A 72,089-nucleotide genomic window follows, 5' to 3' on the forward strand; every position below is an offset into this window, starting at 1 on the left:
TAAGTTGTTGCTAAGACTTTGTGCGGACTAGCTTGAGATCATTCGTCATTGTAAAATTTTTCCTCGTGTAAGCTGACATTGTAAATGGTTGGTGTACAGATTTGTTCCATTCCTGCTTTGACATTAAAATGTCATAACACCATCCTTACATTATGCCTACTTATTGTGATTTACGTGAATTCCAGTTGACTGTAGAATTATTCTTTAATGTTGTCGTCCTCATCTTCTGTGTCAGCATGTGCATTTAGAAATGTAGTGTCTAACCACTGGGTCTGGATTTCGATGTATGATTTTCGATTATTGACAACCTTGAATTCCTTTACTTAGTAACTTTTTTATTTATAAATGTAGAATACGGTTCCAAATTCATGTCGTTGAGCACAGTCTCCCTACATTATTGGGCCGTCTCGCATTTTCAGTAAACCCCATCCCTGGTCATTTAACTTCTTAGAGAGCTACCAGTTATACCCTGTACTTTCCTGGTTTCGTCACCAGTATCTATGCACTTTCGGGTCTGTTTAGGGTTTTGATAGTCCGCCGCCCAGTGTGACCGAGTGGTTCTAGGCGCATCAGTCTGGAACCGCACGACCGCTTCGGTCGCAGGTTCGAATTCTCCCTCGGGCATGGATGTGTATGATGTCCTTAGGTTAGTTAGGTTTAAGTAGTTCTACATTCTAGGGGATTGATGACCTATGATGTTAAGTCCCATAGTGCTCAGAGCCATTTGAGCCATGTTTTTGATAGCCTGAGAACCAAAAGTGAAATCCTCCTGGCTCCTCCAACTTTCGTTCTAGTAAACTCTGTTCTTTTTCCGAGGCATGCGTTGAGTATCCTGCCCATTCCACATTTTACATGAGTAGTCTTGCAATACTCTTCTTGAGTCAAGTCATCAATCAGAAACTCCACCTCTTAGAGATCCTAAACGAATTCTCCTTGCACTTATCCGCTTTCACTTCTGCCTTTGACAGTGGAATTCCTCTTGCAGTCTTAATGTTGTCACCTTTTTCTTACATCGACGGTTGTTTTGCATTTTTTATTGAGTATGTACTTCTGACCACCATTTATTTTTTATTTTTTATTTTCCCAGCATTTTTCTACACCCATTTCACCTTAACCTCCCTGTACTTCCTATTTATTTATTTTCTAAGTATTCCTGTCTTTTCTGGAACATATTATTACGCTATTATTTCAGCCATGAATTGAATAATTCTTTGTTTGCTGCCAGAGTTAGCGCTGCTATATTACTCGTAGCTATATTTGTCTAACTTCTATGGTTTCTCATTTTAATTGTTCGATTCTTTTACAAGAAAACTGCCTAATGCAATATTCACTATTGCAGTATGTTTAGCATTAAAGAACATCAAATGCTCCTCACCATATCTCATTACATTATTACTGCACTTCTTTTCACATTGATTGTTCGGTACTACTCTCTTATACATCAGTTTACTCTTCTTTACTGAGTTGTCAATCTATACCTAATCCTGAGTACAGCTTACAATCCTATGTCTAATTTCGCAATCTTTATGTGATCATAACGTATTCCGGAGGACTCCTCCCATTACTCCAGGCCTTTTCCAAGTATATTTCCACGTCTTGTGATTTTCGGACAGTGCATTCGCTGTTACTAGTCGAAATTCTAATGCTGAATTTAGCTTTTCTCCTCTCGCATTCTTCCTGTCAAGCCCACATACTCTAATAATTCTGCCTTCAATTTCTTCCCCTATGCAACGTTCCAGTCACGTATGACGATTAGACCTTCATCTACCCTTACATACCGATTAACATGTTCAGTATCCCCGAATGGCTTCTTTCTCTGTTCATCTTCAACTTGATATGCTGACATCTACAAAAGAACTACTGTTTTTTTGGCTTACGATGTTACTTCAATACATTCATCAGCCGTAACCCTTGTCTTCGTTCCATCTAACTTCACTGAAGCACACTATATCGATATTCACGTTTTACATTTTCTTTCTCACGTATCCCTGCTTCCCTTCCAACTCTGACTCGTAGACTGTCACCACATCACCTCCCATTTGGGTGCGTCCTCTTCAAATATGAATGGAGCATTAGTGTGGACACTTTTTCCAATGAAGAGATCATCTAGACACTATTTCAGTTGCATGCCACATGTGCTATGGATAAACATTATGTCTCTTTAATGCAACGATTTCCTCTGCCTTCCGCTTCTACATGTCGTTTATCATTACTGATACGCCCGTCTCCTACAAGTTTTTGACCTCCCCAAGGCCCCAATTTTTGCCCACCCTTCACCCACTTAGACAAGTCTCGTGACAGAAGGAACGTGAGTATATCTGAAGATATTTTTCAAAAGAGGCTGTGCCTCTGATCGAGCCTTGAGCTAAGGACGTTTTGATTTTTAATCACAGGTGATATCTCGAAACTTTAGTGACAAATATTACGTAATGTGCAGTTCCACCCACTGACATAATAAAAGAGTCTCCAAATTTAATTAACTTGTAACACTAAGGAGTATCTCGAATGGGGGAAAGTTGAGCTTCTACAAATAGTGATGCTGGAAGTATGAAGATTGTTGCAGGTCAGTTTCTCCGCTGTTATCATTCTTCAAAATTACAGAATTCATTAGGAAAGACAGACTGATGACGTTCTTGATCAAATATAGCCTCAGTTGAGCTCACCGGTTTTCAGAGCAGAAAACAGTGATAGAATGTACAAAAGTGATACTTGATGCAGAGACAATAAAGAAGGTGCCACAAGTCTTTGAAATTCTTGACCACAAAATTCTACTATATCAACTCGAATCATTAGGAATATGAGGAGCTGCCAATGAATGGTTCCGATCGTATCTGAAAAACAGTGGGGACAAAGGTAAAAGTAGCACAGGCTTCAAATAAACAAAATTTTTATTTAAACTATGAGAACACAGCTGAGCATTTATATACCCTTGTGGTAGTCGCAAGATAAGAACCCAATAACCTATGCGATGAACGTATTGTTCCCCATAAAATCATGTGAAATTTTGAGACAAAGTTGTGCAACGGAAACTATTGAACTTCTGAATTTAAACATTGATGGCCATAATTAAGAAGATATGTGGGTGCCACCGTTCACACAGGTACAACGGGACGGGGTTTCATAAACCTATGAAATGAAACTTAAGATCACAACCACATCCAGTTTATTTCTGAGTTGTATGAACTTCACTCCAATCATTTAATAAGTAATACAAATAACTCACGAAGTTTCAAATGAATTGCTAAAATATGTGATAACTCATTGGCACAGGTGGGCGGAAATGTAATTTAAATGACAAAACTAGCTACGTCGACGTAAACCACCAATGACTCCTGAATTAGTCAACAGATTTTAGAAAAGAATATAAGAAGCAGCTCCCTTGCCTAAGTGCATGTTAAGTTCAGCTGACTGTCTGTGTGAATTAATTAAGACAAAATGGACTGATGACCCTGTAGTACGGTCCCTTTATATCACAAACCAACCTACAAATTCGGACAAGCCAAATACCATCTTGAAAATAAAAGACTTCATGGTCCCCTCCTCACAATGGACGCAAATGCTGCACAAGCTTACCATCGTTTTGTAACTCAGGTGCAGAGGACAGCTGCAGGCATAGCTGAGAGTTTATAAGTACAGCCTGGCGTCTTTGGGCACCTCTAGGGCGAGGTATTCCCTCCCTGAAGTTCTAAACCGAAGACATCTCTCCATACTATGATCCAAGACTAACAAGGGAAACTCTCCATCACGTCCCACTCAGGTTTAGTGGTAAAACAGCTCAGTGGATATCTCGTCAAAATCTGAGCACAGATCAAAGATCTGTTACTGTCTCAAGTAAATGTGGTTAATAGTGAGAGCAGGAGGGAGGACGCGAAGACCTGTCACAGAAATGAAACCAACAAATAAACGGATGTGAACTACAAAAGAATTCAAGAGTGAAAACTTCCAAAACGGAACGCAAGAGTCATAACTTGTGATACAACGTGCAGAGCAAACTGGAGGTCATACGGCTGGAGGTCCCGTCCCTACATCTCGCTGTTGCAAACGGACTTTCCACCACGACCAAGACACAGATCGGAATACAGCGAACAGACACAACAGTGCCTCGCCGGACAGCTCATAATTTCGTGACGAAAAGAATTTGGGCACCAGGGAGATTTGAACACGATCTTCCCCTTCCAAGTCGAAGACGACGACCACACAACCACGCTCCGGTGGCTGTTGATGTTCGTTCGATGTTGCACATCTTGAACTTGAACCGTTCACTGTTTCAGTTGTTCTTCTTTTCTCACTGTTCAGTACACCTTCTTACTGTTTTCATTCTTGTTCTGTGTTCATTTTTTGACGAGCCATTTTACCACTAAATCTGAGAGGGGTTGGAAAGGAACTTTTGTAAGTGCTCATCTCTCCACCTTCTCAAAATCTTGCAGCATCTGCCAGCACTAGATTCTCATTGGCCAATAGCTGTAGACCTCCCGAGTTCTGAGCAATGATCAATTTATAAAAATAAGAACAATCTCTCTTTCCTAAGGCATCTGCTGTGATTAATCAGTCATACATATTTCTCTCTTAGAAGGGGCAGAAAGCAGAAATTCTCTCCCACTACGAGGGTAGTTTCAAGTTTCTGACAGTGATAATAGCTACACATATGCACCAGCGAGTCCAGGACTCCCTTACATAATTTAAGCATTGATTACTGCTGGTCTGCTCTGGGTAGAACACATTTTTGTCACTCTGCCTGATGTTTTGCAGATTTGTATCTTTTAAGAAAGCTTTCTTTACCCTGCTTCTCACAATGGAAGTTTACAGTCTATCAAATGTAGTCTCTTTCCCTCTGCGAATCTCTTAATGGGACGTGTAACTCTGTCACTGATAGCGTCCGTCCTTTCATTATGTGCCAAGCTGGGACTCTGCCATTCACTGAGGAACAATTTTACGACTCACTTGCAGCTATACCCCGGTTCTCGCTTTCTCGTAGGAGACGGGGGACCCAGGTTACAGAAAAACGTTGCATTTGTCCTTCACCATACAGCAATGAAATGCTTAGCAATTTCTCAATCAATGGTGTTTGTTTCATTTACATCTGTAGTTTCATGTGTCTTTAGTAATTTGGATTGATTTGATAGTCTAATTTGAATAGTGGGTTATTGGTTAGGCTAGGGAGCAGTTTTGGGAAAAACCATCCCATAACAAAAGATTTATTAAATCCTAAATGTGGTACAGCCATCATACGACTCATTTATTTTTATTAACTGTTCGTAACAACAGAATTCTAGCCATGTCTCTGATAACAACCACTGACCCTATAATCATAACGAGTGCAAGAGCTTTACAAGAACGTCATCTTTGGTCTATTACTGTGCCATAACATGACATCAAGTCTTATGACTAAAAATGGCACAAAAACCGAAAGTGCAACAGCACAATAAAAAGCTTAACGTCAGAAGTGATGATAACATTAATCGAAGAACATCTCTTTTGATGTACTTACGACGGCAGTATTGTAATCACGCATGAAACACTGAACTTCTCGTAGATCGCAGATGAACCCCTAAAGAAGTTTATAGCTGGTCATCGTGGAATTAATGTACACTTAACTAAAGAAAATAAGCGGCTAGTGTTTCTGCTTAAATAGAGACGACAATTCCGCAAAACTAAGCGTGAATGAAAGTTTTATAGATTGTGCTGCAAATATAATATTTGTAGAAATTAATACTGACTGTCACCTGAAGTGCAATAAACACACAATACACTAGCAAACAAAACGTTATGATCTTGGAGTCCTGCCTGTAGAATACATTACAGTTACATACTATTCCTATATGTATTCCATCTTTACCATTTTATGGGGTCCCACAGGCAAAACAAGGCCACAGTCTTCAAACTAAAGAAAACAGCCATTACGATATTTCTAGAAAATAGTAACCGAGCTCCATGTGAATGTCTGTCTTAACAGCTGACGATTCTAACTACACGAGAAGGACTTTAAAAGTTATCTCACTAACAGTAGGATTCATTATCATGAAATAAAAGCCAGACTATTATTATATGTACTAAGAGTGAACGAACAAGAAACTGTACAAAGAAGAATAAAGAACAAATAAAATCCTAATATTGAAATCATCGGACAAAGTATACCTCTTGCAACAACTCATAATAAAGAATCAAGGCTTATTTAGATGGCGCAGAGTAGTGGAAAGTGAAAAATTCGCAGTATTAAATAACAGGAAACACGTAAAACTTCTTTCACTCTATTAGGCCATCTTGCAGAATAACTGTTATGTAAAATATATGAATTAAAAACAATTTTGGTTGCAGCTTAGGTGCTACTCTTTTATAAACAACGCGTTTCGCGTTCGTGGGGCATCTTCAGATAGTCTATAAGAATAACAAAAGAAGTAAAAGCTGAGGTATGGCCCTAACGTGCACGATTCTAACCGTAAATAAGGAACTGTTACTGATCTTAAAATTTTTCTGTTACAACATATTATAAACAACAAAACGCCTCTGTGATAGGGTGAAGCAAGCATCGAATCATGTGAATCTGCAGAGACCTAGCCAAAAATAACTAAAATAATATCGTATAAGTGCGGCATAGAAAGCAAAATAAGTAGTAAAACGGAACGAGAAATACTTTGATAAATTGGAACCAGCATGCCTTAATGCTACAGTTATACGACTAAACTCACAAGGAAGTTATCATATTTATATGTAATACACAGTGCTGCAACCGTAACTTGACGGCAGGAGCGTTAGACAGGCACACAGGCGAGCAATGGAATAAGGCTTGTGAGCAATGTCTGCAGACTAAAATTACATGTCAGGTTGAGATTTACTGACGGCCGCTGTGGCAGAGTGGCTCTACTCGCTTCAGTCCGGAACGCGCTGCTGCTACGGTCGCCAGTTCGAATCCTGCCTTGGCCATGGATGTGTGTGATGTCCTTAGGTTAGTTAGGTTTAAGTGGTTCTAAGGCTAGGGGCATGATGACCTCCCATAGTACTTGACACCAGTTGAACCATTTTGAACCATTTGAGATTTATTGTGAATATGTCAAGGAAATACAACTCATTCACACAAATATTGAGACACATAGAATTTGTTGGATCGATTCATGAATACTGCTCATCAATTTTGGATCGTTGCCTAGTTGGATTAAACAGAGATGGAAATCCTACGAAGAGGGGTGCTTTTCATTTCGGCATCTTTTGGCTGGTGTGAGAGTGATACGGAGATCGCTAACAAACCCCCTGACAAATGGTACAAGGGAGATGTAGTGTATCACAAATATTTTTACTTTTCAAAAAATCAAAGCTTCGACTCCACAAATACACTCCTGGAAATTGAAATAAGAACACCGTGAATTCATTGTCCCAGGAAGGGGAAACTTTATTGACACATTCCTGGGGTCAGATACATCACATGATCACACTGACAGAACCACAGGCACATAGACACAGGCAACAGAGCATGCACAATGTCGGCACTAGTACAGTGTATATTCACCTTTCGCAGCAATGCAGGCTGCTATTCTCCCATGGAGACGATCGTAGAGATGCTGGATGTAGTCCTGTGGAACGGCTTACCATGCCATTTCCACCTGGCGCCTCAGTTGGACCAGCGTTCGTGCTGGACGTGCAGACCGCGTGAGACGACACTTCATCCAGTCCCAAACATGCTCAATGGGGGACAGATCCGGAGATCTTGCTGGCCAGGGTAGTTGACTTACACCTTCTAGAGCACGTTGGGTGGCATGGGATACATGCGGACGTGCATTGTCCTGTTGGAACAGCAAGTTCCCTTTCCGGTCTAGGAATGGTAGAACGATGGGTTCGATGACGGTTTGGATGTACCGTGCACTATTCAGTGTCCCCTCGACGATCACCAGTGGTGTACGGCCAATGTAGGAGATCGCTCCCCACACCATGATGCCGGGTGTTGGCCCTGTGTGCCTCGGTCGTATGCAGTCCTGAATGTGGCGCTCACCTGCACGGCGCCAAACACGCATACGACCATCATTGGCACCAAGGCAGATGCGATTCTCATCGCTGAAGACGACACGTCTCCATTCGTCCCTCCATTCACGCCTGTCGCGACACCACTGGTGGCGGGCTGCACGATGTTGGGGCGTGAGCGGAAGACGGCCTAACGGTGTGCGGGACCGTAGCACAGCTTCATGGAGACGGTTGCGAATGGTCCTCGCCGATACCCCAGGAGCAACAGTGTCCCTAATTTGCTGGGAAGTGGCGGTGCGGTCCCCTACGGCACTGCGTAGGATCCTACGGTCTTGGCGTGCATCCGTGCGTCGCTGCGGTCCGGTCCCAGGTCGACGGGCACGTGCACCTTCCGCCGACCACTGGCGACAACATCGATGTACTGTGGAGACCTCACGCCCCACGTGTTGAGCAATTCGGCGGTACGTCCACCCGGCCTCCCGCATGCCCACTATTCGCCCTCGCTCAAAGTCCGTCAACTGCACATACGGTTCACGTCCACGCTGTCGCGGCATGCTACCAGTGTTAAAGACTGCGATGGAGCTCCGTATGCCACGGCAAACTGGCTGACACTGACGGTGGCGGTGCACAAATGCTGCGCAGCTAGCGCCATTCGACGGCCAACACCGCGGTTCCTGGTATGTCCGCTGTGCCGTGTGTGTGATCATTGCTTGTACAGCCCTCTCGCAGTGTCCGGAGCAAGTGTGGTGGGTCTGATACACCGGTGTCAATGTGTTCTTTTTTCCATTTGCAGGAGTGTAGTTAGCAAAGACATTAAATCCTCCCTAACGACTCGTGAAATGCAATAACGAGCAAATCAGAGATATTATACAGACAGTCACTCTTCCCATGGAGCGTTCACAAATGGAATGTAGAAAGGCAGATTGAACAGCGGTACAAGCAATACCGATCTCAACAGCGCAACTCAGACACAATTGTGTCATCATTCCAGAGATGTTGCTTTAAATGAAATAACAACAAACCTACTGTTACACTGTCTCTCACTCCCTTTTCACACATAAAAAACACACACACACACACACACAATAAAATCACAGACGCCTCTGAAAGATTCAGAACAACTGCCAGGAACACCTTCAACTGTTCTAATGTCAATCATCTTCTTTTTACAATTTCACCTGTTCCACTGTCCACCTTGTTTGTTTTTACAGCTGGTAAACAGTGAAACAGTGATAGTGAGAGAGGCAACTCAAAATATTGTGTTTGACAGTGATGAAGATGAGGAAAAAGAAAATGTAAGTGAAACATTATGTAACTAGACACACACACACACACACACACACACACACACAGAGAATTAATTAATTTCAGGCATAGAAATAACTTTCAAATCGTAAGTTTGGCTCAGACAACTTATCTACTTTAAGGTGTAAGTGGTTGCAGCTGACAAACTGTGAAACAAAACAGTTACTGTAGAAACACAACACATCAGAAAAACCACATCATATTGTAAACGGGTATGAACTCACAATTTATGTGTTTTTTTTTTCAAACATCTGTAATTACGATTTAAAAGCTAATAGTTACATGTATACAAACAGTAAAGAACATTCCTTATCTTTAGCAGATGAAAAATAAAAAGCCCACTGAAGATGCTGCAACTGCAGTGAAACATGTTTGGGTTGAAAAACGAACTTTTGTTTTGCTAAAGGCTGACCCTATCCAAAAACATAAGTATCAAGGCACTTTAGTGCTCTTCGTTCGGTAAACTGCCCCTAGGGGGGAGAATCAGCAGTAATCAATGGCATGAGGATGCAGAAGGCAATGGAAACTACTGCATTAAAGACACTTAAAGTGTTTCAGTAGATCATGTGACCTATTATTGAAGAAGTGTCATGATGATCCCTCCACAAAAAAAAAAAAAAAAAAAAAAAAATTTACAGAATAGTCCCACTCAGATCTCCAGGAGGGACTGCCAAGGGGGAAAGTGACCATCTGAAAAAGACTGAATAACCATCGAAAGGACAGCGTATTAGTCCGGGTATTGAATTTCCATAGTTTGAATGTAGTAGAGAAGCTAGGAAATCTGAAAAGTAAAATGTTATTGCTAAGTCTACACATATTGGGGGTCAGTGAAGTGAGATGAGAAGAATACAACGATTTCTGGCCAGACGAATACAGAGCAATATCAACAGCAGGAGAGATGGTAAAACTGAAGAAGAATTCGTTATGAATAGGAAGGTAGGGCAGAGAGTGTGTTACTGCGAGCAGTTCAGTGATAAGGTTGTTATCAGAATCGACACCAAACCAACACCGACAACGATATTTCAGGTATACATGGTGGAATCGCAAGCAGAAGATAGAAGGTCAAGAAAGTATATGAGGATATTGGAAAAGTAATTCACTATGTAAAGGGGATTAATTTATGGGGAGGGGGTAAGGGAGAGACTGGAATACGAATATAAGGGAAACAATGGAAGACAGAGTCACGGGCAATATGGGCTTGATAGTTGGAATGAGACAGGAGAAAAACTAACTATTTTCAGCAATAACTTTCAGCTAGTAATAGTGAATAGTCTATTCGACAATCACAAGAGGGGCTGGTATACTTGAAAAAGGCCGGGAGATACGGGATGATTTCAGTCAGATCACGTCATGGCCAGACAGAGATTCTGAAATCAGATACAGGAGTCTAAAGCGCACCCAGGGGCAGATATAGACTCAGATCACAATTTAGTAATGATAAAGTTTAAGAGATTAGTCAGGAACATTCAGTACGCAAAGAAGTAGGATATGGAAATAGTAAGGAATGAAGAAATACCCTTGAAATTCTCTAAAACAATAGGTGCTGCAACAAGCATTTTGTTGGTAGGCAGTTCAGTTGAAGAGGAATGACAGGAAATGTTTTCTCTAAAAAAGAAATGAACAGAAATTGAAAGTAACAAAAGAAATACTGCAAGTACTTCAGTTGATCGATGAAATAAGGAAGTATGAAAATATTCAGGGACATTCAGGAACACAGAAATACAAATCGCTGAGGAAAGAAACAATTATGAAATGCAGGGAACTAAGAAAAAATAACTGAATAAAATATGTGAAGAAATCGAATAAGTAATGACTGTCGGAAAGACTGAATAAGCACACACAATCGTCAAAGCAACCTTCGGTGAAATTACAAAAAGCGATGGTGCTAACATTTAGAGCACAATGGAAATTCAACTGCCAAATGCAGAGGAGAGAGCGGTCATGTGGAAAGAGTACATTGAAGTCTCTGTGTAGGGTAAGAATCGTCTGATGTGATGGAAGAAGGCACAAGATTTGATTTAGAAGAAATAGGGGATCCAGTACTAGAATCAGAATTTAAAAGAGTTTTGAAACGCTTAAGACCGACTACGATAGGAGGGATTGCATCAGAATTTAAAATCAATGGGGGAATTTGGCATAAAACGACTCCCCACGTTGGTGTGTAAAATGTATGTGTCTAGTAATATACCATCCGACTTTCGAAAAATATCATCCACACTATACCGAACACTGCATGAGCTGACAAGTGCTAGAATTATAGCACAGTCAGCTAATCAACTTATGCATCCAAGTTGCTGACAAGAATAATGTACAGAAGAATGGAAGAGTAAATTTGCGATGTCTTGGATGACGAACAGTTTGGCTTTAGGTATGTTAAAAGACACTAGAGAGGGAATTTCGATGTTGCACTTGATATTGTAATTGAGACTAAAGAAAAACTAAGACACATTCATAGGATATGACGACTTGCAAAAAGCCTTCGACAGTGCAAGAAAACTTAACATAAGGGTGCATGGTCACGAATTAGATGAAGGTAAGAAATTCTGCTGCAATGAAGGAAGGAGCAAGTACGCCATCAGAAGTTTACTAGTATCAAAAATAGGCCTTAATTTTAGGAAATTTTCTAAGAAAGTGCGGTTGGTGCTAGGCATTGTAGTGAGACATGGACTGCGAGAGAACCGAAACAGAAGAGAATCGATGCGTTTGAAATGAGGTGCTACAGAAAAATGTTGAAAATAGATGGACATGCCGTGTGGCTAGGGCCTCGCATCGGGTAAACCGTTCTCCTGGTGCAAGTCTTTCGAGTGGACGACACTTCGGCGACTAGCGTGTCGATGGGGATGAAATGATGATGGTGATAAGGACAACACAACACCCACTCTCTGAGCAGAGAAAATCTCCGACCCAGCCGGGAATCGAACCTGGGCCGGTAAGTATGACATTCCGGCGCTACCAGGGGCGGACAATGTAGTAAATTAGGTGGTCTGCTAAGGTAAGAAATGAGGAGGTCCTGCGCGTAGTCGGAGAGGAAAGGAGTATACGGAAAGCACTAACAAAAAGGTCTGGATGGTAGAACGTCTTTCAAGATATCAGGCAATAACTTCCGTGGTAGTAGAGGGAGCTGTAGAGGATAAAAACTGAACCGGGAGACAGAGTTTGGAATAAATCCAGCAAATAATTGAAGACTCAAGTTGCATGTTATTCTGAGATGAAGAGGTTGGCATAGAAGAGAAATTTTTGGTGGTCAGAATCAAATCAATTAGAAACCTGATGACTGAAGGAAGAGGAAAAAAACGAGAGAGAGGGTTTTTCATGTCATGCACAAACTTAAATAAAGATTAATATGTTTCAAGGAAGGGAAAAGCATGTTGCTAAAACAGTAAATATACATGAAAATATATGATGCAGTTTATACACAGGGTGTAAAAAACTACGCATACAACATTTTAGAGAGTTTAGGCGACATAAAATGAAACGTTTTTATATGTGACAAATTTGTTACAGATGCACCATTCCCCACCCCTCCCCCACCCGTTCCATCCACCATGGTTACATGAAAGTTTTTACAATAGTAATGTTCAGTTGGTGTTCAAACTGGCGCGTGATGTATAACGTTTTAGATACGTTGCTGAAAATGGGGTCCTTTTACATTAATGTACAACTGGTATCTAAGTTGTAATGACATATGCTGAAAACAGTGAGGGTGTTTCATGAAGTATGGCTGCAGCTTTAGCTAAACGGGCAGACAGCTCTTCTGGAGGGTCTGTCTGTGTCCTGTACACCAAACGTTTCATCTACTCCCATATGAGAATTCCATATTATTCCAACACTTATAAATCAATATTCATAAAAAGGTTGAACTCCGTCTCTGAACACCCCTGGTATCAAAACCTTAATGGGCCCCTAGTGGGGGAAAGCTGCACCAGTGACTCTTTCGTCGCATAAAAATTAGTATCTGTTTATTATTTCCTCTAAACATACAAACAATTGGCATACACAATTATTTACACTACATATAACCCCAGTCACATACCTTCACGAGATACTCATCGGTCTATAACTACGCAGGTATTAAATATATATTGTTTTCTACTTCGTCCTGTAGCGGTTAGCCACGATTTATACTAATTCTAAGAGTAGCTCGTGAACCTTGACTCGATTTTCGTTTTGGGTAATATCTAATCTGAGTAACTGACTTTCATGGGCCAATAAATCCCAGAAAAACTGAATCCAGTGAGCGAAGAACGGTAAATGACCGTAAAACTTCCTCACTCCAGGGAAAGAGTTCTTCTTTTAACGCACTCCCATGAGAGTAATAAATGTTTTAATGCTTTAATGCAGTTGAAGATACAGAAGCGTGAGTTGTATTTTCATTGTGTTTGCGACTGGAGAATAACAAGGCTCTAGATACAGAGGAACCACATCGCGAACTAAAGATAACACTTCCATCTGACTTTTAATTGCAGCATAAATCACAGGACTGCGTACAGAAACGTCTCATTACTAAAGGGGGCCAGTTTTAGCTCAGCTTTATTTCAAGGAATGTTTAAGAGGGCACTAAAATGCTAAATTATTTCACTACACAGTCATCAAGCAGTTTACTGAAGTATCTGAAATATCCAAGGATTGTGATAATATTATGTTAAATGACTTCATACTACAGTTGTAGTTTTATAAGTTGTAATCCATGATTGCTTTCCAGGCTTCGCGTCTCATTTTCGGATTTACGTGCATAGAGTAAAGTTATTTTTCAAGGTTCCATACGTCAACGTACATACAACGTAATATTATTTCTTGTGAAATATGCGTTGTAAGCATACCGGTCTACCTGGTGTAGCATTAGGTTAGAGGTTTTGTGCTGTAAACATAAAATGTAGGAATTACAATTAGTCATACAAAATACCAATAATAAGTCAATAATATTTTCTATCTGTGAATGTATATCTCATTATACACTGTTGTTACTCAGTTTTTAGATGAAGTGAACCTAGATATAAGGCATAAAACATTGATGTTATTGATATCAGTCTTTATACTTGCTGTGAGTAAATGTTAATTGGAGAAGTACATAGAGGTATAATCAAATTTATTTATGCACCATAAGTTACACGCTCGAAACGTATAATTATTTTAATATTCATCTGTGGGAGCGTTATCACATAATGTAAGAATTACTGAATTGTACAACAACCATAATCTTGTTTAGCCCACAGTGCCATTACCCACAGCTGTCATGAAATATAAATGCATTGTCATTCTCGACTTTACATGTAACATATCGGTTTATAATTTCAGTATCCACAATTTTCGTTTAAAATTAAAGTATCTTTACAAAGTAAGTATCATTAAATGAGTTACATTCACGTAACTACGACCAGTGCGCTTAAAATCTGGGGAACCAACGTGACACAATAAATTCTGCTCCTTCTGGGCTGGTTAGTCATATTTTTGGTGTTATTATTAACTGCATTAATACTTTACGGCCACAGTGAATAATGGCACTGTGGGTCAAACAAGATGGTGGTTGTGAATTTAGTAACTTTTGCATTGTTCCATGATGTTTCCACAGGTGAATACTAAGATAATTACACAGTTTTAATGTACAGTCTACAGTTAGTACGTAGCTCGGTTATACCTCAGTGTACTTCTCCAATTAATATTTACTCATGGCCATTGTAGAGGTTGATGTCAACGACATAAATGTTTTATATATTAGAGGGTGGTTATACACTCTCTGTTCATGTTGGTCACATCACCTACAAATTGAATAACAATAATGCACAATGAGATAAACGTTTATAGACAGAAAATGATACTGACTTAGTATTGGTAGCTGTTATGACTGACTATAATTCCTATACATTATGATTCAAGCGCAAGACCACTAATTTAATTTGATGGCAGCTGCAATGGTTAGCTAGCAACGTAACATAAAATAGGTAATGCAACGTGACAAAAACTAATAAGGCAACGTGAGAATAAAATTTTTTCTATGTTCTAACAGCCGGCGTCACTAATTCATTTAGAAGTGTCGGCAGCCACCATTTGAGACTAATAATAATTTCAACATTCTTATCGGGTCAGGCGAAACGGACCTCGGAACTCAAGTGAGGCTGCGAACAACCTGGCGGAAAATGATTAGAACAGTGCTCTGATTTTTTTGCACAAAGAGCTCAATACATTCTTAATGGAACAAAGTCGACGGAAGTAAAGTCTGCAGGAGCCTGAATTAGTGTCACAGAGTTGTTAATGTTTATGGTATACAGGGGGGTTAAAAAAGTCTTAAACGCTTGCACGGTAGGTTGTGCTGGAAAAAAACTTTTAAGGTATAAATGCAATACGTTACGCAATTACTTAATTAGCATTTTCCCATAGCGTAGAAGACAGCACTCGGCCTTTTCCTCGAATTCTATCACTACCACCATCCTATTCCCAATATCTTCGTTACTCCTGCAATGTTACACAAGAGACACTAGGTAGGATTCACCGAAAGTTATCGAAAGTTTCGGTAAGTAGTACAGACCCTGTAAAAAATTCGTTAAGAAAATGTAGTGTAAATGAAGACCACTGACGCCTCAGGAAGCGCAGAGTTAGTTCAATGATTACGAAGAACAGAAACTCTTTTCGGCGACATTTCTATTAGCTTTTGGCTCAGTAGATTCGATGGCTTTCATGTTCTTCGCAATCGATTCTCTTCTTACGGTATGGTAAAATCTAGTGTGTCAGATTGTTCTGGGTTGGTATTGCACTTGCTGGTCTGCTTAATTTAATAAGGCTTTCGACTTTTGGTCCCCCGTATGGTTAATCGTATGTTTTTGCTGTAATTGTTCCCATAGATATTTGCCAAAGTTCAGCCGAAAGGTTGCGGCCTCTTCGATCAGTAGATTCGATGGCGTTCATGTTCTTCGCAATCGATTCTCTTGTTACAGTATGATAAAGTCTAGTTTGTCAGATTGTTCTGGGTTGGTATTGCAGTTGCTGATCTCATTTATTTAATATGGCTTTCCTCTTTTGGTCCCACGTATGATTATTCCTATGTTTTGCTGTAGTTATTGTTCCCATAGATATTTGCCAAAGTTCAGTCGAAAGGATGTGGCCTCTTCACCTGTTTATGCACATCATGCTACTTTCATTTCTTTTTCTATGTGCAAGCTCAACTGTCAGTTCGTGAACCAATCGCCTGGCCTTTGCAGCTCTTCCCACAATCCCCACATTTTGCATGCTTCTGGCAACGCACCCTCTTATGCCAGTAGCTTCGTTAGCGAACAGGGTCATGGAGCCTCCAATACTATCTCGTAAGTACTTAATATACAGTGAGATCAGAACAGCCTGACACGTTTGTATGGATGTTGCATTGTAGATTGTGCTGGGACATAACTGTTATCATAAAAATTTGATAAGTCGCGCAGGTTCATAGCTAAATAGCGAAAAGGTCATTGAGCCTATAAATTGAAGTGGACAGCCAGAGATATTGTCGCCAAACCAGTTATTTGATTTCCCCAAACCGAACAAGAGAGCATTGGGAATGGGTCGGTGGTACTGATCGAATCCGAGCTAAAGACCGAGTGCTATCTTCAACGCTATGAGAACAACTAACACTAATTGTATCTGGCGGGTCCCTGGCATACACGTGAGATACGGCCTGACTGGCTAATTTCAATGCTAATTAACTAATTATCTCTGAAACAGCGTAACGTGTCGAATTTTTACGTTAACAGTTATTTTCCAGCACAACGTATCGTGTAACACCCTTTCAAGCCTTTAAGACTTTTTCTAAGGACCCTGTATACCATAAACGACTCTATGACACTCATTCAGGCCCCTGCAGACTTTACTTCGGTCTGCTTTGTTCCACTAAGAATGTATTGAGCTCGTTCTGAAAGAAAAAAAAAAAAAAAAAAAAAACAGAACTCAGAGCACCGCCTCAAATTGCCAATGATAGGTAAGCTGGTATTTCGTTCGCTAAATGGTACTACGGAATTTATTAAATGCCTTCCCGATGTCAAGAAATACAGCGACAATAAAATAAAAATGACTGAACTTCTCTGAGTATTACGGGACTATTATTGATACTTTAAATAAAAATTTAAAATAAGAAAATAGCTGCTTATCCACTAATCAGATAAGAAAATATTAGTTGCTCATAGCTGCAGCAAATCTAAATAATGTATCCCAATAACATGCGGCTACGTATAACAGACAAAGTTGACTCTTTATTAAGTCACTGAAAAACCTCTAGTGTGGTGATAAACTGCTACTTGATTATCTAACCTGAAATTAGCTCGAGTCCTCAGTGTAGTGGTTGACAAACACCAATATAAATAAAGTAAAAATAGTAGCAAAATACAGGCAGTTTTCACAGATAAAATTAATCATTGTCGAACTTCACATTAACACAAACAAATGGACTTTTAATTGACATACAATGTTTTAATACTCTGTGCCGTTCAGCAAAGACAAGTAGTTAGAGTCTGTATTGGCAACCTGAGTTAAAAATCACACTCAGTGTAACTAACTCAAAGCCCATCTCGCTTTCGTACGCAAAAATACTAGTTCTTTTGAACAACAGGAAGAAACAAAACTACCAACGACTTCAGAAAATGCCTAAGTCTCAGTTGCTGTGACACGAATATTTCAGAGTGTCACAACCAACGACGTGAAAATTGTAGTCACCGAAAAGCGTCCGGATGGATCACCACTCTGCTGTAGGTTTTTTATCCCATCCAGAAAAGTGCAGAAGACGAAGTTTGCTGTCGCTCTTTTAAACCTTTGGTGGTTCTCCTCTCCATGGAATACCAAGCCTCTGCGGTACTTAATGACTTCATGCTATTAACAGACTCTCTTACAACTTTTTGCATACAAAACCTATTAAATGTCAGACTGAACCATTAGATGCACGATAAACTTTTGAACAAAACGGGTATGTGCAGTAATTCACCCACAAAATTACTTTTAAACAGTTGCCAATTTTACCAGAAGTAATCAAAATAGTGTATGATTTCTATGCCTTCAATAATTATAGTACAAACGTACACTGACGAAAAGAACGTCGCAACATGATAAGGACTTCTGCGAATAAACAATATTTGGTACGCATGCTTCTACATCTAGAGTTTGACGTCGGCACCAGTCGCATTCTTCGAGTGGCGCAGTTTGTGCCACTATGCGAATGTAAATCATATTTGCTTTAAATAGTCCTGAGCGTTACTTGCTTTTGAGGCTGGACGTGGTAAGTTGATGGTAATCAGGAATGCCTCTAAGGCGACACAAACGCCATTATCAGCACCTCACAGAGTTCGAATGAAGTCATGTTATAGGGCTCCGAGAACCTGGGTGTTATAATAGCCCTTCCCCAAGTTAATTGCAATAATGTAATAATTATCTCTTGAATGAATGTCTACTGGACTGGGCGACTGTGCAGATAAAAATATTGTGAATGTTTGTTAAGTTAATTGCAGGACTTTTCCTAACAAAAATCTAGAAAATTCTTTGAAAATAGTAATTATTGTTATTTTTGTATCTCCAGCAATAGATATTCGTTGGAGGAAGACTTCTTTTGAACCTCGGAGATGTCGATCCCGGCAATCCACAGCTGCCGTGACCGATGATTCAGTATTGATGGTTCTTCACAATCTCAAAGAAAAACGGGAGGTGACTGAAAATCGTTGTCGTGAGAATAAATCCACGTCCTGGGTATTGAATGTTTCTTTTGAGAAAAGACGGCAATGTCGCTCGTCGCTTCTTTGGATCCGTGTTATTATAAATTCGATGCAGGCTCTTGAAATTTTTTTCGTCACAGGATGTAAATCTTGCTGGTAAAACTTAAACATATATTAATGTTACTGCCGCCAGGAAGTCAACACAAAACAATGAAATTAGGAATTACATCCAAGTCGGCTAACAAAGCCAGAGATAGACTGTACAACCCATACAATGTAGACTTTCACGACCGGTATTGCCTTCACTTACAACTTCCGGACTGATAGGTCTATCAGCCCGGAAATTTTAAGTGAATGTGCAACCTCTCTTTTTAGCACCTTTGTTGCCAATCGCAAGCACTATATCTTTGAAATTCAATACTACCGTCGTTGTTTTAGGTATATAGAACGACTTTATTTGTCCTTCCAGGTCGCACGTAAAACAAACAATTATGTATTCCATTTTAAAACATATGTGAAGTAAACTTTTGGCCACTACCAGCCTTTAACAAAATTAAAGAACAATTCTACCCAGCTGAGAATACAAACAAGCATCAAATACTCGCGACCTGATACTACATTATTCCTTCTGCGATATTGTACAAAGACATGGTAGGTGTGTTACCAATGTAAATGATTACTGGCAGCGGTTGTGACGGGAGTGTACGGTCGCAAGAAGACACGTCTCCGAATAGCCACGTGGCATTACCGAGTGGGAAGACCATTGTGATCGGCCTATGGCTCTGGTGCATCGTGTTGCTTCTGCAGCACAAATCTGAGCAGCTGTTGACATTATAGTGACACAACGAAATGTTAAAAATCAGTTATTTCAAGGAGAACTGAAAGCCACAGACAGTGTAGCGTGCATTGCATTACCACCACCGCCTTTTGCGACCTCAGTTGCCCTAAAATGCTTCTAGCTTTACATAAAAAGCGTTTCTGGGACTGAGAAATGATGTTTTCCTTGTGTGTGTTACGAATGCGCATTCATAAAAGTTAAAAGAATAACACTATGGATTAAATGGAGTTTTCCCGGCGGGGTCACGGATTTTCTCTGCCTCGTGATGACTGGGTGTTGTGTGATGTCCTTAGGTTAAGTTTAAGTAGTTCTAAGTTCTGGGGGACTGATGACCATAGATGTTAAGTCCCATAGTGCTCAGAGCCATTTGAACCATTAAATAGAGTTTTTGCTATATTTATGTTCGATAAACAGGAAAACGATCTCATAGTGGTGTCATGCTTATCAGGAACCATTGCACGAATGTTATTTAAATCGTTAAAGCGAAACTGTCACCACGAGTGTGTCATGCATACAAACTTTCGCCTTAAGTAAGATTTATTTGTGACAACATACCGATAAATAACGAACCGATAAAGAAAGGACCAAAAAAGCTAACGAGCTACACTAATATTAATCATATTCTACAGCATATTCTCCCAACGTCGATACTTGATTCTGATCATTCCTTAGTGTCACTTAACATACGAAATAAATGTTATACGTTTGTGTCCTAAAGGCAACAAATTATCCTTTAATTAGCTACCTACGGCTGAATGTTGCATTGTGCACACAATACATCTCAAAGCACAGAATTTAGGTATGCCGAAATGATAATCATATACCTAGGAGCTAAAATGAGTAGCACATTGCTACGATTGGAAATGGAAATGAAGTCCCATGCTTCTTGACGGAGCGTAGGGGAACAATGCGGGAGACCCGCACCGCCGTACTAGGCAAGGCCCTAATGGAGGCGGTTTGCCGTTGCCATACTCCGACCATAATGGGGATGAATGGTGATGAAGACGACACAGCAATACCCAGTCTCCTCGGTGCAGGTGAAAATCCCTGACCCCGCCGGAAATTGAACCCGGGACCCGATGCTCGGGTAGCGAGAACGCTCACTTGAGACCACGTGCTGCGGATACTAGTACGATTAGGCAAATAATAAATCAAACAGTCAAGAAAAAAGAAAAATCAAAAATGATGTTAATAAAGGTTAAACATGGATATTCGAGATCGCATCATCCTACTTCAGATATCTGTTGCCAGAAAATGGTAATACGTTCAAACTTCATAACTCACTCATGTTTTCTATCTGAAGTTTCATACTAGGGCTACCTAAAGAGGAAGAGAAACATGCTTTGCACGATAATACGAAAGAGTACTGTGACATAATTTACGGTTAGAACGAAATTTGAAAACCGAAAGAAAACTTCCGCAAACCTTCAAACGAGAGAGGAAGCCACTACTTGATATAGAGTGGATGTGATTTTAAAGTTTTATAAGTTTGGTGAGAATTATAACACAACACACCTACTATGGATTGTAAATGACATTTCACTGGCTGTAATTTGCGCTTTAGGAAGAAACATTCTTTGTTTTTGCAATGTACCCCATATACTCTTACTAATTGTGTGAATTAAATTGTCTGGACATTGCAATATATTTCTTACATTTAAGAAGTAGTTGACTGAATAAGGGATTGATTCCCCTAATTGTTAACATTCATTTCTCCTCCATTCGTAGCCCCCTATCTCCGTTAATTAAAGCTCACACGCAAGAAGAGCTTCAAATAAAATTCGTTCTCTCTGACAAAAATTTCTGAGATTTTCTTCGTCAAAGAGCGTCATTAAGGTAATAAAAATGTCGAGTCAAATGAATCAGAGGGCGCAATTAATGGCACATTCTTTCTAGGCCTTCCGGATGTAACTCAAAGGAGTAACGCACAAAAACAAGCGGAACTGAAGCGAAGCTTCGATTTCACCTAGTTGCACAGGCTTTAGCTATCATCAAACGTGACACCACGTGAGAACATTTTCAGTTCAGTGAGCCGCTTCTGAAACTGAATATATTATGTAGAGTGATCTACTTATGTGGGTAAATGTTCAGTAGTGAAACATCTTTTACAGAAAATATAAACAATCTTATCCGATTATCAGAAATCACTGTATCATTGGTATGGTTTAATAGTATATTTCGTTATTGTCTTCGAGCCCATTACCATACAACCACCTTTCGTTCACATATTTACAAAAAGCACACACAGCATGTAATCAGTTGAGCTAGGGTACTTAACAGGTAATGCAACAGTAAAAAGCATTTATATTAAATTTTTAATATAGTGCGGTAGTCGCTATAGCTAACATACCACATAACTTTGCTACCATTATGAGAATAGTTTTTTGCAACGGAATTTCATTAGTTGTTCTAATATTGTGTTTGTGTCGTTATATTCTTATTATGAAGCTGTTCTACAGTTGTAAGTTTTGTTTCTTCATCTTATCAGTGTATCACAGATCTCTTCAGTTACCAATTTTCAAAGTACGCTGAAGGCGTAAGTTCTTTTTTTACTAAGCTACCTTATTACTGTAATCATACATGATTACATGATGATGGCGTCCTCTTGGGTAAAATATTCCGGAGGTAAAACAGTCCCCCATTCGGATCTCCGGGCGGGGACTACTCAAGAGAAGGTCGTTATCAGGAGAAAGAAAACTGGCGTTCTACGGATCGGAGCGTGGAATGTCAGATCCCTTAATCGGGCAGGTAGGTTAGAAAATTTAAAAAGGGAAATGGATAGGTTGAAGTTAGATATAGTGGGAATTAGTGAAGTTCGGTGGCAGGAGGAACAAGACTTCTGGTCAGGTGACTACAGGGTTATAAACACAAAATCAAATAGGGGTAATGCAGGAGTAGGTTTAATAATGAATAGGAAAATAGGAATGCGGGTAAGCTACTACAAACAGCATAGTGAACGCATTATTGTGGCCAAGATGGATACGAAGCCCACACCTGCTACAGTAGTACAAGTTTATATGCCAACTAGCTCTGCAGATGACGAAGAAATTGAAGAAATGTATGATGAAATAAAGGAAATTATTCAGATTGTGAAGGGGGACGAAAATTTAATAGTCATAGGTGACTGGAATTCGAGTGTAGGAAAAGGGAGAGAAGGAAACATAGTAGGTGAATATGGATTGGGGGACAGAAATGAAAGAGGAATCCGCCTGGTAGAATTTTGCACAGAGCACAACTTAATCATAACTAACACTTGGTTTAAGAATCATGAAAGAAGGTTGTATACATGGAAGAACCCTGGAGATACTAAAAGGTATCAGATAGATTATATAATGGTAAGACAGAGATTTAGGAACCAGGTTTTAAATTGTAAGACATTTCCAGGAGCAGATGTGGACTCTGACCACAATCTATTGGTTATGACCTGTAGATTAAAACTGAAGAAACTGCAAAAAGGTGGGAATTTAAGGAGATGGGACCTGGACAAACTAAAAGAACCAGAGGTTGTACAGAGATTCAGGGAGAGCATAAGGGAGCAATTGACAGGAATGGGGGAAATAAATACAGTAGAAGAAGAATGGGTAGCTTTGAGGGATGAAGCAGTGAAGGCAGCAGAGGATCAAGTAGGTAAAAAGACGAGGGCTAGTAGAAATCCTTGGGTAACAGAAGAAATATTGAATTTAATTGATGAAAGGAGAAAATATAAAAATGCAGTAAGTGAAACAGGCAAAAAAGAATACAAACGTCTCAAAAATGAGATCGACAGGAAGTGCAAAATGGCTAAGCAGGGATGGCTAGAGGACAAATGTAAGGATGCAGAGGCTTATCTCACTAGAGGTAAGATAGATACCGCCTACAGGAAAATTAAAGAGACCTTTGGAGATAAGAGAACGACTTGTATGAATATCAAGAGCTCAGATGGAAACCCAGTTCTAAGCAAAGAAGGGAAAGCAGAAAGGTGGAAGGAGTATATAGAGGGTCTATACAAGGGCGATGTACTTGAGGACAATATTATGGAAATGGAAGAGGATGTAGATGAAGATGAAATGGGAGATATGATACTGCGTGAAGAGTTTGACAGAGCACTGAAAGACCTGAGTCGAAACAAGGCCCCCGGAGTAGACAATATTCCATTGGAACTACTGACGGCCGTGGGAGAGCCAGTCCTGACAAAACTCTACCATCTGGTGAGCAAGATGTATGAAACAGGCGAAATACCCTCAGACTTCAAGAAGAATATAATAATTCCAATCCCAAAGAAAGCAGGTGTTGACAGGTGTGAAAATTACCGAACTATCAGTTTAATAAGTCACAGCTGCAAAATACTAACACGAATTCTTTACAGACGAATGGAAAAACTAGTAGAAGCCAACCTCGGGGAAGATCAGTTTGGATTCCGTAGAAACACTGGAACACGTGAGGCAATACTGACCTTACGACTTATCTTAGAAGAAAGATTAAGGAAAGGCAAACCTACGTTTCTAGCATTTGTAGACTTAGAGAAAGCTTTTGACAATGTTGACTGGAATACTCTCTTTCAAACTCTAAAGGTGGCAGGGGTTAAACACAGGGAGCGAAAGGCTATTTACAATTTGTACAGAAACCAGATGGCAGTTATAAGAGTCGAGGGACATGAAAGGGAAGCAGTGGTTGGGAAGGGAGTAAGACAGGGTTGTAGCCTCTCCCCGATGTTGTTCAATCTGTATATTGAGCAAGCAGTAAAGGAAACAAAAGAAAAATTCGGAGTAGGTATTAAAATTCATGGAGAAGAAATAAAAGCTTTGAGGTTCGCCGATGACATTGTAATTCTGTCAGAGACAGCAAAGGACTTGGAAGAGCAGTTGAATGGAATGGACAGTGTCTTGAAAGGAGGATATAAGATGAACATCAACAAAAGCAAAACAAGGATAATGGAATGTAGTCTAATTAAGTCGGGTGATGCTGAGGGAATTAGATTAGGAAATGAGACACTTAAAGTAGTAAAGGAGTTTTGCTATTTGGGGAGCAAAATAACTGATGATGGTCGAAGTAGAGAGGATATAAAATGTAGACTGGCAATGGCAAGGAAAGCGTTTATGAAGAAGAGAAATTTGTTAACTTCGAGTATAGATTTAAGTGTCAGGAAGTCCTTTCTGAAAGTATTTGTATGGAGTGTAGCCATGTATGGAAGTGAAACATGGACGATAAATAGTTTGGACAAGAAGAGAATAGATGCTTTCGAAATGTGGTGCTACAGAAAAATGCTGAAGATTAGATGGGTAGATCACATAACTAATGAGGAAGTATTGAATAGGATTGGGGAGAAGAGAAGTTTGTGGCACAATTTGACCAGAAGAAGGGATCTGTTGGCAGGACATGTTCTGAGGCATCAAAGGATCACCAATTTAGTATTGGAGTGCAGCATGGAGGGTAAAAATCGTAGAGGGAGACCAAGAGATGAATACACTAAGCAGATTCAGAAGGATGTAGGTTGCAGTAGATACTGGGAGATGAAAAAGCTTGCACAGGATAGAGTAGCATGGAGAGCTGCATCAAACCAGTCTCAGGACTGAAGACCACAACAACAACATCCTTATTACTAGGTGGTTGGTGGATATTATACCTGGTCCACAAAGAGTATTCCAGGGGACACAGCGAAGCATACTTCCTTTTGTCACGTTCTTAGTTAACACTCAGAAAGCTTTTATTCAAATTTTATTATCTGACTTATCATTTAAGCGTGTTTTGTGGAAAAACCATTTTCAAACCAATCATTTATTAAATTACGTTGTCTTATTTGTAAATCGTTTAAATAAGTTCTGAAGAGTCTGTCAGTGGGTTAGCGCAAAGTATTTTGAAATAAGTGAAGATTCGTTTCGCATAGTCGCTTTGGGAACAACCCATGTTGCCGTGACTTTCATTCTCTCTCTTTCAATTTGAGTCATCAGTCTTCTGACTTGTTTGATGCGCCGCACCACGAATTCCTCTCCTGTGCCAACCTTTTCATCTCAGAGTAGTACTTGCTACTTACAACTTCAATTATTTGCTGGATGTATCTAATCTCTGTCTTCCTCTACAGTTTTTGCCCTCTACAGCTCCTCCTAGTACGAAGAACTCATTTTCTGATGTCTTAACAGATGTCCTGTCATCATGTCCCTTCTTCATCTTAGTGTTTTTCAAATATTCCTTTCATCTCCCATTCTGCGCATAATGTCCTCATTCCTTACCTTATCCGTCCACCTAATTTTCAACATTCGCCTGCAGCAAAGTGAGAATGTACTTAACTCAATAGATAACAAATTGGAGGCCCGTGTAATTTTCTGTGACCTGTCAAAAGCCCTTGACTGTGTGAACCACAGCATTCTCGTAAGTAAATTAGAATATTATGGTGTCACCGGCAATGCTGCGAAATGGTTTGAGTCTTATCTATCTAACAGGAAACAAAGGGTGTCGTTTGCGAATTACCTGTGCAGTAAGCAGTCAGTCTTCATCTGACTGGGAATTAATTACATGTGGTGTTCCTCAAGGTTCCAACTTGGCTCCATTGCTTTTTCTTGTGTACATTAATGAGCTCTCATCTGTTACATTGCCAGATGGTATGTTTGTTTTGTTTCCAGATGACAGAAACATTGCAATCAGTAGTAACTCAAGTACAGATTTAGAAATAGCTGCTAATCAAATTTTCACTGACATTAATAAGTGGTTTAAAGCTAATTCACTGTCATTAAACTTTGAGAAGACCCACTGACATGTTCCACACCCACGAGAATCATCAAATTTTTTGGTTCTATGGAACGAAAACGGGATCTAATCTAATCTAAATCTACATCTCAAATGCTTCGATTCTTTCCTGTTAAGGTTTCCCAACAGTCCATGTTTCACTATCGTACTACAGTGTACATTCTCAGAAATGTCTTCCTCAAATTAAGGCAAATATTTGTCATGGGTTACTTTGTTACCTATTTACAAAAATTCCTTAACTTCATCTACTTCGTGACCATCAATCCCGATTTTAAGTGTCTGGTAGTTCTCATTTCTGTTACTTATCATTACTTTCGTCTTTCTTTGATTTACTCTCAATCAGTATTATGTACTCATTAGACAGTTGATTCTGTTCAGGAGATCATGTAATTCTTCTTCACTTTTATTGGGGACAACAACGTCATCAGTGAATCTTAGCACTGATACCCTTTCACCTCAAAATTTTAATCATTGCTTCTTTGAAGTATAGATTGAACAGTAGGGCGAAAGCCTACATCACTTTCTTAGATGCTTTTTTATCTGGACGCCTCATACGTGGTATTCCGCTCTTGTCACTCACAGCTTCGTAGATCTTGCACCATTTGACATTTCGCAAACGCTATTTCCAAGTCGACAAACCTCATGAATGTGTCTTGATGTTTCTTTAATCTCGCTTCCATTATCAGCCGCAACATCAAAACTGTCTCTATAGTGCTATTATATTTCCTAAAGCCAAACTAATCGTCACCTAACATATCCGCAATTTTCTTTTCCATTCTTCTGTACATTTAGCTTGTTAGTAACTTGGGTGCGTGTGCTGTTAATCTGATTGTGCGATGCACCATGGGTTGTCTTTGAAAACTTACCGCATCACCTGTTCTTTTCCAAATATACCTTCTTTTCTTGTGGGTCTTGAACAGAGTATTCGCTGTTACTAGCTGAAATTTATTACAGAAGTTAATTAGTCTTTCTACTCTCTCATTCCTTGACCCAATCCCATATTCTCCTGTAACCATTTCTTGTACTCCTTCCTCAACAACTGCATTCCAGTCCTCTATGACTGTTAGATTTTCATCTCTCCCTTCGCGTACTCTATTACTTTTTCAATATGCTCATATACTTTCTCTATCTCTTCATCTTCAGTTTACGACGTCGGTATGTTAACTTGAACTAAAGTTGTCGGTGTTGCTTTGCTTTCGATTCTGTTGTGGACAAGCCTATCACCGAACTATTGACATTAGCACACTCTCAGCTCTACCTTCTTATTTATAACGAATCCTACTCCCGTTGCACCATTTTCTGCTGCTGTTGATATTGCTCTATACTCATCTGACTAGAAACCTTGTCTTCTTTGTATTTCACTTCACCTGACCCCTACGATATCTAAATTGAGCCATTGCATTTCCCTTACCAGATTTTCTACCATCCCTATCACGTTCAAGCTTCTGACATTCCATTCCTCGAGTCGTAGAACGTTATCCTTTCGTTGGTTATTCAATTTTATTTAATTGTCACCTTCCCCTTGGCACTCCCTCCCGGGGATCCGATTAGGGATCGATTCCGGAACCTTTTGCCAACGGAGACATCTTTATGACACTTTTCCCATTACAGGTAACGAGTCCTGCGAACGCAAGTCTTTATTTTTTTGTTCTTTTTCATACACGATTTTCTTTTCTTTCCCATTCTTCTGTATATTATTCTTGTCAGAGACTTGGATGCATGAGCTGTTAAGCTGATTGTGACGTAATTCTCCCACTCTTCGGCTATTGCAGTTCTCAGAATTGTGTGGACGATATTTTTCAGAAAATCATATGATAGTCGCCAGACTCATACATTTTACACACTAACGTGTATGATCGTTTTGTTGCCACTTCCCCAGTGATTTTAGAAATTCTGAGAGAATGTTAGATATCCCTTCGGCCTTATTTGAATTTAAGTCCTCCAAAGCTCTCTTAAATCCTGATTCCAATGCTCAGTCCCCTATATCTTCTAAATCGACTACTTTTTCTTCCTGTCACATCACACAAATCTTACCCTCATAAAGGTTTTTCCTCGTATCTGCTCTCTCCTCTGCATTTAACAGTGGAGTTACCGTGGCACTCTTGATGTTACCACCCTTGTTTTTAGTTTCACCAAAGGTTGCCTGGACTTTCCTATACTGAGTCAATCCTTTCGACCATCGTCTCTTTTTCGATTTCTTCACATTGTCCACGAAGCCACTTCGTCTTAGCCTTCATGCTCTTCGTACTTATTTCGTTCCTAAGCGACTTATATTTCTGTTTTCTTGAATATCTCTGGACATTTTTGCACTTCCTTCTTTCCTCGATCAGCTGAAGTATTTCGTCTGTTACTAATCTTTTCGCCGCCGGTACTTTCTGTTTACCCATTCTTGCCTTTCCAACTTCTGTGATTGTCGTTCTTAGATACGTCCATTTCTCTTCAACTGTACTGCCTACTGAGCTAATCCTTACTGCTGTATCTATGGCCTTTATAGAACTTCAAGCGTATTTCGTCATACCTTAGGGATTCCGTATCTCACCTCTTTGTGTATTGATTCTTCCTGACTAATGTTTCAAGCTTCAGCCTACTCTTCACGCCTACTACACTGTGATTTGAGTTTATGTCTGCTCCGTGGTACGCTTTACACTCCAGTGTCTAATTTCGGAATCTCTGTCTGACAGTGATGTAGTATAACTGGAATCTTCTTGTATCACCCGGTCTTTTCCAAGTATACCTCCTTGTTTTGTGATTCTTGAAGAAATTATTTGCTATTACGAGCTGAAATTTATTACAGAACTCAAATAGTCTTTCTCCTCTCCCGTTCCTATTCCCAAGCCAATATTCTCTTGTAACCTCTTCTGCTATTCCTTCCCATACAACTGCATTCCACTCACCAATGACTATGAAATTTTAATCTCCCTTTACGTACTGTAATACCCTTTCAGTATCCTCATATATTTTCTCTACCTCATTATCTTCAGTTTGCGACATCATTTATACCTGAAATATGTTGCGGGTGTTGGTTCGCTGTCGATTCTGATAAAACAACTCCATCACTGAACTGTTTACAGTAACACTCGGTCCTACCTTCCTATTCATAACAAATCTTACTACCGTTATATCATTTTCTCCTGCTGTCGATGTTACCCTATTCTCGTCCGACCAGAAATACTTTTCTTCTTTCCATTTCATTTAACTGAGCCCTAATGTATGTAGATTGAGCTTTTTGATTTTCATTTTCCGATTTTCTAGCTTTCCTACCACGATCAAGCTTCTGACGTCCGACGCTCCGACTCGTAGAACGTTATCCTTTCGTTGGTGACTCAATTTTTTCTCTTGTCATTCTCCCTTGGCAGTCTCCTTCCGAAGATCCTAATGGGGGCTATTCTGGAATCTTTTGCCAATTGAGAGATTATCATAACACCTTTTTATGTATTACAGGCCACATGTCCTGTAGATAAACGTAATGTTTGTTTAATTCGATGGTTTCCATTGCCTTCTGCATCCTCATGCCGTTGATTATCGCTGATTCTTCGGCATTTGGCGTCAGTTTCCCATCCGAAGGACAAGACAGTGCCGTGGACTTCTGTCCGCTGCTCCGCCCTCTTTGATAAGGCCGTTGGCAGAATCAGGGTGGCTTCTTATGCCGGAAGTCTTTGGTCGCCAATGCTGATTATTAATGAAACTATAAGCGCAACGAAAACATGCTGGTGGGGGCGTGAAAACGCTCTAAGTAGGAACCACAACTCTCGTACATGAACGGATTGTCTCAAGAAGACATCCAATAAGTGGCCAGGCCTCTGCAGTGCCATTTCGAAGCACAGAACTATCAGTGTTAGCTGCTGGGTCACTGACCTGCGGCTTACCTAGAAGATTATGATCACTGATGTTTGTAGCTGCTTGGCCACTTACCTGATTGATGACTGCTGTGAGTAGCGTCAATGTGCTAGTGAAAGTCGCCATTCACATCAACTGCTTCTGGCTGACTGGAGTGTATTTTTACTTGCTCCAGCTGGCTGTGTTACGACAGGAGCTTTTCACATAACTGGGCATGGAAAGAGAGCGTTCTGCTACGGCACATAGCAGTCCAACCCACAACCACGGCCGACCATTGTATTGCAGAGCGCTAGTCTAGCATTATTGTAATGCCCAGTTGCTGAAATACGTAGGTTGCTGTTCTACTATACATTGTGTGTTTACAGTGGCTTGCATGAGAGCAATCACGCATTTCCTCCCCCAGTTGTCAGAAATTGCTCCTCCAAATTTCAGGGTGCTGCTCAACCTCCGAAGGACTAAAATAACATAATACTACTGTGTCTACATACTTCCACTGCATCTACCGTACACTCTTCAGGCTTTATACGTACGTCGTCTGTTTTCCCCTATATATTGTGTCTAGTGCAACTACAACACTACTCTTTTGAAAAACCTTATAATCGATCAATTAGGGTGGTGGGCAATGGACTGGGAGATCGAGTGGATGGTTGGCTTGTATCCGATGATGGACAGAGTCCTTAATATGAGTTAGTAGTATTCCTATTGGGCACATTTATGTGTACGGCTGTGGTAAGGAAGAGGCTGGGTGATCAGTGGCGTCCACGAAGAGCTTTTGAGCGTTGACTGATATAGTTATTACTTCTCGCTTACGATTGATGCGATTATGTTTACATTCAGTATGTCATCATTGAGCAGTTGCCGGTTCATGGTATGCGTTGGATTAAACCCTGGTTGCTATTCTGTGTTTAGTCTCACGCGATTATGCTGTTATCCTTTCTCTCAGCGAGTGGTAGCAGCGGTGTGTAACGATATACACACCTTGTACTATCTTTGGCCTGGCGCTTATAGTTTCCGGCTGTGCTGTGTGCAACCAGTTGGTCGGTTGGCGTGGAGCAGCGAGGAAATCTCCGCTGCGTGTAGTTTGGCCGAGGCCGCTGGCGGTCAGAGTGTGTGATGCTGTTCCCATTGCTACGAGGTCCGTGGCTCACCGATCCTGGACGCGAAAGTTCAGTTTTGACTTTATGGTGTGCGTACTGTGAGACCTTCAGTATCCACACTATCAGATTATTTGACTTGTCGCTCTAACGAAGTAGGAGAGTGTCAACAATATGTCTCGTGGTCTTAACGTGGCGTGCTTATCTTCTGCCGTAAGATCAAACGATAGAAATGCCACTTGCACGCTTAGAGTAGCAGATTGACTGTGACCAACTTTAAACAGAACTTGATTAATTTTCACACACATTTATTAAAATAATAACAAGCATAAAAATTACTTAACTTGGTTCTGGATGCTATTTACAATTGACAATCTGAAGTTCCTTTGATTTTGGTACGTGAATCGTATTCTCACATATCTGATACTTGACAAATAAGGCAGAAGGGATTGATAACATTCCATCAGAATTTCTAAAATCATTGGGGGAAGTGGCAACAAAACGACTATTCACGCTGGTGTGTAGAATATATGAGTCTGGCGATATATCATCTGACTTTCGGAAAAGCATCATCCACACAATTCCGAAGACGGCAAGAGCTGACAAGTGCGAGAATTATCGCACAATCAGCTTAACAGCTCACGCATCGAAGATGCTTACAAGAATAATATACAGAAGAATGGAATAGAAAATTGAGAATGCGCTAGGTGACGATCAGTTAGGCTTTAGGAAAAGTAAAGGGACGAGAGAGGCAATTCTGACGTTACGGCTAATAATGGAAGCAAGGCTAAAGAAAAATCAAGGCACTTTCATAGGATTTGTCGACCTGGAAAAAGCGTTCGACAATATAAAGTGGTGCAAGCTGTTCGAGATTCTGAAAAAAGTAGGGGTAAGCTATAGGGAGAGACGGGTCATATACAATATGTACAACAACCAAGAGGGAATAATAAGAGTGGACGATCAAGAACGAAGTGCGCATATTAAGAAGGGTGTAAGACAAGGCTGTAGCCTTTCGCCCCTACTCTTCAGTCTGTACATCGAGGAAGCAATGATGGAAATAAAGGAAAGGTTCAGGAGTGGAATTAAAATACAAGGTGAAAGGATATCAATGATACTATTCGCTGATGACATTGCTATCCGGAGTGAGTGAAACTGAAGAAAGAAGAATTAAATGATCTGCTGAACGGAATGAGTAGTCTAATGAGTACACAGTACGGTTTGAGAGCAAATCGGAGAAAGACGAAGGTAATGAGAAGTAGTAGAAATGAGAACAGCGAGAAACTTAACATCAGGATTGATGGTCACGAAGTCAATGAAGTTAAGGAATTCTACTACCTAGGCAGTAAAATAACCAATGACGAACGGAGCAAGGAGGACATCAAAAGCAGACTCGCTATGGCAAAAAAGGCATTTCTGGCCAAGAGAAGTCTACTAATATCAAATACCGGCCTTAATTTGAGGAAGAAATTTCTGAGGATGTACGTCTGGAGTACAGCATTGTATGGTAGTGAAACATGTACTGTGGGAAAACCGGAACAGAAGAGAATTGAAGCATTTGAGATGTGGTGCTATAGGCGAATGTTGAAAATTAGGTGGACTGATAAGGTAAGGAATGAGGAGGTTCTACGCAGAATCGGAGAGGAAAGGAATATGTGGAAAACACTGATAAGGAGAAAGGACCGGATGATAGGACATCTACTAAGACATGAGGGAATGACTTCCATAGTACGAGAGGGAGCTGTAGAGGGCAAAAACTGTAGAGGAAGACAGAGATTCGAATACGTCAAGCAAATAATTGAGGATGTAGGTTGCAAGTGTTACTCTGAGATGAAAAAAAAACTTGACAAAAGTGTCTATACATTTATCTTCATGGCTATGTACTGGAATATGGTAAACTTATTAGGCGCAGACTGAAACTTGACTATAGACGGGTACACACAATTGTAGACTGGTACCGACTGGTGCAGACCAATGCAGACTGACTAATTGGAGGTCTGTACACTCGTTATAATATCTCGCGCTTTCATGTATCACTGCGTGAGTGTGATCTGCGAGGAGAAAAGGTTCTACGTCAGCAGCAATCTCACTGGCTGCGTTACATATTAATACACGGATCGGTGGAAGCAGAATTTGGTCCATCTCTATGACAGCGCCATCTGGTAGTGCGGAGACGGACGAGCGCTGCGACTGCGCTGTTGTGCTTAGCGGGGCACGCTCCAGTGGGAAAGTTGTCTACGCGCTGACTACGCGGAACTATGTACACAACAGACTTAATCTATCAGCAAGTTACGACTGTCCACGTTGTGTCGTTTGGACTTCATTGTCTGCTGTTGGAACATTTCAGCCAGCAACAACATGTGTTTTCAAGTTGGCAAATTTTAGCCACCCCTGGTGGAGTTTAACTGTACTTGGTTATTTTGAATTGGAGTGCACTAGCGGAATCTTCTGCCTTGTGGCCGTTAACGTTTCGGTTACCTACCCTGGCCATTGACGTAAATTCAGGCAGTGTATTTTCCTCATCGTGTTGTGGCTGTCCAGCACGGTGTGCAGTTTGACAGCTCAACGTATAATTGGCTGTGGGCGCAATACTTTCTACGTTGTTCCATTGAACTCCCTGTTGTGTGCTGGTCGGGTGGAGCGGAAGTTATCTTGTCGGTGAGCCCGTTGACTGTCTGTTGGTTGGGTTGCCGTCGGGTCGAGAATGGTTTGGTCGCCTGCCTGTCTCACCTAAGCGAGCGTTAGTGTTTGAATTCCAGGCCAACCCTCGGAAACTTCTGAGCGCCGTTTGGTGCACTGGCTTTTCTTATTTTTTCTTCTTGTATGGCTTCTAGCCGATTTTTAAAGTTAAGTTGTTTTGCCCTCAAGGCTTCAGATTTTTTGGCCTTCAGCCTAATTAAAGAAATCTTTAAAGTAAGGCCATTTGCTTTTTAAAAATTTAATTTTGGTTTAAGTCTCAAGAGATGGGCCTTCAGCCGATTTATTAAAAATTAAAGTTGTTTGCTCTTAAGGTGTGAGATCGTTTGGGCCTTCAGCCTTATTGAAAGAACTGATTTAAGATGAGGCCTTCTCCCTTTTAAATTTCTAATTTTGGTTTCAGTTTTAAGTTATTGCCTTTCAGCCGATTTTAAATTGAAGTTGTCTTGCTCTTAAGGCATGAGATTGTATGGCGTGTGCAGTCGGTTATTAAGGTTTTATTTTGCATTAATTTTCTTCCCTCTTGTAATGTTTGGTCAAACAAATAAAGTTGTATGTTTGAGTGTAAATGACAGCCGCTTACTTTGGCCCCTTTCCACAATAAAACTACCTGTCCAGTCCTGCGGGTTTAGCAGGGCGTCTCACTGGTAGCAGAGCGTGGTTACGCTTGTGCTTGCCGTTCTAGTTGCTGTCAGTTTCACTCTTCTTTCGTTTGTGTTCTGTGTGCACCATATTGTTTTGACTGTTACTTGTTTTAGGTGCTTATCGTAATGGCAGTCAAACAATGTGTGAGGATCGGCGTGCTCAGGAAGGAACAGCCTGTTTGTGAGTTGGCAATAAGCCTCCAACCGATTGAGGGCAGTGTTCCGGAATCGGTAGCCCGTTTGTGCGTTGCCGTTCTTCAGCCGGTTGACGTCACGTCGGCGGTGGTGGGTGGGACAGGGGTGGCAACTGAATTTTTGTTTGAGGCTATTAAAGGCCTTGAGGACAGTATTTGTCTTTTGGAAGGAACCCAACCTAGTGACAGTCAGCTGCATTGGGTGCGGGTGCAGTTAATCGGATATAACTAATCGGATATAACTAATCGGATAGCAGATTTAAGCACGTTAGATTTGGAAGATCATCACAAGAAATTAACCCTTGAGTTAGGATCTTTGGTGAGCGCATTATAGTTTAAGCTTATGTTTTTGGAGTTGGATTGGAGGAAGTTTGAAGATAGGGACTTGCGCTGTCAGGTGTTACTGTTACATCCTCTGTCAAGTTAAATGCTGTGTTTGCCAAGCTGCTTAATCCTCTGGCCTATTTCTTCCGAGATATTACTGAATTGGTTATGGAGCGACTTGATCAGGTGGAAAAATTATCATGGTTAGTAGTTCGCTTAGAACAACACGCGGCTGCCTTTTGCGTTCTACACCATGTAATTTTGTCGTTGTTGTACCCGTTAGATAGAGGCGAGTTGCAGAACCTTCTCTTGCAAGCCATGGCGGAGGGATTTTCCTTGCAGCAATTAAGGGAGCTCGTAATAAGGCAAAGGTTACCAGCGTGGTTCATAAACAACTTGAGTGTTGTTACATTTGGGAAGTGCAGCCGGGTGAGGAGCAGTTACATCAGTATGTCGATAGAGTTCAGAGAGCCTTTTTGGCCGTGGTAATTGATTTACCTGAACAAGAATTGGTCTCTATCGTTCTTAGGGGTATGCGTGCGGCCGATAAGTCGCATTTTGTCTTCCATAAGCAGCCTTCAACCTGGGAAGAGCTCCGTGACGTGGTCGTAGCAGCATCCGCATTACCACTTGCGAACAATGTACGTCACGAGGAGTATCTACATCTACTGGAGTTATCAAAAGGGTACCCCGGCGTTGAGATGCTGCAGTATGCCTCATTTGGAGCGCTCTTGTGTTCAGCCACGTGCACCCAGAGCCAATAGATAACACCGGTTTGGGCCGCGAACTCATGTTCGAGCTTCAGACCTAGGCGTACTCAGTTGGTCACTCCCTCATCACCCCCTTTGCCTTACGTTTGTTCTCGGGTAGGTGGCGAGCCGGTTTGTCCTCTTTTGGATTCGGGTAGTTCCTTTTCATTATTGAACTTCGAGTGGTTTTTGGAATTTGGGCATCTTACGAAACTTCGGTCGGCCCCTTCACCGGTGCAGAGATGTTGGGTGGCCAATGGCCAGGTGTTGCCTCTGCATGCTTGGGTCCGGGGGAGTGTATCGGTTGGCGATTTTTCCTGGCCTGTATCCTTAGTCTTGGTTAAGGAACTGCCCATTAATCTAATTTTGGGGTGCGATTTCATCAATAAAACCGGGTTGGCCTTGGATTATTCTGGACACACCTTTTCCTTTCTCTCCTGAAGAGACGTTAGGCCTTTGCAAAGGCGCTAAACCTTCTGTGGATTCAACTGTCCTTGCGTTGGCCATTGCGGCCGTAGCTAACGAGTTTGATCTGGCCCATCTCTTGCCCCATCAGGCATCTCAGTGACTCGATTTTTGTACGGTTTTCCCCAGCTCTTTAGTGATAACTTGCGTGTTACTGAAGTTCTTGATATCATATCCGTCTGACTGACAAGATTCCGGTTAGGCAGTCTCCGTAACGCCTCTCACCCCCTAAGGTGAAGATACTCAAGGGTAAGATATCTCAGAAGCTCCAACAAGGATTGATTAGACCATCTACATCCGCTTATGCTTCCACAATTTTTCTTGTACCCAAAGAACAGGGGCGTGATTTCCGACCTGTGGTTAACTACCGCCGTTTAAACGCTAAGGTTGTCCTTGAATCGGTACCCCTACTTGATCAGCATACTTCTTTTACTTGGTTTGCCGGCGATAATTCGTTTACGGTCCTTGATTTGAATCAGGCCTATTATCAGATTCCATTGGCTGAAGAATGTAAACATGTTACCGCATTTCATACTGATTGGAACTTGTTTGACTTCAACAGAGTTACTTTTGGGCTAGCAACTGGAGCGGCTGTGCTTACTAGTTTGTTGGATAACATCCGTGGCGACTTGAAGTTAGTCTGTGTGCATAATTATTTGGACTACTTGGACATCCATAGTCGTTCATTTGAGGATCATTTGGAGCATATTAAGCAAGTTCTTTTGAGATTACAGGGAGCCAGGCTGACCGTTAAGCCTAGTAAGATGACGCTAGCCAAGCAGCAGGTATCTTTCTTAGGTCATATAGTGTCGGGTCAGAGTATTCGCATTGACCAAGAGCGAACAAAAGCCTTACGTGCTTTACCTCCGCCTACTGATAAGCGAGGAATTGCTAAATTCAAAGGCATAACAAATTGTTTTAGGCGTTTCGTTCCCAATTTGCTCAGTTGGCGGCACCCTTAAATCAGGGCGCGCGTTTTGAATGGGGACTCGCCCTGGAGGCTGCCTTTGAGCGTATTAAGGCAGCAATAGCCAATCCTCCGGTTCTTTGGGTACCCTATTTTAATAAAAGGTTTGTTGTTCAAACTGACGCTTCTAATGCTGGTATTTTAGCTGTTCTCCTCCAAAAGTTTGAGGGGCAGAGACAGCCATTAGCCTATTCGTCTCGTCGGTGAACTGATACCAAACTCAAGTACCCCGTCTACGAGTGCGAGGCTTTGGCCGTTTTTATTTGCATTACAGAAGTACCGCTTCTACCTTGAAGATCGGGTTTTCCATTTAGAAACCGACAATCAGGCTTTGAGCGGGGTGTTCGCTAGGCCGAGTAAAACGGCCGTATTGCCAGGTGGGCAGTACGCTTTTCGGCGTTTCAGTTTGAAGTTAAACATGTGATGGGCTCCGAAAATATCCTTGAGAATGTATTCAGCCAGATGTTCGCCAAAAGTACAACTAGTGAGAGAAACCAGAAGGTAGAGGTAGATAGTCTTAATTGTATGGTGTTGGATGAAATTTCCCTCTTGTTTGAAGATGTGGCTCAGCAACAGGATCAGGACCCTGTTTGGGCCCCTATAAAGCAACGTGTGTTGGCAGCAGAGCTGTCGGATGAGTATGTTGTTATGAGTGGTATTCCCTGTAAGAGGGTGGGCGATGCTAAACAGTGCAAGATCTGATTGCCTGTAACCATGGTGCGCCCGGTTTTTCGTTATTTTCGTGATTCGTTTGTGGCTGGCCATTTAGGTACTTATAAGACTCTCCAAAAAATCTAAGAACATTTAGCTTGGCCCTCCATGGACCGGGATGTGACAGACATGGTATCCCAATCCCGCTTGTATAATGTAGCCAAACCCAAGAATGCTCTTCAACAGGGTTTGTTGAGTTCTGAACGAGAGTAATGTCCTATGCACAAACTCTATATTGATTATTTAGGTCCTTTACCTCATACTAAGAAGGTTCATCGATATGTACTAACATTACCGCTGCCCCCAAAGCAGCTTGTTAGCGATAAAGCTCCTGCTTTTCTTTTGGCTCCTTTCAAGGCCTTCTGTTTTCAGAATGGTGTCAAGCATATCACGACCTCCCCGTATTATCCGCAGAGGTCCTTTGCGGAGAGAGTTAACAGAAATCTTACGTCCGCGTTGATTATTTATCATCAGAAAACCCTACTAAAAGGGACTCCAATCTTTCCCGGGTTAGTTCTGCCTTTAATACCGCCAGTCATGAATCCGTGCGAGCAACGCCCGCCTCCTTGATCCTTTCCCTATCCGGTTAATTCCCCTCATTCGAACTTGTGGGGAATTCAAGATCTTATTCCAGCCGATATTAGTCCTCGTATTATCAAGGATAACTGGAACCGGGCCAGGAGTAATATACTCAGAGCCCATAATAAACAAGCTGAGCGTTATAATCGTAATCGAGAAACCTTTAAGGGCCGGACAGGGGATCAAGTTTATGTCCATAATTTCCCGTGGAGAAAGGTGCTTGGCGGAAATCTTAGTAAGTTTACTCCTTGTATTGTGGGGCCTTGTACTATCGTGTGTATTTTAGGCCCGGTAAGTCTGTTGGTCAAGGAGAACAGTTCAGGTAAGGAGTATCGGGTTTACCTTAGCCAAGTTACGTTCAGGTAGCTCAGGGATTGAATCAACATCTCCCTGTGTTACGCTTGAGGGGGGGGGGGGGTGGAGGTTATCCATGGCTGGCTCATGTTATGCATTGGATTAAACCTTGGTTGTTATTCTGTGTTTAGTCTCCCGCGGTTATCGCGATTATGCTCTTATCCTCTCTTTCCGCGAGTGGTAGCAGCGGTGTGTATCGATATTCGCACCGTCTACTATCTTTGGCTTGGCGTTTATAGTTCCCGGCTGTTCTGTGTGCGACCAGATTGTCGGTTGGCGTGTAGCAGCGAGGAAATCTCCGTGGCGAGTAGTTTGGGCAAGGCCGCTGGCGGCGTCTACGCGCGGTCGGAGTTCGTGGTGCTGTACCATTGCTACGAGGTCCATGGCTCACCGATCCTGGAGATGAAGGTTGAGTTTTTACTTAATCTACCAGAAAGTCACGACTGTTCACATCGTGTTGTTTGGATTTCGTTGTCGGCTGTTGGGACATTCGCGCTAACAACATCATGTGCTTTCAAGGTGGCAAATTGTAGCCACACTCTGGTGGAGTTGGGTTATTTTGAATTGAAGTTCACCAGCTGAATCTTCTGCCTTGTGGCCGTTAACGTTCCGGTTGCCTGCCCTTAAGGTAAATTCAGGCAGTGTATTTTCTTCATCGTGTTGTGGCTGTCCAGCACGGTTGTAAACGCTGCGCTTGTGGGCACACGATACTCCTTAAAGTTGTTATTGAACAGTATGGAACAAAGTAACACTGGTCCACACGAATACATTACTAAAAGTTTCAACCTGTTCGTATCGATGCGTCAGTTGGCGGGCGGCGAGATAGTGAGGCACAGATCACACATACAACCACAGCAATGGCTCTTGATGTATCGGCACTTTACTTCTTCATAGCGTCGCAATACTTTCCCATTTAGTGCCTATGGAATTTTGCCATGCTGTACAGGCGTCGGAACAGCATATCCGAGGCTCAATGAAACTACGTCTTCCAGGAGAGCCTCCTCGATCCCGGACGTGTTGCTCAGACCAGTGCCCAACTCCGACTAGTACTACTGAGCCCGTTGTGCCATGCAGTACCCGCGTGCATTTTCCCGCGCTCGCCTGCCATCCACCTTTTACCGCTCCCTTACAGACAGGGTATTCACCCGAGGTTTTGCATTCTACATATCCTAACACATTGCCTATGTATGGACCAGACGCACAATTACAATTTTAACATCTTACAATAGTTTCAACGTTTCTTACATTTCAATTCTGTTATAATATTGCTTGAAATTTGACATAAACAATATTCACATCGAAAATTGTTTACAGTTTCTTTAATATAATGGCATGAAACAAAAAAAGAAATGAAATCAGAACATCGATTACACTAATTTATCGAAAATTCAGAAGAGAAAAAAAACATAATATTTATATGTACAATAGTACAGCGTTGTTGTTGTTACACATGCCCCTGTTTCCAGTAAATTTCACAAAGTGCAAATTTGATGGGAACACTAAATTTTATATTTATACTGTGGTTCTGAATCTTTATGTGAATGTCCCATCATAAACGTTTATACCACAAACTTCCTTTCATTCACATTATATTGGTCTATATTTTTTTTAATATATCGAAAACATTTACCTATCATTTACTTAAGTGCCTTTAGCACAGTCCATCCTCCTATTACAACATTATTTAAGTAGCAAATTACTCATCATTATTAAATTTCTCAGACAAATAAAACAAAAATTTGGAACACAAACACTTATCTACAAAGCAGATACAAATACCTATATATACTATAAAAAATTTGTTGCTGCTTGCATTGAATGGCAGTCCATTTCCTTATTTACTAATAAACACACAATTATATTAAAAAAATCACTACATATATTTGCTGCCTATTATTCAGATTTGGGCAGTCCATTTCGCATCATTTTACCACATCACTTGTACCACACTTACAGTTCTCCATTGACTATTTATCTGCCCTCTTTGATTTTTGGCAGTCCTTTATATTATGACTCATATACTGCCCACTTTGGTTTTTGGCAGTCCCATCCTTTATCTAGCTTACTGCATTTGCTTTTTCTTTTCAACCCTTTTCTCCATACATCTTTACATTTATAGTACTTTTGGTAATCTGAAACTCACATAAGTACATTAGTACACTGATCTTGGTATACATATATTTAAAAATATTTGTTACATTTGGAATAAAATACACTCCTGGAAATGGAAAATAGAACACATTGACACCGGTGTGTCAGACCCACCATACTTGCTCCGGACACTGCGAGAGGGCTGTACAAGCAATGATCACACGCACGGCACAGCGGACACACTAGGAACCGCGGTGTTGGCCGTCGAATGGCGCTAGCTGCGCAGCATTTGTGCACCGCCGCCGTCAGTGTCAGCCAGATTGCCGTGGCATACGGAGCTCCATCGCAGTCTTTAACACTGGTAGCATGCCGCGACAGCGTGGACGTGAACCGTATGTGTAGTTGACGAACTTTGAGCGAGGGCGTATAGTGGGCATGCGGGAGGCCAGGTGGACGTACCGCCGAATTGCTCAACACGTGGGGCGTGAGGTCTCCACAGTACATTGATGTTGTCGCCAGTGGTCGGCGGAAGGTGCACGTGCCCGTCGACCTGGGACCGGACCGCAGCGACGCACGGATGCACGCCAAGACCGTAGGATCCTACGCAGTGCCGTAGGGGACCGCACCGCCACTTCCCAGCAAATTAGGGACACTGTTGCTCCTGGGGTATCGGCGAGGACCATTCGTAACCGTATCCATGAAGCTGGGCTACGGTCCCGCTCACCGTTAGGCCGTCTTCCGCTCACGCCCCAACATCGTGCAGCCCGCCTCCAGTGGTGTCGCGACAGGCGTGAATGGAGGGACGAATGGAGACGTGTCGTCTTCAGCGATGAGAGACGCTTCTGCCTTGGTGCCAATGATGGTCGTATGCGTGTTTGGCGCCGTGCAGGTGAGCGCCACAATCAGGACTGCATACGACCGAGGCACACAGGGCCAACACCCGGCATCATGGTGTGGGGAGCGATCTCCTACACTGGCCGTACACCACTGGTGATCGTCGAGGGGACACTGAATAGTGCACGGTACATCCAAACCGTCATCGAACCCATCGTTCTACCATTCCTAGACCGGAAAGGGAACTTGCTGTTCCAACAGGACAATGCACGTCCGCATGTATCCCGTGCCACCCAACGTGCTCTAGAAGGTGTAAGTCAACTACCCTGGCCAGCAAGATCTCCGGATCTGTCCCCCATTGAGCATGTTTGGGACTGGATGTAGCGTCGTCTCACGCGGTCTGCACGTCCAGCACGAACGCTGGTCCAACTGAGGCGCCAGGTGGAAATGGCATGGCAAGCCGTTCCACAGGACTACATCCAGCATCTCTACGATCGTCTCCATGGGAGAATAGCAGCCTGCATTGCTGCGAAAGGTGGATATACACTGTACTAGTGCCGACATTGTGCATGCTCTGTTGCCTGTGTCTATGTGCCTGTGGTTCTGTCGGTGTGATCATGTGATGTATCTGACCCCAGGAATGTGTCAATAAAGTTTGCCCTTTCTGGGACAATGAATTCACGGTGTTCTTATTTCAATTTCCAGGAGTGTATTTGAACTCCAGGCCGACCCTCGGAAGCTTCTGAGCGCCGTTGGGTGCAGTGCCTTTTCTTATTTGTTCTTCTTGTATGGCTTCTACCCGATTTTTAGATTAAGGTTGTTTTGCCCTTAAGGCATTAGATTGTAAGGCGTATTCAGCCGGTTATTAAGTTCCAAAAATTAATGCTGTGCTTTTATTTTAAATTTTCTTGGCTCTTTTAGTGTTTGGTCAAACAAATAAAGTTGTACGTTCGAGTGTAACTGACAGCCGCTTATATTGACCCCTTTCCACAATTAAAGTACCTTTCCTGTCCTGCAGGCTTGACAGGGTGTCCCAATCATGTTATGGTATACTCGTAACCGAGCGCAAAATTAATCGTTGGTAAAAGTGACCAATATTATAGGCTGTTCCGTTATAGTCCACAAAGTACTGGATTCACTTTCGAGTTTGCCAACTAAATTCTGATACGGTTCATTTCAGTAAATTCGTCACAGAAGCGGGTACTTTCGAGTCGAAAGTAATCGAAATGTACTACATTAGTAGTAGCCCCACATGGACAGTGCAGTAGCAATGTCACTTGGACGGCAAACCAGTAATGTCACTTAACAGGAAAATACTTAATAACATCGTAATCATAAAATTGGAAACAAAATGATGTACATTGGAATTAAAGAGCTAAACTAACAAAATTATATTGACAAAACATTTAAAATTTCTTTAGTAGCAAGTGAGTTTTGTTCTTCAATTGGAAAGTAAAGCATCTATTGGGACAATATCATCGGCACGGAGATGAAAATGTTTAACTAATTACAAGAGTTACGTGCGGCACACTTCAGTTTTTATAAGGGCACAGTATTTGCCTCACATATTGACTGTTGTGTAGGAGGATAAGGACGTACAGAACAAGTGGCAGACTCAGTTAGTTAACTAAGTAATCAGTTTCTCCGTTGACAACCCAAAAATCACGGCGAAAGCCAATATTTCAGATAAGCACAAACTCGGGGAGAACAAGAGACGAGTTTGTTCCTCCACTGACAACACAATCTTTGTCACTAACAGTAGCTGTGGCTCCTGCGCCATCTACTCTTAGCTGCATTGCAAGTAGTCCATATTTGACGAAAGTCAGGCAGTAATACCAAGGGGTGGACCCAAATTGTAGTAGCGTTTGCATTGTGGAACACTTGACATGGTGCCCAGGCAAACGTCGTTTCCTCCAGCGAAACAAAAGTCGACATTCAGTCTTGATACCATCCTCATAAGTGTTCCTTTCAAGGGAATGTGAGCATGTATTTCATTCATTTAGCAGTAACTGCCTCCCATGCTTTCTTTGATACATGTAACAACAGAAAATAATACGTAGACATTACATTAAGAACATTTACGGCACATGCTGGTGGATATATTCATATTTAGTTCAGCATACTGCAGATCAGCTGTCTATCAACCAACAGAATTTGCTCATAATAGCCTGGAAGTATTTTACATATTACATAAGTATGGACATAGTACCTATGTATAATGAAATATATACTGTAATTCGCCACTTGCATTAAAGTTATTCTGTACTATACAGAGTAATATGAATCTTGTGTACCTTTATGCTAGTATACTCTGTACGTCATGTGGAATCTCATTTGGTATGTAACCAAAGAAGGAGAGAGGAAATCAATCTACAGGGTACTCTTCAATGCATCTACTTGCAGCGATACTCTCACCTACAACATCAAATTTCAAGACATATGACTGAAGGTTGTGAAACAGGAAAGGTGCTCGTGATGGCTTTGGTGAATACTGTGTGCGCATCATCATCATAAATATCACATTTGCAAAAGAACAGTCAGTTCTCAGTCTTTATTCTTATTTTGAAGCTGATACTGTCTTCCTTCTCAAGCATAGTGTCACCTTATCACAACAGTAGAAAAACTTTAAAATATAAGTATTCTATTTGTGTAACAGCAGAATGACCATCAGCCCAACGGCAGTTTAACTCTTGCCCTCAAAAATAAAGCTCCAATATCTTTAGTATTATGACAATAAATTCACCTATTGAACGAATGTTGCTTAGCACAGTGCATGTGTTGTATAAACTCTTTTCTTTTTCTGAAATCATAACCAAAGTTACCAAAAATTGTAAACATGGATATTATCGATTACAAATGAATGAATTATTACTACTATCGGATACTGATCATAACAATAACGCTAAATTCTTATTCACTGTTATTTCTCTATTCATTCTTTAATTTCTTTAGTTATTCATGCAGAATCTCTCTCTCTGTATCTCAGCCAAGTAGCGCTCTTCATTCTTTCTCATATATTACCATATAAAGTTAGCAATAGTCCTATATTATTTATACCTATTTTCTTTTTCATAGCTTAGCTCTCCTAGTGTATCTTCACACTATTCATCTCCAATACCTAATAGGAACTCTGTCTTCTCGTATGTGTAAACGTCCAAAAAAATTCTTGTCTATATACTTCTTCACCTGTCAATATTCTTTAAAATCTAAGCTTACTATACCCCTTCACCCCTTAGACATGTATCTCTATCCATACCATAAACCAGGCTACTCTCTTCCTTACATGGTTTCAATACAGTCAAAAAATAAAGCTCCAATATCTTTAGTATTATGAAGATAAATTCACCAATTGAACGAATGTTGCTTAGCACAGTGCATGTGTTGTATAAACTCTTTTCTTTTTCTGAAATCATAACCAAAGTTACCAAAAATTGCAAACATGGATATTATCCATTACAAATCAAGAAATTATGTGTACCACTATCACACAAGACTGATAAATGATCTAACAAGAAAACTGCTGCATCAAACTATTCTAAATTTAGCAGAAGAGAATACACAGGTCATTAAGACGTTCTTGTTACTTATTACATATTCTTACTCTGGAAAGCCCTTCAGATACCTTACAAAATTCTTACTTAGTGTTACCTTAACCTACATGCATGAAAGGGAGAAGAAGAAAAGTAGATCTTGAACTCTGAAATAAAGTTCCACTCAGCTAGGAGCTTACCATGTGCCACTATTGTATGGCAATAAAAAGAGATATTGGCTATCTTCACCATTACACACTCGATATTTTTGCAAAAGTCATCCTATTCCATTTTATTCTGGTAAAGTATTGTTGGCATTTTATAAATGTACTATACTTATTCAGAATGAGATTTTCACTCTGCAGCGGAGTGTGCGCTGATATGAAACTTTCTGGCAGACTAAAACTGTGTGCCCGACCGAGACTCGAACTCGGGACCTTTGCCTTTCGCAGGCAGGTGCTCTACCATCTGAGCTACCGAAGCACGACTCACGCCCGGTCCTCACAGCTTTACTTCTGCCAGTGTCTCGTCTCCTACCTTCCAAACTATACTTATTGTTTCCTTCCCATTGGCAGATTGTCCCCCGAGAATTAAAAATTTATTATACTGAGCTGTAACGTGCGACAAACTAACTTAATCACACATTTACCAAACGTTGTGTCACTAATAACAGTAATGGGACTCCCAACATCAGAAACCGCAGTTGATGAGGTATTTCCAGTAGACCCGGTGACGATCAAGTGATTTAATGTACTCTATATATTGTCATTCTCTTCTGAGAGATTGTTTGTAAAATCTTCCTGCTGCATTATTTCATGCTGTAGGCCGGATTGTTTTCTATGTCAGCAAGCGTACTATTTGTTATGACCCTTTCTACCTCGGTCTACATTATTACTGAGTGTGCTAAATTTCCATCGGTTTGCATTAGTGTCTCAACATATCTTTTGTGATAAACCACACACTACAAATATGTTTTCATATGTGAATTCTCCTACTACATTCTTTCATTTATGTCTAATCATAGAGATATTAGTACCCTCACATTGTCTGTCTGTCATTATCTCGCCTATCCCTTCAGCATCGATAATGTGAACAGGGCTCTATTTGCGCTTTGTCAACATAAAATGATTCATTATAAGAAGCAGATCCATCCAGACCTCTAGCACTTGATAGGGATTTGATGATTCTGACATGTTAACACAAATGTAGACGATAACAAATTAAAAACTCAAAATATCCAACATAGTTAATGAACAAGTAGAACACCCAAAAAATTAGTTAATGTTAAAAATGCTATGCAGCATGCAGACACATTCTTACTGTTACAGGAAATGTAATGAAAAATCAAAGAAACCTCAATTAATTACGATTTTAGATGCAGTTGTAGAGCAGACTGTCTTCATCTAACCACAAAATAAAAAAATAAAAAAACGAATACCAAAAATAATGTATCCTGGCAGGGTCCCCATGTGAAAGTTATCTGTTTAGTGTTGTTGTTGTATAACGAAACTGTGTGTAACTGAATTTCTCGCTAACTATCTGAAAATTGACTGACCTGTAAACTAACATTTACACATTCAGATTTAGAATTGGTGGAGCTGCCCTATATTTGAACAGAAGCATATTAATGCAAATGAATGTGATTTTAATTAATGTGAAACTCATCTGATGACCTGTAAGTTAAATTGCATAAGAGAACAATTCACAAGGATATTCACAATGACTAAATGTTACATGATTTGAATCTGTCCTAATACAAACTCACGCATCTGTTGAATTTACGTAAAACATCACTAATTGAAACTGTACCTAACCTACTGTCAAAAATGTTCATTTAGGCCCTACAACAAATACTTATCTTACAAACGATAACTTGACTCTGCTTTAGCTGCTCTGCAAATGATGATCTGAAATAAATCTCTGCACAGCAGTTTGCCTTCTTGTTGTTATTCCTATTTAAGCTGATGTCTTAGCAAACCATTATATTTTGAATTCTCTGTTCAGCGTTCTAATATCCCAAAAAATGTTTTCAGGAATTATTAATTACAGTTCAAGAGAAAGTGCAAGGCCTGACTTTGCAAATTTTTCCAAATAACTTTCTTAAAACTGCTGGGATTTGCTGTGCGAAATAATTATAAATGACATTAGGAAGTGCCTTGAAATTCAATCCTTTCAAGGATACAAAAGTAAACTCCAACTATTATGAATAATCAGAATTATCTCTGTTTCCCTGTCTCTGTCTGCATTTGATGTATTCGATAACGTCTCCATCTATAAAATTTAAAGGTTATAAAATTTTATTTCCTTGAATTCCTAACACACTCTTATTTAAAATAATGTAAATGGGGGAGCCCTAACTAAAATACTGAATGCATGATTCATAGTCATTGAATATCAACACGTAGCTGTACTTGGCCACAGAGAAATCTTCGCACAGCATTGATTACTGAGCTCTCGCTTGCAGATAACAAATTCAGAATATGTTACCTTCTTCTGAAGTACTACGTCTTTATAAAGTCGTCATAAAAACCCTCCTCCATCCTGAGCTGATACATCATGGAATATGTCAGATCGAAAGCTCTGCGTGACAAGTCCGTTATACGAGCTGCTCATTCCGCCATGGTACAACATCATCTCTCCACGACTCCAAAACTACACTGAATCCCCAAAGAAACTGATATAGGTATGCGTATTCAAACACAGAGCTATGTAAAAAGGTAGAACACGGTGCTGCAGTCGGCAACGTCTATGTAAGACAACAAGTGTCTGGCGCAGTTGATACAATGGCAGATTACCAAGATTTAAATGAGTTTTAACGTGGTTTTATCGTCGGTGTACGAGCGATGGGACACAGCATCTCCAACGTAGCGATGAAGTGGGTATTTTCCCGTGCGGCCCTTTCACGAGTGTACCGTGAATATCAGGAATCCCGTAGAATATGAACCCTCCAACATCGCTGCGGCAGGAAAGAAGATCCTGCAAGAACGGGACCAACGACGACTGAAGAGAATCGTTCTACATCTACATCCACGTCTACATGGATATTATGGAAATCACATTTAAGTGACTGGCAGAGAGTTCATCGAACCACCTTCCCAATTCTCTATTATTCCAATCTCGTATAGAGCGCGGAAAGAACGAACACCTGTATCTGTCTGTACGGGCTCTCATTTCCCTTATTTTATCGTGGTGATCCTTTCTCCCTAGAAAGGTCTGTGTCAACAAAATATTTTCGCAATCGGAGGAGAAAGTTGGTGATTGGAATTTCGTGAGAAGATTCCATCGCGACGAAAAACGCCTTTCTTTTAATGATGTTCAGCCCAAATCCTGTATCATTTCTGTTACACTCTCTCCCATATTTCGCGATAATACAAAACGTGCTGCCCTTCTTTGAACTTTTTCGATGTACTCAGTCAGTCGAATCTGGTAAGGATGCGACACCACGCAGCATTATTCTAAAAGAGGACGGACAAATGCAGTGTAGGCAGCTTCCTTAGTAGATCTGTTATATTTACTAAGAAACCGGCAGAAGTGCAACCCTTATTCAGATGGTTGCAGATTGCAGTGCTGAGCCATCAACAAGTTTGAGCGTGCGAACGTTTCGATGAAACATCATCGATATGGGCTATCGGAGCCGAAGGCCCTGTCGTGTACCCTTGATGACTGCATGACACAAAAGTTTACGCCTTGCCTGGGCCTGTCAACACCGACATTGGATTGTTGATGATTGTAAACATGTTGCCTAATCGGACGAGTCTCATTTCAAATTGTATCGAGCGGCTGGACGTGTACGTTTATGGAGACAACCTCATGGATCCAGGGACTCTGCATGTCAGCAGGAGACTGTAAAAGCTGATGGAGGCTCTGTAATGGTGTGGGGCGTGTGCAGTTGGAGTGATATGGGATACCTGACACATCTATATACGACTCTGACTGGTGACACGTTCGTAAGCATCCTGTCCGATCATCTGCATCCACTCACGTCCACTACGCATTAAGACGGACTTGGGTAATCCATGCAGGACAATGCGACACTCACACGTCCGGAATTACTACAAAGTGGCTACAGGAGCATTCTTCTTAGTTTAAACACTTCCGCTGTCCATCGAACCCCCAAGACATGAACATTATTGAGCATATCTAGGTTGCCTTGCAACGTGCTGTTCAGAAAGGATCTGCAGCAACTCGTACTCTTACGGATTAATGATCAGCCCTGCAAGATTCATGGTGTCAGTCCCTCCAGCGCTACTTCAAACATTAGTTGAGTCCATGCACGTCGCGTTGCGGCACTTCTGGAAGCTCATTGGGGTCCTACGTGATATTAAACAAGTGTATCAGTTTCTTTGGCTCTTCAGTGTAATACTGTCCAAGGCTGTGCTCGACTGCTACGTACTGGCTTGCCCACGCTTTCCGTAGTAATGCAACCTCTGGAGACCAGAGACTCTGTATCGCTCATGTATTCAGCATCTAAAGACATCTGAAGCGACAGTACTCCGAATTAAATGAAAATTTTCATTACACTTGCGGTCAGAGGTGCACCAACAGGTAACATACCATACTAACTGTGATTTACTACTGTTTCATTTAACGCATAAACCTTTCACATTGCCTGTAGTTCTATGAGGCATTGCCGGAACTCATCTCTAGTTCGCTAGTAGTCCACTGCAAATAAGGTCCAAATACTAATAAGTTGTTCAGTTTCAGTGAAAGTTGTCACGGCGAAAGAAATCAGACCGAGGAAATAAAAGTGGCGCACACGAATTCCGCAACATTTACCTGCGTAGCGTCTTCACCCTGCAACGTACACAAAACTGCCTCTATTGTCGGTACCCGAAATCCGCAACCAGCGGCAGAGCTGCCATTAACTCATCCCACTCACCGCATCACACCAGCAAGCCATACTGCAGGAGTGTCGCAATGCTAACCTTCCTTACGCGAAGGTAAAGTATTATCTGAATTACAATAAGTGACAGAAGGATAACGAAAGAGTGTTTAAAGAGAAAGAACCATATGATAACGAGCTTCAAATGGAGGTATTTTTGTACAGAAAATACTTCTAAGCTAGCGATAACACTGAATCTCTATACAAAACAGACTACAATACGTGCAATCTGCCCATTTAATCATTTCTGCCATTGCGCAGTTTTGTTATTTTCTGTTGCCGAATCATCTGAGTCTAAGAGTCGATTAATATTGTTCTCAAGGTACTCATAATAATATACCTGTTACGGTGAGTCGATACAAATAAAGAGGTCAAAAACAGCTGGCTGGTTGACTCAAGTATATGTAAGTGCTGTTCTGCCTGAAGGGTAGGCTGAGAAATTCGTGTAGGTAGTTTTGTGGATTCTTTCTCGACCTTTCCTGAGTTTCGGAGTTGGTGTCCGCCAAAAAATCTGTCTTTTACAAATGAGCTACGACAAAGGTTGCGGAGTTACGCCGGCTCTGTTGTTTCCTTTCTGAAAACGTAGTACACCTGTCCCTGTGAAACCTCGCAAGCCGAAATATTGTGCTGTTGTCAGCTTATTATAGTATACCATTTCATCTTGCGTTTCATCTTGCGTCAACAGAACCCACAAAAGTGTAATTACTAACTGAGTCTCAGCCGTAAGCAGCGTGTAATTAACATCAAACTCCACTGCTCAATTTCCGAGACGAAAGAACATTGTTCCAACTTTAGCATAATGAGAAGTCGCTACCTGCCCTGTGAGTAAATTACGTCTTCTAATTACAAGTGTACCAGGACTACTTGTTTTAAAGGGCGGTGTACTCAATTATACATACGCTAAATACGCAAGTAGAGTGGAATAAATCGCAAAAAATTCTTCTGTAGTTTTTAATATCACCTTGAGCCTGTAGAATCGCAATAATTGTTCCGGTATCTCTGCGCTACTTTAACCCTGAACATTCTATTCTGGGTCATTGAGGAATTATTTTAACAAATCAGTTTGTAGTGTGTATAAGGAAAACCTTCAGCGGCTGTAACCATAGTCATTTGTTCTTGTTGTGAGATCGCATGTTGGTGTAAAGCACTGGAAGGTTTCGGTTGTTACTGCCGTTTTAGAGGTAATACGTGTACACAGCTTCTTACGAATGCATAGCCATCCTGTACAGTCACCTCTGACTGCAGCCAGAGAAACAAGAAACGAACTCAGTGGACAAAAGTCGATACTCCCACTTAAACACATGTTTTATGCCCGCATTCTGCGGCTAGATGCCTCTTATGGAGCAAACGTAGGCATGATATCTGAGCCATCTGTTTAACACAATACTACAATACTACGCTCGTGGCATGTTAATTGACTTAAGGCTTGAGATGGCAATCGGGCCAAAGCACAGGGGTCATAGCTTATAGCATATTACCCAAGAATCGGTTTTTACGAGGTCAACAATGTCTAGGGCACATCTTCAACGTCACAGAGAAGATGTTTACAGTCATAAACCGCCGAAAAGGACAAACTAAAGAATTTGATGAACGGAAGTCAGGTCACCGTCGATTTGAACTTGTGGCGTCAGCAATCCATTCCTACCAGCAATTTATGGCGACAAATGCATCCCGTAGACTTCAGCCACCGACAATCTGCGCCACATTCAGTGCCTTCCCATGGCATTTGACCCTTCATTTTACGCGAACTTAAAACTGTGCTACATTCTCAGCATTGGTTTTACGACCGGAATCTATTCAATCTGGTTCGCTATTTCATATATTAATAGCGTCATAATACACAAAAAATCTTATGAGAGCGATGGTCAACAGCATTTGCTTAGCGCAAAGGGTTAAAAATTTCGATAGCAGAAAAATGAAAAGCGGCGGAGGAGTGAGTAAAGTCGCTAGAGAATGTGCTTTGGTGACATTGAAAGGTTCAGCTACGGCTTCTTCTGCATATCGGAAGCTGCAACACAATGTATCAGCTGCTCTTTCATTGCACTCTAAGCCGTTCATTTCATTTCACTTGCCAGAGGCCTGAAGCGCAGCGGTTTCGGTTCCCATCGCTGATACCGTAGCCTCTCTGAGAATACTGGAGCGAAACATTAGATATAGGGTTTCGTGAAAGCTGCAGGGTGGAACAAAAAGATGATGCAAAATTTGCGGAACACTTTCGTCATATACAAAACACGAACGTATTTTATACGGATATAAGTTCCGAAAACCTTTTGTTTCTCCACTCTAGAGCTCACTTTACACAACTCTTCATGCTGCATGAAGTGAAGCACGTAGGAATTCGGTGTAGCGGCTACGATACGAAGCTCTTTATAATACGAGATGTAAAGCACTTTCTCTGTTATCATCGTTGCTCATCAGCCGACCGTAGCAGTGAATCTCGAAAGTCCACATCAATACCAGGAGTACTTTATATAGTTTCTGAGGATTCCACAGTACGGGCGAGGAGACACTCTGCCTCTTGTACCGGGGTTCATAAATAGTGGCTCACACATATAGACGTCCAGAGTGCTTAGGTACGTTAAATGAGGAGGTCCAATCGGGCCTGCTTCTTTTCTTCGCCTGTCTCTGAATCTGTTACTTAGATGACGACGTGTGTTAACCATAAAATACCGACGAACGCATTTGCGTATGAATCACATGTTTCATCGTACTAATAATGCTTCATTATGTAACTCTTCAGGAAGAGCATTCTCTAACAAAGAAATGACAGTAGAGCGAAGATATAAAAGCATCATTCCCTAAAAAATATTCATATAAAATGTCACACAGCGTTGCAAGATAATCTTTCATGATATGCTTTAACATTTACGCAACCCCCACAAGTTCTCACTGTGAAATTTTACGGTATTACTTTGGAATGATGGATGATCTGTGGTCATTAATTTCAATAGGCTAGAGGTTGATGTTCTGTTGAATAAACCATTATTATTATTGTAGCCATGCAGAAATTCAGTTGCCAATGGTGCCAGTACAAGCAGTAGATGTCATGGCTATAGCTAGTTGCCACGTATATGAGGCGATAAAAAAGATTCCGTTTCCAGGAATTGCTGCACCTTATATGCAACGCATCGACTCCTAGTACATAAGCACCGACTTATAAGCAAGCGGTTTGTGTGTTCTTCCAACACAAAACCTTTTGATACAGCGTCATAACGCTCACCATACAGTCATTCGATTTAAAGCATTCGTTTCAATTACTTATCTTGCTCTGGAACTGGGATGGGTGTCGCACGAAGTAATAATTATCTCCACAGTGTGCCGTGTATTCATCGTTTTAGGGCTCCCCAACCGCTAGTAACACACATAAAACTCTCACTTTCCGTAAGACGACGACAGCTGCTACAAAATTCTTTCCGTCGTGGTATCTTCTCTCTTCAAACTAACATTCAACGTCACAATTACCATATGCAATCCATCCATTAAAATGTGGGCGGGCAACGTCGCATTTATATACACATCCACTCCATTGCATCGAAGCCCATGAATCCCGTGATGAAGTTCGTGAACAGTCATGCGTTGCGTAATGGGCACTTAAACGACTGTTACTATATGTAAGTAAGTATATGAAGCGATTCGCATGACACCTCAAGAAATTAAATGAGTCTTATGCAAACAAAACCTTTAGTAAAACTAAGTTCTAAACACTGTCCGAAAACGGAAGACTTAAGAATATCCCTGACGCAACCAACAGACGATTCTGAACAATTAATGTCTGAAAGAATATCACGTTTTGTATTGTCACCTTCTGTTGCTGTGTATTCCCATAATTAATATACTAAAATAATTAAAAATCATTTCATGACCCAAGTTCGTATAATACTACTTTTTCTTCTATATGTGTGGAATGTACCCTGAAATTATGGCCATTTTATCTTTTCACGCCACTGACATTCACTACGATTTACTATTAAACAGAGTAAATCAAAATAAACCAGGAAGTGCTGCTGTTGGCATTCTCAGTAAACATGAATATAAAGATCGGGAGGGTGTCCTACAGAGCAGAAACACTATTTAAAAGAGCTGTATGACACAGGTTGCAAACCAAGAAGAGAGAGTAGAGACCTACGATTATCTTCATCTGTATTCTGCAGTCCACTGTGCACTGTATGGCAGAGGGTACGACTCATTGTTGGCCAAGCGGTTAAAGGCGCTACAGTCTGGAACCGCGCGACCGCTACGGTCGCAAGTTCGAATCCTGCCTCGGGCATGGATGTGTGTGATGTCCTTAGGTTGGTTAGGTTTAAGTAGTTCTAAGTTCTAGGGGACTGATGACCTTAGAAGTTAAGTCCCATAGTGCTCAGAGCCATTTGAACCATTTGAACGACCCATTGCACCAGTTACTAGGGTTTCACGTATATAGCGCGGGAAGATGATTACTTAAAAGGCTCTGTGTGTGTTATAATTAATATAGCCTTCTCCTCACGATCGCGGTGCGAAACGGCAGAAGTAAAGAGTGCAACAGCTCCAATGAAAAATGGAAAGCAAAGCAGTAGGTACACATACGCCATCAGGAGAAATTCTATAATGTTTGAACCAAGAAGGAGTCAGAGAAATGTAATAAAACATATGACAGTCGTTACAACCTAGAGGAGCGTCTGACAACGGTAATGATTGCGATACCAAAGAAACAAGGAACCAAGAAACGCACTGCGTCCAGGACAGTTAGCCTTATTTCACAAACAGAAAGCTATGTTAAGAATCATTACTAAAATATTGGGAAGGGTAATGGAGGGGAAACTGGCTGAGGAACAATTTGGTTCTAGAATGAATACTGGCACAAGATGCTATAGGAATTTTGTCAATTTTGGGCATATGTATCCATTTTGTAGACCTGGAAAATTCATTTTGATAATGTTACTTGGGAAAAGCTTGCAACTCAGGGAAAAGAGAGTGGACTGGAAAACCAGGCGACTTACAAAAAACTCATTGCATTTAAATAAAAAGTTGTTAGTGAAATTTAAAAGGGAAAGATCCATCTGGATAGAACTAAGAAAAGGAATAAACACAAGGCCGTTTTCTGTCTCTTAACCTATTTAATTTACATTTAGAAATTATGATTGACTTCTGTGTACTAGATGAAAATGGTTACAGCTGGATAAATAAGAATATGATATTCGAGATTAGCAGACGACATGGTCCTTCTAGCATCAGATGAAAGAGAAATACCGATATAGCGGATACCATTGAAGCTAAAGGAAAGATTTATGAAATGAAAATCAGTACCAACAATACAAAATAAGGAAATAAAACTGTAAAGTTAATGATGAATAAAGAAGTATTAGAAGAACTGCAAAGCTTTTAATGCCTCGGAAGCTAGCTAGAAACCGACTGGAAGAGCAGTGCATTAACTGCAAACAGTATAGCAATGGTGAAAGAGACATTTTATAAGAAAAGGAGTAATATCTGCAGCAATATTGACAAAGGTATGAGGAAAGGTGGACACCGAGCACGAAACATAGACCAAGACTACAGACTTTTGAGACGTGGCTATGACGACGATGGAAAGATTTATTTGATGGGTAGAGTGAAGAATGAAGAGGCACTGAGGAGCGTGGGAGAGCAAACACAGCTACTGAATAATAAAAAGCAGTAAAAGGAACTAGATTGGAATGTATCAAGAAAGGAGGCGTTTATAAAAGCACTCTTAGCTGGGGATGTGAAAGAAGGGGAAAGAGAAGGAGAAAGATATTTCAGGTCGTGGATGATGTGTAGACGGCAGTAAATACAGCAGAATTGAGAAGGTAGCAATAAATCATAGGAAATGAAGACACAAAGCACCTGCTAATACAGCAGAAAACGAATAGTGATTACTTCTTAGTCCTCCGGTACAGTGCGTGCTTGATGATACTGTATGAGCATATGCAATCGTCAATACTCATGATGATGGAGGGAAAAATATCTAAACGCACCAATAGCGTTCTTAACCTCTCGGGTCTTGTCATCTCACGCACAGCACATTAACTTTCAAAGTCCAACAAGTAAGAAAATGTCGTACGAAAAGCAATTTAAAACGAAGTCTAACATCATAAGATCAATAGATCCATTGCGCCCTGTATTCGTAATACAACGTCAAATTACCGACCCTTAGTGACTGATATTTAAAGTGTTTAGCTGCCTGCAAAACTGCACAGTTTTCCATCAGCCGCAATGCACTATATAAACTAATTACATGATAGAAGTAGACGAGGATACAGAATTGGTTTACAGCGTATTAGTAACTTGTCTTGATCACTTGATGACAAGAGGACTGTAACGGAGTAGGGAGCACAGTTTCTGCACTCTCACTCGAGTGAACTATTTTCCACTCCCGGGTAGTACCGTGAAACCTTTGAAGATACGTGTCGCATAATGTACCTTGCGTCATGCCGAGGTCTGATTGATGACGAGGCTTATGACTCTCCTTCTTTTTCTCTCCTGGCGAGCGGTCTTTATCCCCTAGGTGACGGGCGGCGGTTGCAGACTCGTCCTGAGGGCCTACCGCTGCGGTCGCCGCGCGCCATATCCTGTGGAGCCGACGTCTTTGAGGTACCCAGAAGGAAGCTGTATGCATAATGAAGCGGCACGTACCTGCGGTGATTGAAATTAGATTTCCAGACCGCCGCCCCTGAATTCCGCGGTGATTAATTGAGGCGAGCTACCTCGGCTGGGCTGGCGTGTGTCAGCGCCGCCGGGCTGTGCTTTGATTAATACGGAAGAAGTAGGCTGTAGCCCGTCCAACTGGTCCGGTAATTAAACCGTCCGTCCTGCTTCTGGTGGCTTTATTAAAATGCCCTCCGCTAATGACGCTCAAAATATCGAATTGCCATTACGTAAGAGGATACATACTAAAACTTATCATTTTTTTCAACAATAACAGTTACGTTGAAACGGGTAATATAGTACTATAAGGCAGCCTATGTCGTTCACTCGCTGATACAGTTTTGGTATGGTACATTTTTCTGATTTCTGGCGCAGGGAACACAGCAAGAAATTTCGTATCCGCTATGCAGAGGTAAAGATGTACTTTTCAATAGCCCGTACCCCAACGAAAAAATAACGTACAAGGAAAAAGTGTTTAATAAAAGATCATTCCTATTTCACTACATTCCACCTGTCACAGGGATCAGCAAACTACAGCCCGCGGGCCGGATTCAGGCCGTGACGGAATTTAATCTGGTCCGCAAACTTTACCTGTATTTCGACATGTTCATCATTGTTAAGCAGGATGAGAAGACGACAGCCGATAAGAATATTACAGTTTTCAACACTACCTCCAGATGTAACTTCCACATAAATTATTGGCAACCAGTTTCGACCAAACACTTCATCACCTCGTGCTCTAAAAATATAGTGGCTGAATGTTCCCGAAAGATATCAATCAGAAAGTTCCAACGTGTGTGTGTTAGCTTACTAGAAGAGCTGATGGGGATACCGAATATTTTCACTTGGTACTTCCTGACAGATGTCTTTCGGGAGAATCCAGCCGCTTCATGTTTAGAGGATCTGATGGTGATGAAGCGTATCGTCGAAACAGGTTTCTAATAAATTAGTATTGAAATTACAATTGATGGTAGTGCTGAAAATTTTAAAATTGCTTGAAGTTGCTTGTTGAAACGTATGGCACACGACACTTTACGGTACAATTCAAATTACCTTTACGATACTAGGAAATTTTGACACATGTGGAGATCTTAAACCTGTTATGTTCAATGATCACGATTAAGTTGGAAGATTTGCAAATCGTCGGCGCTCTGTTCATACAAAACTTCATAGAGCAGCAAGCACTATGTGGAGAACACTTGGGTATTTTTTGTATACTGACACCAGTCTTTTCTAATTTGAACATATTTCGGGGACATACACTCAACCATCCTCAGTCCCCCAGTTTTCTATACGAAACTGATTCTTAGTTCGGCGATTTGTCCAGTCACACAACAGTAAGATGGCAAAGCTGCGGTAAAGTCCTGTATCGTTTGGTAACTATTTCAGTAAATAAATTGTGCTGGTTGTCCTTGTTTCTTGTGCACTGAATGCCACTGAAGTACGATTAACATGGAATGCTGAGCTTACGTTTTTCGTCGTATTTCCTAGAGCTTCCATATTTGCTTGCAAGTATTGTACAGAATGATGATGCGGTCTGGGCTAATCATTTTGTCAGTTATCTGTCTCGCTGCGAAAAAAGTTTTGCTGCGCGGCGTAGCTGCGCTGTCTTAGGCGCCGTGCCACAGTTTTCGCGGCTCCCCCCGTTGGAGGTTCGAGTCCTCCCTCGGGCATGGGTATGTGTGAAGTCCTTAGCGTAACTTAGTTTAAGTTAAATTAAGTAGCGTGTAACCAAGGGACCGACGACCTTAGCAGTTTAGTCCCATAGGAACTTGCCACAAATTTCGAATTTCCTATTCCAAAAAAGTTTCGTGACCTATGACATATATGAATAAACATAAATACTTGAGGCAACTACTGAATTGAAGCGAAGACCACAAACTTCTTATTTTCAAATGAATTATCAAATTTTAAAAGAATAGGTCTTGTACTTACATGCACATACAAATTTCGGGCACTTTTTAGAATTATGTATTTTAGGAATCTTCAATGTGCTCTTTACCGAAAGCATGACAAACATCATGACAGTGGTCAAGCTCGTTCTCTGCTTTTGTCAACAAGTTTGAGTTAACTGCATTCATTATGGTTGTCATGTGACGTCATAAATAAGTTGATGTATGGAGAAGCGACTCTCTTAGCACACCGTTCCTCTGGTGTGACGGCATGTCAAATAAAGTCAGTTTCTTCAAGGTGAATACGTAACTACAAATGACAGTATTAATAAAATTCACGAAATTTATTTAAGAAACAACGTATAGAGTTTGAGCCGTATGAAGAGGCTGTGGATAAAATACACAAATTCGCCAAAAGTCTGTTAGAAACGTAGCCCAAACTAGATAAACTCTACATAAATGATTTAAAGTCGTATTCAGGCTGGACACAGTGCAGTCAGTAAACGTTCCTATTCAAGTGTAGGAATCTGGTAGGTCACATAGGATTGCTTGATAACCACTGCTGGACAACTCGTGAATACCTGCTCGTATATCTCGGTGCTATCTGCTGATCGCTCCACTTCACAAACGGAACTGGCTAGCTTGGAGTTGTGCAACCTCCTCAATAGCAACTGAGTGGAAGTTTACTTATCCCACTCTTTTCGTACATATTCCATCGACTTTGGCGCTGCGTATAGCGTCAATGACTCCTCCTGTCTGAGTGGCTTCTTCCGCAAGCCTGACCATAAACAAGTTCGTCATTACGTTGTTGTTGTCTGACGAACAGGCAACGCAGCAGACCGCGTCATAACACAGGAGGGCCTAATACCCAGAACACAGAACCACAAACCCACGCTGCAAAAAAGTAAAAGAACATGAGATACAAGGTCTTTGGAGGCCAGTGGTGCAAGAGCCGCATGCTGATTAATAGTTAAGGCAGGATATTTGTTAATGAATGCTGTTCCAACTGGGTGACAATGATGTAGGGCTTCAAGAAATAACCTTTTGTTGCTCTGTTATTACGATCTTAAATAGATGTACGTTGGGTAATGAACGTGCGACTGAGTGAGCTAAAAGCACCAGGCTCCCCCCTACCGGCAATAACATGAACCAGCAAAGTATAACTGGTGACTACCTAAAAGTTTAATTTCTTTGCTTAAGTTAAAACCATACCCAAACGTCTACTTTCATTCGTGTCAGGACGTTTTTTTTTCCTTCCTCTATTGAGTCATCAGTCTTCTGACTGGTCTTATGCGGCCCGCCGCGATTCCCTCTCATGTGCTAACGACTTAATGTCAGAGAAGTCCTTGCAACCTATGTTCTCAATTACTTGCTGGACATATTCCAGTCTGTCTTCCTCTACAGTTTTTACTCTCTGCAGCTCCCTCCAGTTCCATGGAAGTCATTCGCTGATAACAGATATCATATCATCCTGTCCCTTCTCGTTCTCAGTGTTTTTCACATATTCCTTTCCTCTCCGAGTCTGTGCAGAATGTCCTCAATCCTTACCAATCAGTCCACCTAATTTTCAACATTCGTCTGCAGCACTACATCTGAAATACTTCGTTTCTCATCTGTTAAGGTTTCCCAACAGTCCATGTTTCAGTACCATACAAAGCTGTGCTCAAACCTCACATTCTCAGAATGTCTTCCTCAAATTAATGCCTATGTTTGATACTAGTTGACTTTTCTTTGCCAGGAGAGCCCTATTCGCCAGTGCTAATCTGCTTTTGATGTCCTCCTTGCTCCGTCCGTCACTAGTTATTTTGATACCTAGGCAGGAGAATTCCTTAAATTCATTTACGTCGTGACAATCTATCCCGATGTTAAGATATTAGCTGTTCTCGTTTCTCCTACTTCTCATTACTCTCGTTTTTCTTCGATTTATCTTTCTTCGATTCGCTTTCAGTTTTTAATCTGTACTCTTTACATTGTTTATTCCATTCAGGAGATCATGTAATTCTTCTTCACTTCCACTCAGGATAGCAATGTCAAATCGAATCGCATCATCGATATCCTTTCACCCTGAGTTTTAATTTAAGTGCTGAACCTTTCTATTATTTCAATCATTGCTTATTCGATGTAGAGATTGAACAGTAAGAGCGAAAGACTACATCCCTGTCTTACACCCTTTTTAACCCAAACACTTAGTTCTTAGTTGTCCACTCCCGTGATTCACTCTTGGTTCTTCTAACTACTGTATATTACCCGTCTCTTCCTATGGTTTACCCCTCTCAGTATTTCGAATATCTTCCACCATTTTACTTTGTCGAGCACTTTTTGCAGTTCGACAAATCCTATGAATGTGTCATGATTTTCCTTTAGTCTTGTTTCCATTACGAATCGCAATGTCAGAATTGCCTCTCTGGTGTCATAACCTTTTCTAAATTCCTTCTGTATATTATTCTTCTAAGTAACTTTGATGCGTGAGCTGCTAATTATGCTGATTGTGTGATAAGTCTCGCGTTTGTCAACACTTGCATCTTCGGAATTATGTGGATGATATCTTTTCCAAAGTCAGATGGTATGTAGCCAGACTCATACATTTTATACATCAACGTTAATAGTCGTTTTGTTCCCACTTCCCCCAATGATTTTAGAAATTCTGATAGAGTGTTATCTATCCCTTCCCCCTTATTTGATCTTAAGTCCTCAAAGGCTCTCTTAAATTCTGATTAATTACTGGCTTCCCTCTCTCCTCTAAATCGACTCCTATTTCTTCTTCTATCACATCAAACAAATCTTCCCCCTCATAGAGATACTCAGTGCCCTCTCTCCACCCATCTCCGTCTACATCTACGTCTACATGATTACTCTGCAATTCACATTTAACTGCTTGGCAGAGGCTTCATCGAACCACAATCACACTATCTCTCTACCATTCCACTCTCGAATAGCGCGCGGGAAAAACGAACACCTAAACCTTTCTGTACGAGCTCTGATTTCTCTTATTTTATTTTGATGGACATTCCTACCTGTGTTGGTTGGGCTCAACAAAATATTTTCGCATTCGGAAGAGAAAGTTGGTGACTGAAATTTCGTAAATGGATCTCGCCGCAACGAAAAACGTCTTTGTTTTTATGACTTCCATCCCAACTCGCGTATCATATCTGCCACACTCTCTCCCCTATTACGTGATAATACAAAACGAGCTGCCCTTTTTTGTACCCTTTCGATGTCCTCCGTCAATCCCACCTGGTAAGGGTCCCACACCGCGCAGCAATACTCTAACAGAGGACGAACGAGTGTAGTGTAAGCTGTCTCTTTAGTGGACTTGTTGCATCTTCTAAGTGTCCTGCGAATGAAACGCAACCTTTGGCTCGCCTTCCCTACAATATTATCTATGCGGTCTTTCCAACTGAAGTTGTTCGTAATTTTAACACCCACGTACTTAGTTGAATTGACAGCCTTGAGAATTGTACTATTTATCGAGCACTCGAATTCCAACGGATTTCTTTTAGAACTCATGTGGATCACCTCACACTTTTCGTTATTTAGCGTCAACTGCCACCTGCCACACCATGCAGCAATCTTTTCTAAATCGCTTTGCAACTGATACTGGTCTTCGGATGACCTTACTAGACGGTAAATTACAGCATCACCTGCGAACAACCTAAGAGAACTGCTCAGATTGTCACCCAGGTCATTTATATAGATCAAGAACAGCAGAGGTCCCAGGACGCTTCTCTGGGAAACACCTGATATCACTTCAGTTTTACTCGATGATCTCCCGTCTATTACTACGAACTGCGACCTTCCTGACAGGAAATCACGAATGCAGTCGCACAACTGAGACGATACCCCATAGGCCCGCAGCTTGATTAGAAGTCGCTTGTGAGGAACGGTGTCAAAAGCCTTCCGGAAATCCAGAAACACGGAATCAACTTGAGATCCCCTTGCGAATAAAGAACCAGCTGCGTTGCACAAGAACGATGTTTTCTGAAACCATGCTGATTACTTATCAATAGATCATTCCCTTCGAGGTGATTCATAATGTTTGAATACAATATATGCTCCAAACCCTACTGCAAACCGACGTCAATGATATAGGTCTGTCGTTCGATGGATTACTCCTACTACCCTTCTTAAACACTGGTGCGTCCTGCGCAATTTTCCAGTCTGTAGGTACAGATCTATCGGTGAGCGAGCGGTTGTATATGATTGCTAAGTAGGGAGCTATTGTATCAGCGCAATCTGAAAGGAAACTAATCGGTATACAATCTGGACCTGAAGACTTGCCCGAATCAAGCGATTTGAGTTGCTTCGCAACCCCTAAGGTATCTACTTCTAAGAAACTCATGCTAGCAGCCGTTCGTGTTTAAAATTTTGGAATATTCCATTCGTCTTCCCTGGTGAAGGAATTTCGGAAAACTGCGTTTAATAACTCCGCTTTAGCGGCACAGTCGTCGGTAACAGTACCATCGGCACTGCGCAGCGAAGGTATTGACTGCGTCTTGCCGCTTGTGTACTTTACATACGACCAGAATTTCTTTGGATTTTCTACCAAATTTCGAGACAATGTTTCGTTGTGGAACCTATTAAAGGCATCTCGCACTGAAGTCCTTGCCAAATTTCGCGCGCCTGTAAATTTTAGCCAATCTTCGGGATTTCGCGTTCTTCTGAACTTCGCATGCTTTTTCCGTTGCCTCTGCAACAGCGTTCGGACCTGTTTTGTGTACCATGGAGGATCAGTTCCATCTCTTATCAATTTATAAGGTATGAATCTCTCAATTGCTGTTGCTACTATATCTTTGAATTTGAGCCACATCTCGTCTACATTTGCATAGTCAGTTCGGAAGGAATGGAGATTGTCTCTTAGGAAGGCTTCTAGTGACACTTTATCCTCTTTTTTAAATAAAATTATTTTGCGTTAGTTTCTGTTGGATTAGGAAGAAACGGTATTTAGCCTTGTTGTTGGTTGGCAAGAGAGCCAACACCGGGTATGAGAGGAAGCCGAAAGGCACGCGTTTTACCTCATGCAGGCTGGCGTGAGGTCTGGAACAGGACAAGGAAATTAGACTTTAGAAAAACGGACGTAGCTGGTGGAATACTTAACTTTAATCCATTAATGGTGAACGTCCCTCTTGACGGTACATTATTCATTTATATCAATAGTAACTGGTTATGGCGCTTTGCTATGTCGTAGCAATTGACGTAGCTGAAGGCTATGGTAACTATCGTCTCGGCAAATAAGAGCGTATTTTGTCAGTGAACCATCGCTAGCAAAGTCGGTTGTACAACTGGGGCGAGTTCTAGGAAGTCTCTCTAGACCTGCCGTGTGGCGGCGCTCGGTCTGCAATCACTGACAGTGGCGACACGCGGGTCCGACGTATACTAATGGACCGCGGCCGATTTAAAGGCTACCACCTAGCAAGTGTGGTGTCTGGCGGTGACACCACAAGCCTAGCTACAACGACCTTGTGATAACTAATTCCTGTATCAGTCATGATGCTCTCTATTAGCTCTGAATTGTTTCTGGCTAAGAGGTCAAGTGTGTTTTCGCAACCATTTACAATTCGCGTGGGTTCGTGGACTAACTGCTCGACATAATTTTCGGAGAAAGCATTTAGGACAATCTCGGAAGATGTTTTCTGCCTGACACCGGTTTTTAACAAGTATTTTTGCCAACATATCGAGGGAAGGTTGAAGTCCCCACTAACTATAACCGTATGAGTGGGGTATTTATTTGTTACGAGACTCAAATTTTCTCTGAACTGTTCAGCAACTATATCATCGGAGTCTGGGGGTCGGTAGAGGGAGCCAATTATTAACTTAGTTCGGCTGTTAAGTATAATCTCCACCCACACCAATTCGCACGGAGTATCTATCTACTTCGACTTCACTACAAGATAAACCACTACTGACAGACACAAACACTCCACCAACAATTCTGTCTAATCTATCATTTCTGAACACCGTCTGAGATTCGTAAAAGTTTCTGCAGAACTTATTTCAGGCTTTAGCCAGCTTTCTGTACCTATAACGATTTCAGCTTCTGTGCTTTCTATTAGCGCTTGAAGCTCAGGGACTTTCCCAGCACAACTACAACAATTTACAACTACTATTCCGAGTGTTCCTTGATCCAAGCACGTCCTGTATTTGCCATGCACCCTTTGAGACTGCAGCCCACCCCGTACTTTCCCGAGGCCTTCTAACCTAAAAAACCGCGCAGTCCACGCCACACAGCCTCCGCTAACCGTGTAGCCGCCAGCTGAGTGTAGTGAACTGGCTCAAATGGTTCAAATGTCTCAGAGCAGTATGGGACTTAACATCTGTGGTCATCAGTCCCCTAGAACTTAGAACTACTTAAACCTAACTAACCTAAGGACATCACACACATCCATGCCCGAAGCAGGATTCGAACCTGCGCCCGTAGAGGTCACGCTGTTCCACACTGAAGCGCCCAGAACCGCACGGCCACACTGTAGGGCTGTAGTGAACTCCTGACCTATTCAGCGGAACCCGAAACCCCACCACCCTCTGGCGCCAGTCAAGGAATCTGCCGCCAACATGGTCGCAAAACCGTCTGAGCCTCTGATGCAGACCCTCCACCCGGTTCTGCACCAAAGGTCCGCAGTCGGTTCTGTCAACGATGCTGCAGATGGTGAGCTCTGCCTTCATCTCGTAAGCCTTCACCAAATCAGACAGCAACTGGAATGCAGAGAGAATTTCCTCAGATCCAAAGCGACACACGTCATTAGTGCCGACATGTGCCACCACCTGCAGCTGGCTGCACACTGTGCTCTTCATGGCATCCGGGAGGACCCTTTCCATATCACGAATGACTCCACACGGAATGTACACGGAATGCACACTGGATTTCTTCCCCTCCTTAGCCGCCATATCCCTAAGGGGCCCCATTACGCACCTAACATTGGAGCTCCCAACTACCAATAAGCCCACCCTCAGCTATTTCCCGGACCTTGAAGGCTGAGAATCATCCTCTGAACCAGGGCAGGCAGCTGCATCTGGCTCAGCCAGAGACAGTACCTGAAACCTGTTTGTCAGACGCACCACAGAGGCTTTCTGATCAGAGTCCGGGGTCGTCTTTCGCTGCCTACCACGCCTTGGAACGACCTCCCAATCAACCACAGGCGAGGGCTCAGCCTCACTCCCCACTGCGAGCAGCAACCGTGACAACCACAGTGGCAGACCGATCTGGGAACAGACGGGACGAGGTTGACATCCCCGTGATACCAAAGTCCGACTCCCCACATTGGTGCCCATTGGCAACAGCCTCAAACTGCGCGACCGAAGTCAGCGCCGCCTGCAGCTGTGAGCGAAGGGATGCCAACTCAGTCCTCATCCGAACACAGCAAAGACAGTCCCTGCCCATTCTAATCGATGTTACTGAAACACGAGTCCGTGCCTAGGTAACGCAAGGGGAACATGCAAAGAATGCATGACCTGCACAAACTCCTAACGACTGCGCTACAATCTGCCTGAATTTACGATTACAGTAACTGAAACTCGAAATTACACCTCCTATACGAAACTCACACGCAATTTAAGTATGTATCTACGAAGTAAACACAGAAAAGAAGCTATATACGTATCTTTCTGCGCTGTCGATGTGCACCAACTGGGAGCTCAAGCCACACTGGTCTCTGAGAGCCTACTACACAGACAAGTGCCACTGACGTACTGTTCACTCCTATGCATTTAACATTGGAATTCCCGTTGAATTCTTAAGTTACCACCTTGCTTTTAATTTCACTGAAGATTCTTTCGACTTTCCTAGATGCTGCGTCATCCTTCTGACAGCCATTTTTACTTCGATTTGTTCACATTTTTCACGCAGCCGTTTCGTCTTAGCTTCCCTGCAATTCCAATTTATTTAATTCTTACGTTACTTTTATTTCTGTATTCCCGAAGTTCCCTGAACATTTCTGGAGATTCTTCTTTCATCGATCACTGAAGTATTTCTCCTGTTACCCATGGTTTATTTGCAGTTACCATCTTTATAACTATGTTTTTATTTCCTACTGTGATTGTCCTTTTCAGAGATGTCCATTCCTCTTCAACTGTGCTGCTCACGGAGCTGTTCCTTATTGCTGTATTATAGCCTTAGAGAACTTCAAGTGTATCTCGTCGTTCCATAGTACTTCCTTATCCCGCTCGTTTGCGTATTGATTCTTCATGACTAATCTGTTACACTTCAGCGTAATCTTCATCACTACTATATTGTCATCTGGGTCTATGTCTGCTCCTGGGTACGCCGTACAATCCATTGCCTGATATCGGAATCACTGTCTGACCATGATATAATCTAATTCAAACCTTCAAGTATCACCCGGCCCTTTCCAAGTATACCCCCTTCTCTTGTGATTCGCGAACAGAGTATTCGCTGTTACTAGCTGAAATTTATTACAGAACTCATTTAATATTTCTCCTCTCTCATTCCTTGTCCCAAGACCATATATCTCTCCTTCCCCTTCAATTGCATTCGATTCTCCCATGACCATTAGATTTTGATTTCCCTTGATATCCTTATCCTTTCAAAATCCTCATATCATTTCTCCATCTCTTCCTCTTCAGCTTGCGACGAAGGCTTTATACCTGAACCGTCACTGTCGATGTTGGTTTGCTGTCGTTTCTGATAAGAACAACCCTGTCACTGAACTGTTCACAGTAGCACACTCTCTCACCTAACATCCTATTCATTACGAATTCAACCTCCGTTATACCATTTTCTGTTGTTCTTGATTTACCCTATACTCATATGATCAGAAATTCTTGTCCTCTTTCCATTTCAAATCACTGACACGTAGTTTATCTATATTTTGCCTTTTTATTTCCAATTCAGATTTTCTAGCTTCCTGTCCACGTTCAACCTTCTGACAATCCTTTTGATGGTTATTCAGTCTTTTGCTCATGGTCACCTCTCCCTTGGCAGTCCTTCGCCCGGAGATCCGAATGAAGGACTATTTTGGAATCTTTGGCCAATGGAGAGATCATCATGAAACCTTTTCAATTACGGGCCAAATGTCCTGTGGATACACATGTCCCTTTAATACACTCGTTTCCACTGCCTTCTGCATATTCATGCCGTTGATCGTTGCTCGTTGTTCTGCTTTTAGGGGCAGTTTCCCACACAAGGACAAAAGAGTGCCCTGAATCTGTGTCCGCTCGTCCACCCTCTTTGACAAAGCCTTTTGCTGAATGATTATGACTTCTTATGGCGAAAGTCCTCGGTCGCTAATGCTGATTATGAATAAAAATTTAAGCGTGGCTGTCTTCGAACCCGGGACCGAAGATATTTTCGTTATTAATCAAACAGGCTACTCCTACACTGTAGGTGTACGAAAGACAATATTTTAAAGTCATATTCATATTTATGAAACATGATGAATACCTCCATTGTAAATAACTTGCTACTCTTCAGTTCAAGGCTTTATGTTTCAATGGACAGAAAGGTATATGAACTGAATTCATTATAACAATAACGATCTGAAATAGCGATATCAAACAACGAAGTTATTCACATGATGCTGTGGGCTGAAGTTCTGATTGACACTATGAGACGTTGAATGCTGGATACGTGTATTCTAATTCGTCAATCTAAAAGTAAACTCTTGGACCATAGATTATTTCTTCATAGCCAGCTGGAGGCAGAATGTAAGTTTGAAGATTAGGTGGCCTTAAAAAAAGGAAGAATATGAAATAAAATTAAATTTTCATAGGAACGTAAATTTATTCAGAAAAATATAGTAAAAAGCAGAACACTAACGATGGTATTAATGTTTTCTTCCTGTGACGTAAGAACTTTTTTATGCTACTAAACTCTGTATTTCTGTAGAAACTTATTCACAGTAACTGTAAACTGACCCCAGTTAAATCTCTAAAATTTTGGATTTGACTGGAGATTTATTTCATTTCATAACTGAAGATAGCAGGGACAGCTGGGACGACATATTGTATTGAAAGTAGTCGAGACCGACCTTTTATTTGTACTTAATGCGCAGCAGTGCACTCTTCTGTTTTTCAAAGCAAACACTGTTCTTACACGGATCTGACTGCAGCGCTGTCTGAAAGTACCAATCTGCAAAATATCTGACTGAAATATCCTTGCATACTCATTGCATATGTCAGCTGTTGTCGCCAACCAAACTATGTACTGATAGTCGGGTTTTGTACGCCTGTGCGTGAGGTGACATGACATTGGCGGGACAGTTGCACAAATAGCCGTTTGAGCATCGCTTGTGGCCCGCGGGTCGTGAGTTTGACACCCTTTCTCCAGTCCTTACAAAATGTATTAACAAGCTCTGATGAATTTTGTAGGCTACACCGTAGTACGAAACTATGTCGCTGGGTGTCGCTAGCGGCACCTCTGAGTGTTATTTAACAACGAGCTCGAACTCTGCCACTTATAATAAGAACTGAGGAACTAAGATTCTTAAAATTCTTCGTAAAACAAAGTTAATCAACGTCTGATAAGAATAAAGACTATAATTTTCGTATATTTAGTGTGAACAGCTTTTGTGTGTGACATGATATTCGGGGCAGAATTGGTGGTCAAGTCCATTTATCAGGTGGCGCTAAATTTTCATGCAGTTTCGTTGGTAAAGGCCCGATGGCGCCCGTAACGAACGATTTGTAAATCGATGTGGGAACAGTCATAGAGACTGGCGATGGGCCGACTGGAAAAACAGGTCTCGCAACGAACTAGTGGCGTCACATTAGTTGCCTTGCCTGACATACATCACGAAAGCTCGACTACTTCTGAAGCCAATGTGGTAAATAAATTTCTCGATGGAAAGATACCAACTGAAGCGCCTAACAGTGACATGTATTATCGAGAGCGGGATTGCAGCTACGACCTACTTTTAAAATAGTAACTTATTCCCCGCCTGAGATGGTCGCTGTAACGCATAGGACGTCTCGTTGGTATAAGAATATACAGCCTACAGTTGCAGGTTAACTTTATCTTTATCCTAGGTTTCAACGTTAGTAATAACGTCTTCTTCAGAACATAAAGAAGTTAGTGCTGACTTTGAAACCTAGGTAAACGATAAAGTTAACCTGCAACTGTAGGCTGTGTATTTTTATATAAAGAATATCAGTGGCTGTCGCTGCATAAAAATGTTAAAAATTACGTCTCGTTGGCCCCAGGCTGGTGAAAATAATATCAAGGCAGCTGGACGGGCAGAACGCCTGGGGCGTCAAAACGACAGGACTGGAACAGGGATGTGGAGGACGCTTCGCTCATGGCGGTGAATCATGTGGTCAAGAGAGGAATGTGGCAACCCGTAGGCCATCGACTTTTGAGAAGGATAACACAGTGAACACTGGTTCTGACTGGACATAAGACTGCTGGTGGTTTTAGTACCCTCCGTCACACACCATTAGGTAACTTGCGGAGTATGATGTAGACGGAGATGTTTCCCTCTTATGGGCATTTGCACCACTGATGAGTGGTTTCACAATTCAGGTCGTCCAGCAGTTGTCACCTTCTGTAGCTGACAGGGTTCACGAGTGCGACATTAAGTTCTTCAGTGGCTTTGATACCTATCGTCCTCTTAATTTTCGTCACTATTCTCTTCAGATACCGCCTGTGACGATCACTCACAAAACTCTTACGTCCGAGTTGATGCTTAGCGGATGATACTTTTCCGCGTTCCCTATGTGCAGTCTAAACTGCGAGTTGGTTTGTCTTGAAAGCCAGACACTTTAAGGTTGCTTTGAAAACGAAAGCACCTGCCACACGAGCACTAACAATTTGTTGGCGTTCGACGTCACTTAACTCCGACATAATGCACTCACAGCTACACAGAACACAATTCTCACCACGATTCACAATTGCAACATATTAAGGACTTTGCACACTTGCCGTTCATAGTCAAATACAACAGCGCATCCTGTAGGCTTAACTAATATCTAGATTTATGTTCAATCGTGCATTTCTCACAATGTTCCCATATTTTTTGCCAACTGCTGCTTATATGCATTTACCTGCATTGTGCCTGTTAGATTGGTTTAAATAATCAATTTGCATTTGTTGCTGTAAATAAACTTATGTCAAGAGTTAAATGCTAAAAAAATTACGCAACAGCTTGCAGCATCTTCACGGTATTATTTCAAAACCACTGCAAACCGATCAAATAAAATAAATATAAGAAGCTTATGGTGCAGTCCGTTAAATAATGAAAATCATACAGCAGTTTTAGTATCAGAAGGATAAAAACAAGGGGCAAACGATTAGGAAACTATTTCTCTGCTTTGAAGATTAACAGTGATGAAAATACTGGGTTAACGTCAACTTGGTTTTATCACATTTATATAGCAAAGACGTTTCCAAGCGGGCTGTGCTTCTGCAGCAGTGTGGAAGAAATGGACGACATCTATATTATCTTTGTTTCTGAAGAGTAACCTAAGATATTCTACGTCTAAGGCAGTTAAAGTCTATTGTTGCTTCCAAAAACAGGTTTTTAGCGTTAAGTATATGATTATGAACAAAAGGCGGTCACAATTAACTTCCATTTCTTTTGCATATAGCTGAAACAAAGCTTGAGTTCTTAACTGTTAATGAGTACGTATGGCATCCAATCCATCGTTATAAATTCTGATCATGCAAGCGTAAAGATTTATTAAATTGTAACCACATTTTGTCGTACAGGTACTTCTCGTTATTCCCTGCCTGACGGTTAGGTAATGTTTAACCGTATTAGGTTAAATAGGTACTGCGACTATCATGGGGTCGTCAGCGAACATATACATTACCATGCGTCCCACACTTTTCTCAGTCTATGTGGGAGTAGGTAATAATCACAGCTCTCTCTAAATGTTAACGCTAACAGACTAAAAGTAGTCAAAATACTTAATGGCACTTACGTTGGTTGTGGATTTTGAGAGGTATTAGGTTCAAATGGTTCAAATGGCTCTGAGCACTATGGGCCTTAACATCTATGGTCATCAGTCCCCTAGAACTTAGAACTACTTAAACCTAACTAACCTAAGGACATCACACAACACCCAGCCATCACGAGGCAGAGAAAATTCCTGACCCCGCCGGGAATCGAACCCGGGAACCCGGGCGTGGGAAGCGAGAACGCTACCGCACGCCCACGAGATGCGGGCAGAGAGGTATTAGGCTTCTTA

The sequence above is a fragment of the Schistocerca piceifrons genome, chromosome 7 (genome assembly GCF_021461385.2).
Source record: "Schistocerca piceifrons isolate TAMUIC-IGC-003096 chromosome 7, iqSchPice1.1, whole genome shotgun sequence".
NCBI lineage: Eukaryota > Metazoa > Arthropoda > Insecta > Orthoptera > Acrididae > Schistocerca > Schistocerca piceifrons.